This window comes from Ranitomeya imitator, chromosome 5 (assembly GCF_032444005.1).
Source record: "Ranitomeya imitator isolate aRanImi1 chromosome 5, aRanImi1.pri, whole genome shotgun sequence".
Taxonomy (NCBI): Eukaryota; Metazoa; Chordata; class Amphibia; order Anura; family Dendrobatidae; genus Ranitomeya; species Ranitomeya imitator.
In genome coordinates this window covers 537,248,026-537,320,114 of record NC_091286.1, presented here as the reverse complement: position 1 = coordinate 537,320,114, position 72,089 = coordinate 537,248,026, and positions in this window count along the sequence as shown.

The following is a 72,089-nucleotide window of genomic DNA, read 5'->3' as shown; positions in this document are numbered from 1 at the left end:
TTCACTACTTCCATCTATCCCCCACTCCCTGAAGATGGCTGGACCATCATTGTAAATACATCATTGTAAATACACAACTGTACTTTGTATTTCTCCACCTCATTGTAGATTGTAAGCTCTCATGAGCAGGGTCATCTTGTGTTGCTTTAATTATTGTATTGTTAACATTGTTACTTATGACTGTTGTATTTGAAGCTGTTAAACTGTAAAGCGCTGCGGAATATGTTGGCGTTACATAAATAAAGGTTATTATTATTATTATTAACTCAAGGTCACTAGGAAATAAAATAAAAACACACTGTAAACTGAATTTGTTTGTTGCAATTGTGCTTTTGTACCATTAGTTGCTCTTTCCCCCCCCAAAAAAAAATAACAAAATGATGTTCAAGGCAGTTTCTTAATAAGAAAAAAATACACTGTAAGACCTCACTGACACCTAAATATTTTTTGATCAGTATTTCATCAGTTTTTGTATGCAAATACCAGGATTTTCTACAAAACACAGAACAGTGTCAACCTTCTAATTATAGTTTTTCTTTGTAAATTCCCCTCCTGGTTTTAGCATACAAATACTGATGTAAAACACTGACCAAATACTGCCGTGTGAATGAGGCCTAAAAAAATATGAAGAAAGCCAAAAAGAGCTTTTTCCACAATATTGACACTTATGTAATATCCACAGGATCTGCCTCTGGGTTCCTCACCAATTGAGAGTTTTGGGGTACCTGACTTTCATCCCGATAGGTGGAAACTTTTTAAGGGGTTGTCTTTCCATAATAACAAATTAAAACTGTAAAGTCCTCTTAAAAAATGTAATTTTGCAATTTTCCTCTTATTAAAAGTAATTTTTCTTTTTAAGACCAGACAGATTTATAGTTCTATATTTTACATTATTCTGCAGTCTGTGACAGTTGACAGTTTCCTAGGCAGGGAATGCACGCTAGCAAGCTGTTTTTGCTATACAGCTTACAATCTCTACTTTAGGTTGATTGTATCAGAGGATCCAACCAGCTTTGGTAACCTTGCACTCCTACCATGCTGCCGATACAAAGCTGCCTCTCTTAAAAGCATTGGAGAGCACAGAGTCCACACCAGGGGGAGACCATAGTTTTGGTCTAAACTATCAATCTTCAGAAGTCCCGGGAGGCAGAGGAGCAGTGTGCACCTGAAGACAGAATATTAGAGCAACCCTTTATTCCAAGCCTCTACGTCTGCTGTTTTCTATTCAAGTGCATGGGAGTTAAAGAAATAACTATGCAAGCCTTTCAGGAGTTGGCAGTTATCTATTGTTTGTACAAATTATATTTCTATAAGCTAAATATACAGTTGTGCTCAAAAGATTACATACTCCAGCAGAATTTTTGCTTTCTTGGCCTAGAGAATATGAATGGTAACACCAAAACTTTTTCTCCACTCACGGTTAGTGGTTGGGTGAAGCCATGTATTGTCAAACTACTGTTTTCTCATTTTAAATCATAATGACAACCTAAAACGTCCAAATGACCCTGATCAAAAGTTCACATATTCCATTTCTTAATACCGTGTATTGCCCCCTCTAACATCAATGACAGCTTGAAGTCTTTTGTGGTAGTAGTTGTAGATGAGATTCTTTATTTTCTCAGATGTAAAAATGCCCACTCTTCTTGGCAAAAAGCCTCCAGTTCCTGTAAATTCCTGCGCTGTCTAGCATGACCTGAGATCTCCCCAGAGTGGCTCAATGATATTGAGCTCAGGAAACTGAGATGGCCACTCCAGAACCTTCACTTTATTCTGCTGTAGCCAATGACAAGTCGACTTGGCCTTCTGTTTTGGATCATTGTCATATTGGAACATCCAAGTACGTTCCATGCGCATCTTCCAGGCTGATGATTGCATACTTGCCTCCTGTATTTGCTGATAATGTGCTGCATTCATCATTCCTTCAACTTTGACCAAGTTCTCTGTACCTTTGTAGGTCACACATCCCCAAAATATCAGCGATCCACCTCCGTGCTTCACAGTAGGAATGGTGTTCCTTTCACCATAGGCCTTGTTGCCCTTTCTCCAAATGTAACGTTTATGTTTGTGGCCAAAAAGTTAAATTTTGGTCTCAGCACTCCAAATTACCTTAATCCAGAAGTTTTGAGGCTTGTCTCTGTGCTGTTTTGCGTATTGTAGGTGAGATACTTTGTGGCATTTCCACAGTAATGGCTTTCTTCTGGCAACTCGATCATGCAGCCCATTTTTCTTCAAGTGCCTCCTTATTGTGCATCTTGAAACATCCACACTGCTAGTTTTCAGAGAGATCTATAGTTCAGCTGATGTTATTTGTGGGTGTTTCTTTGCATCTCAAATAATTTTCCTGGCAGTTATGGCCAATATTTTTGTTGGTCCACCTGACCATGGTTTTGTGTTTACAAAGCCCCCAATTTTCCATTTGTTACACACAGTTTGAATGCTACTGTCTGGCATTATCAATTCCTTGGATATCTTTTTGTATCCTTTTCCTGTTTTATACAGTCCAGCTACCCTTTCCCATAGATCCGTTGACAATTTTTTTTCTTTCCCCATGACTCACAATCCAGAAACGTCAGTGGATGAATGAAAGATGCAAGAGTCTGTCTGGATCCCTGAATCTCACTCAGCTTTTATGCACACACACTGATTACAAGCAAACAGGTCACAGGTGAGGATATTACCTATTTTAGCAATTCAAACCCATTTGTGTCAACTTCTGTGCATGCTATCAGGCTAAAATCACCAGGGTATGTAAACTTTTGATCAGGGTCATTTGGATGTTCTGAGTTCACACAGAGGCGTAGCTAGGGTTTTGGTTCGGGGGGGGCGAAGCTTCTGAGTGAGCCTCTAGCCAGGTAACCTTGATTACAACTGAGTGAGGCACCCTAATAGTGGAGGAGCACCTCAGCAGATGACTGCACTGTTGCTGAAAATAATATCTATACAAAGAGCAACATTGATATTACTGCCATAGTGTCAGTGGTAAATACCAGCCCTGCATAACATATAACAGATCAAGGTACAGTTACAGATTGTGACTTACTGCTGACGTTCTTTCTGATTTAGTTGTTCACTTTTCCGGTCTGTTCCATCTGGCCCAGACAAACACAACTTCTTCCACCCAGGACTCGTCTGCAGAGAATACAACAAAGACACATTTCAATTCTCATATTTTCAGTGTCTCCATCTTTTCCCAACCTGCACAAACTCCTCATCCTACTGGTACCCCAATGCTGCTGCCATATGTGTCCCTATTACTGCACCTACTGTGTTGTTCTCTGTGCCCTCTAAATTCTAAAGCAACCCTCTATAATATAGTAATGCCGGGTGCAAGTGCCCTAGAAAACAGTGCCCACATTTTGTCCCAACACCCCCCCTGCAGAGCTCCCCTATACACAGCATGATGCTCTCTTATGCATAACATGATGCCTCTTCACTGTAATGTACCCTCACACAGTATACTGACCTATTAGCAGCCCCCAAACTGCTTGATGGCCTCAACACTGTGTGATGGCCTCTTCACTGTAATCCCCACACTGTATCATGGCCCCCTAGATAGCCTTCATATAGTATAATGTGCCAGATAGTCCTCAATATAGTTAAATACATTCCTCAAAGGCCTTTACAGTATAATGCTCTCCCCATAGGCCTGAAGAGTATAATGCACTCCCCATAGGTCTGTATATTATAATGCACTCCTCATATGCCTGTATAGTATAATGCACTCCCTATTGGCCTGGATAGTATAATGCACCCCCATAGACCTGCACAGTATAATGCACCCTCATAGGCAGCCAGTACAGTATAATGTACCCCCATTAGGCAGCCAGTATATTATAATGCACCCCCATTAGGCAGCCATTACAGTATAATGCACCCCCATTAGACAGCCAGTACAGTACAGAGCACCCCCATAGACAGCCAGTACAGTATAAGGCACCCCCATTAGGCAGCCTGTATAGTATAATGCACCCCCATAGGCAGCCAGTATAGTATAATGCATCCCCATTAGGCAGTCTTTATAGTATAATGCACCCCCATAGGCATGTATAGTATAATGTACTCCTTATAGGCCTGTATAGTATAATGCACTCCCCATAGACCTGTACAGAATAATGCACCCTCATAGGCAGCCAGCACAGTATAATGCACCCCATAGGCAGCCAGTATATTATAATGCACACCCATTAGGCAACCAGTACAGAATAATGCACCCCCATTAAGCAGCCATTACAATATAATGCACCCCCATGAGGCAAACACATATAATGCACCCCCATTAAGCAACAGCTATTTCAGTTTCATATATCTAATAACTGTTGGACACAGTAATGTTTCTGCCTTGAAATGAGGTTTATTGTACTAACAGAAAATGTGCAATCTGCATTCAAACAAAATTTGACAGGTGCATAAGTATTGGCACCCTACCAGAAAAGTGACATTAATATGTAGTAGATCCTCCTTTTGCAAAAATAACAGCCTCTGGTCGCTTCCTGTAGCTTTTAATGAGTTCTTTGATCCTGGATGACGGTATCTTTGACCATCCTCTTTACAAAACAATTCCAGTTCAGTTAAGTTTGATGGTCACCGAGCATGGACAGCCCTCTTCAAATGATCCCACAGATGTTTAATGATACTCAGGTCTGGGGACTGGGATGGCCATTCCAGAACAGTGTAATTGATCCTCTGAATGAATGCCTGAGTAGATTTGGAGCGGTGTTTTGGATCATTGTCTTGCTGAAAGATCCATCCTCTGCGTAACTTCAACTTTGTCACTGATTCATGAACATTATTGTCAAGAATCTGCTGATACTGAGAGGAATCCATGCGTCCCTCATTTTTAACAAGATTCCCAATGCCGGCATTGGCCACACAGCCCCAAAGCATGATGGAACCTCCACCAAATTTTACTGTGGGTAGCAAGTGTTTTTCTTGGAATCCTGTGTTTTTTGGCCGCCATGTATAATGCCTTTTTGTATGACCAAACAACTCAATCTTGGTTTCATCAGTTCACAGAACCTTCTTCCAAAAAGAAATTGGCTTCTCCAAATGTGCTTTTGCATACCTCAGCCGACTCTGTTTGTGGCGTGCTTGCAGAAACGGCTTCTTTCTCATCACTCTCCCATACAGCTTCTACTTGTGCAAAGTGCGTTGTATAGTTGACCGATGTACAATGACACCATCTGCAGCAAGTTGATGCTGCAGCTTTCTGGAGGTGGTCTGAGGATTGTCCTTGACTGATCTCACCTTTCTTCTTCTCTGCCTTTCTGATGTTTTTCTTGGCCTGCCACTTCTGGCCTTAACAAGAACTGTACCTCTGTTCTTCCAATTCCTTATTATGTTCCTCACAGTGGAAATTGACAGGTTAAATCTCTGAGACAGCTTTTTGTATCCTTCCCCTGAACAACTATGTTGAATAATCTTTGTTTTCAGCTCTTAGACAGTTGTTTTGAGGAGCCCATGATGCCACTCTTCAGATTAGATTCAAACAAGAGAATAACTTACATGTGGCCACTTTAAGTAGCTTTTCTCATGATTGCATACACCTGGCTATGAAGTTCAAAGCTCAATGAGGTTAGAAAACAAAAAAAAGTGCTTTAGTAAGTCAGTAAAACGTAGGTAGGAGTATTTAAAACAAGAAAATGATAAGGGTGCCCATACTTATGCACCTGTCAAATTTTGTTTGAATGCAGACTGCACATTTTCTGTTAGTACAATAAACCTCATTTCAAGGCAGAAACATCACTGTGTCCAACAGTTATTAGATATATGAAACTGAAATAGCTGTTGCAAAAAAAAACAAATTTTATAAAACATTAAGCTTAAGATTAATAGGGGTGCCCAAACTTTTTCATATAACTGTATATGGAAAAATATTAAGTATGTTGTCCAGGACTAAGGAAAGGAGTGTGCTTTTTTTCTGAATCTTTGCCACATCTGTGCATTGGCTGTATCTGGTATTGCAGCCTAGGCATATTCATGTAAATGGAGCTGAATTACAAAATCAGCTACTCTGCATCTTTATCTGGAAGAAGATTTATGAGATGCTTTATAAGGGGTTTTCCACTACTTATATAACTACTTCTTAAATACTTACAGTGGGTACGGAAAGTATTCAGACCCCTTTCAATTTTTCACTTTTTGTTTCATAGCAGCCATTTGATAAATTCAAAAAAGTTCATGTATTCTCATTAATGTACAATCTGCACCCCATCTTGAAAGAAAAAATACAGAAATGTAGAAATTTTTGCAAATTTAGTAAAAAAGAAAAACTGAAATATCACTTGGTCATAAGTATTCAGACCCTATGGTCAGATACTCATATTTAAGTCACATGCTGTCCATTTCCTTGTGATCCTACTTGACATGGTTCTCCTCCTTCATTGGAGGCCAGCTGTGTTTAATTAAACTGATAGGACTTAATTTGGAAAGGCACACACCTGTCTAAATAGGACCTCACATCTCACAGTGCATGTCAGACCAAATGAGAATCATGAGGTCAAATTTACTGGCCAAAGAGCTCAGAGACAGAATTGTGGCAAGGCACAGATCTGGCTAAGGTTACAACAGAATTTCTGCAGTACTCAAGGTTCCTAAGAGCACAGTGGCCTCCATAATCCTTAAATGGAAGTTTGGGACCATCAGAAGTTTTCCTAGACCTGGCCATCCAGCCAAACTGAGCAATCGTGGAAGAAGAGCATTGGTGAACGGTAAAGAAGAACCCCAAGATTACTGTGGCTGAGCTCCAGAGATGCAGTAGGGAGATGGGAGAAAGTTCCACAAAGTCAACTATCACTGCAGCCCTCCACCAGTTGGGCCTTTATGGCAGAGTGGCCCGACTGAAGCCTCTGCTCAGTGCAAGACATATGAAAGCAGACATAGAGTTTACTAAAAAACACATGGAAGACTCCCAGACTAGTGTTGAGCGAAACGGATCGTTCATTTTCAAAAGTCACCGACTTTTGGCACAGTCGGGTTTCATGAAACCCGACCCGATCCCTGTGTGGGGTCGGCCATGCGGTACGCGACTTTCGCGCCAAAGTCGCGTTTCAATGACGTGAAAAGCGCCATTTCTCAGCCAATGAAGGTGGACGCAGAGTGTGGGCAGCGTGATGACATAGGTCTCAGTCCCCACCATCTTAGAGAAGGGCATTGCAGTGATTGGCTTGCTGTCTGCGGCGTCACAGGGGCTATAAAGGGGCGTTCCCGCCGACCGCCATCTTACTGCTGCTGATCTGAGCATAGGGATAGGTTGCTGCCGCTTCGTCAGAAGCAGGGATAGCGTTAGGCAGGGTCCATTAACACCCAAACCGCTTGTGCTGTAGCGATTTCCACTGTCCACCACCACCTTTTGTTTGCAGGGACAGTGGAGGCTACATTTTTTTTCCTCAGCGCTGTAGCTCATTGGGCTGCCCTAGAAGGCTCCCTGATAGCTGCATTGCTGTTTGTACACCGCTGTGCAAACCAACTGCTTTTTTCAAAGCACAAATCCTGTTGTTCCTTCCTTTCTGCACAGCTATCTTGTTTGTTTGTCCACACTTTTTATTTAATTTGTGCAGCAGTCCACTCGTTATTGCTGCCTGCCATACATTGCTGAGATTACTGCAGGGAGATAGTAATTGTTGGACAGTCCCTTTTTTTTTTTTTCATTACTTCTGTTCAAGCCACTTTCTGCCACAGAAAATATACTCTAATACAGTGGCCCAGATTTATTCACTAGTCTCCCTGAATAAAAAAAAAAGGGTGCAGATTAAAATTGGCAAATCTGCATCAGTGGCAGTCCTGTGTGTGGCATCTGTGTCTCATTTTCTGGCACAGAAAACATACAGTCTAACAGTGGGCCTGATTTATTGCCAATTCTCCCAGAAATAAAAAAACAATAGTGGGAGATTAACCCCTCTGTGACCTTAGACGTACTATCCCGTCGAGGTGCCCTGGGCTTATCTGACCCTGGACGGGATAGTACGTCATAGCCGATCGGCCGCGCTCACGGGGGGAGCGCGGCCGATCGCGGCCGGGTGTCAGCTGCTTATCGCAGCTGACATCCGGCACTATGTGCCAGGAGCGGTCACGTACTGCCCCCGGCACATTAACCCCTGGCACACCGCGATCAAACATGATCGCGATGTGCCGGCGGTGCAGGGAAGCACCGCGCAGGGAGGGGGCTCCCTGCGGGCTTCCCTGAGACCCCCGGAGCAACGCGATGTGATCGCGTTGCTGCGAGGGTCTCACCTCCCTCCCTGCTCCCTCCAGCCCCGGATCCAAGATGGCCGCGGATCGGGGTCCTGCAGGGAGGGAGGTGGCTTCACAGAGCCTGCTCAGAGCAGGCACTGTGAAGCCTGCAGCGCTGCATGTCAGATCAGTGATCTGACAGAGTGCTGTGCAAACTGTCAGATCACTGATCTGTGATGTCCCCCCCGGGACAAAGTAAAAAAGATAAAAAAAAAATTTCCAAATGTGTAAAAAAAATTAAAAAAAATATTCCAAAATAATGAAAAAAAAAAAAAAATATTATTCCCATAAATACATTTCTTCATCTAAATAAAAAAAAAACCAATAAAAGTACACATATTTAGTATCGCCGCGTCTGTAACGACCCGACCTATAAAACTGTCCCACTAGTTAACCCCTTCAGTAAACACCGTAAGAAAAAAAAAAAAAAAACGAGGCAAAAAACAACGCTTTATTATCATACCGCCGAACAAAAAGTGGAATAACACGCGATCAAAAGGACAGATATAAATAACCATGGTACCGCTGAAAGCGTCATATGTCCCGCAAAAAAAGAGCTGCCATACAGCATCATCAGCAAAAAAATAAAAAAGTTATAGTCCTGAGAATAAAGCGATGCAAAAATAATTATTTTTTCTGTAAAATAGTTTTTATCGTATAAAAGCGCCAAACCATAAAAAAATGATATAAATGAGGTATCGCTGTAATCGTACTGACCCAAAGAATAAAACTGATTTATCAATTTTACCAAACGCGGAACGGTATAAACGCCTCCCCCAATAGAAATTCATGAATAGCTGGCTTTTGGTCATTCTTCCTCACAAAAATCGGAATAAAAAGCGATCAAAAAATGTCACGTGCCCAAAAATGTTTTCAATAAAAACGTCAACTCGTCCCGCAAAAAACAAGACCTCACATGACTCTGTGGACCAAAATATGGAAAAATTATAGCTCTCAAAATGTGGTATTGCAAAAAATATTTTTTGCAATAAAAAGGGTCTTTCAGTGTGTGACGGCTGCCAATCATAAAAATCCGCTAAAAAACTCGCTATAAAAGTAAATCAAACCCCCCTTCATCACCCCCTTAGTTAGGGAAAAATAAAAAAAAATGTATTTATTTCCATTTTCCCATTAGGGCTAGGGTTAGGGCTAGGGTTAGGGCTAGGGCTAGGGTTAGGGCTAGGGTTAGGGCTAGGGTTAGGGCTAGGGCTAGGGTTAGGGTTAGGGCTAGGGTTAGGGCTAGGGTTAGGGCTAGGGCTAGGGTTAGGGCTAGGGTTAGGGTTAGGGTTAGGGTTAGGGCTAGGGTTAGGGCTAGGGTTAGGGCTAGGGTTAGGGCTAGGGTTAGGGTTAGGGCTAGGGTTAGAACTAGGGTTAGGGCTAGGGTTAGGGTTAGGGTTGGGGCAACAGTTAGGGTTGGGGCTAAAGTTAGGGTTAGGGTTTAGATTACATTTACAGTTGGGAATAGGGTTGGGATTAGGGTTAGGGGTGTGTCAGGGTTAGAGGTGTGGTTAGGGTTACCGTTGGAATTAGGGTTAGGGGTGTGTTTAGATTAGGGTTTCAGTTATAATTGGGGGGTTTCCACTGTTTCGGCACATCAGGGGCTCTCCAAACACGACATGGCGTCCAATCTCAATTCCAGCCAATTCTGCGTTGAAAAAGTAAAACAGTGCTCCTTCCCTTCCGAGCTCTCCTGTGTGCCCAAACAGGGGTTTACCCCAACATATGGGGTATCAGCGTACTCAGGACAAATTGGACAACAACTTTTGTGGACCAATTTCTCCTGTTACCCTTGGGAAAATACAAAACTGGGGGCTAAAAAATAATTTTTGTGGGAAAACAAAAAGATTTTTTATTTTCACGGCTCTGCGTTATAAACTGTAGTGAAACACTTGGGGGTTCAAAGTTCTCACAACACATCTAGATAAGTTCATTGAGGGGTCTAGTTTCCAATATGGGGTCACTTGTGGGGGGTTTCTACTGTTTAGGTACATTAGGGGCTCTGCAAACGCAATGTGACGCCTGCAGACCAATCCATCTAAGTCTGCATTCCAAATGATGCTCCTTCCCTTCCGAGCCCTCCCATGCGCCCAAACGGTGGTTCCCCCCCACATATCGGGTATCAGCGTACTCAGGACAAATTGGACAACAACATTTAGGGTCCAATTTCTCCTGCTAACCTTGGAAAAATACAAAACTGGGGGCTAAAATATAATTTTTGTGGAAAAAAAAATATTTTTTATTTGCATGGCTCTGCGTTATAAACTGTAGTGAAATACTTGGGGGTTCAAAGCTCTCACAACACATCAAGATGAGTTCCTTAGGGGGTCTACTTTCCAAAATGGTGTCACTTGTGGGGGGTTTCTACTGTTTAGGTACATTAGGGGCTCTGCAAACGCAATGTGACGCCTGCAGACCATTCCATCTAAGTCTGCATTCCAAATGGCGCTCCTTCCCTTCCGAGCCCTCCCATGCGCCCAAACGGTGGTTCCCCCCCACATATGGGGTATCAGCGTACTCAGGACAAATTGGACAACAACTTTTGGGGTCCAATTTCTCCTGTTACCCTAGGGAAAATACAAAACTGGGGGCTAAAAAATAATTTTTGTGGGAAAAAAATTTTGTTTTATTTTTATGGCTCTGCATTATAAACTTCTGTGAAGCCCTTGGTGGGTCAAAGTGCTCACCACACATCCAGATAAGTTCCTTAGGGGGTCTACTTTCCAAAGTGGTGTCACTTGTGGGGGGTTTCAATGTTTAGGCACATCAGTGGCTCTCCAAACGCAACATGGCGTCCCATCTCAATTCCTGTCAATTTTGCATTGAAAAGTCAAACGGCGCTCCTTCCCTTCCGAGCTCTCCCATGCACCCAAACAGTGGTTTACTGCCACATATGGGGTATCAGCGTACTCAGGACAAATTGGACAACAACTTTTTAGGTCCAATTTCTCCTGTTACCCTTGGTAAAATAAAACAAATTGGAGCTGAAGTAAATTTTTTGTGTAAAAAAGTTAAATGTTCATTTTTATTTAAACATTCCAAAAATTCCTATTAAACACCTGAAGGGTTAATAAACTTCTTGAATGTGGTTTTGAGCACCTTGAGGGGTGCAGTTTTTAGAATGGTGTCACACTTGGGCATTTTCTATCATATAGACCCCTCAAAATGACTTCAAATGAGACGTGGTCCCTAAAAAAAAATGGTGTTGTAAAAATGAGAAATTGCTGGTCAACTTTTAACCCTTATAACTCCCTAACAAAAAAAAAATTGGTTCCAAAATTATGCTGATGTAAAGGAGACATGTGGGAAATGTTACTTATTAAGTATTTTGTGTGACATATCTCTGTGATTTAATTGCATAAAAATTCAAAGTTTGAAAATTGCGAAATTTTCAAAATTTTCGCCAAATTTCCATTTTTTTCACAAATAAACGCAGGTACTATCAAAGAAATTTTACCACTATCATGAAGTACAATATGTCACGAGAAAACAATGTCAGAATCACCAGGATCCGTTGAAGCGTTTCGGAGTTATAACCTCATAAAGGGACAGTGGTCAGAATTGTAAAAATTGGCCTGGTCATTGACGTGCAAACCACCCTTGGGGGTAAAGGGGTTAATATTGGCATTTGTGCTTCAGTGCCAGTCATGTGTGCCATCTCTCTCAAATTGTGGGCCACAGAAAGCCTAGTGTCTGTTTTTTTTATTTTGGTTTTTAAATTCTCCCTGAAAAAAAAAAATAGTGGGAGATTAATATTGGCATTTGTGCTTCAGTGCCAGTCGTGTGTGCCATCTCTCTCAAATTGTTGGCCACAGAAAGCCTAGTGTCTGTTTTTTTTTATTTTGGTTTTTAAATTCTCCCTGAAAAAAAATAAATAGTGGGAGATTAATATTGGCATTTGTGCTTCAGTGCCAGTTGTGTGTGCCATCTCTCTCAAATTGTGGGCCACAGAAAGCCTAGTGTCTGTTTTTTTTTCTTTTTTTGGTTTTTAAATTCTCCCTGAAAAAAAATAAATAGTGGGAGATTAATATTGGCATTTGTGCTTGAGTGCCAGTCGAGTGTGCCATCTCTCTCAAATTGTGGGCCACAGAAAGCCTAGTGTCTGTTTTTTTTTTAATTTTGGTTTTTAAATTCTCCCTGAAAAAAAATAAATAGTGGGAGATTAATATTGGCATTTGTGCTTCAGTGCCAGTCGTGTGTGCCATCTCTCTCAAATTGTGGGCCACAGAAAGCCTAGTGTCTGTTTTTTTTTTTTTTTTTGGTTTTTAAATTCTCCCTGAAAAAAAAAATTGTGGGAGACTAATATTGGCATTTGTGCTTCAGTACCAGTCCTGCGTGTGTGGCATCTGTCTCATTTTGTGCCACAGAAAACCGAGTGTGTAACATTGTGCCTGATTTTCCTTGCAGTCTCACCCACCTATAAAGGGATATCTAAATCCTACAGAAGTTTTAGTTCACCTTGTAAGTTGTTTTACAGTAACAAATACCGTTACTTTGGTTACGTTTTTAAAACAATGAAGAAGTCTGGTGGAAGAGGTCGTGGCCATGGGCGTTCATTGCCAGCTGGTAATGATGGTTGTGGTGGTGGAGCATCAGGTGGTCGTGGGAAAAACAACATAGCACCTAAGTCTCGAGCTGTGGTGCCAGGTTCGTCGTCTGGCTACACAAGGCCTCGAACGCTCCCCTTTCTGGGAGTAGGAAAACCGCTTTTAAAGCCGGAGCAGCAAGAGCAAGTTTTGGCTTTCCTTGCTGACTCAGCCTCTAGCTCTTTTGCCTCCTCTTCTGAAACTGGTAAATGTAAAAGCAGCGCGTCATTAATGGATGTTCACGATCAGGGACAAGTTGCTCCATTGTCCTGTTCAGTAAAAACAACAACAGAGAAGGATGCGTCAGGCGACACAACGGGTTACTCCATGGAGCTCTTTACTCATACCGTTCCTGGGTTAGAAAGTGAAACAGTTAACAGGCCATGCCCATTACAAGTTGAATCGGACATGGAGTGCACAGATGCACAGGCACAGCCAGATTACTATGCTGTTCCTTTGACTCAGACCACCACATTGCCCTCGCAGTGTACTGATCCAGAATCAGACCCTGATGAGACTATGGTGCCCTGTCACAAACGCTATACCACCAGCTTACACGGTAACACAGACGAAGTTGCACATGAGATAGAAGAGGAGGTCATAGATGACCCAGTTGTTGACCCCGATTGGCAGCCATTGGGGGAACAGGGTGCAGGCGGCAGTAGTTCTGAAGCGGAGGAGGAGGGGCCACAGCAGGCATCAAAATCGCAACAGGTTCCATCTGCCGGGCCCGTATCTGGCCCAAAACGCGTGGCAAAGCCAAAACCAGTTGGAGGACAGCGTGGCCATCCGGTTAAAGAAGCTCAGTCTGCAATGCCTGAAAAGGTATCCGATGCTAGAAAGAGTGCAGTCTGGCATTTTTTTTAAACAACATCCAATTGATCAGCGCAAAGTCATCTGTCAAAAATGGTCAACTACCTTAAGCAGAGGTCAGAATCTGAAAAGTCTAAATACAAGTTGCATGCATAGACATTTAACCACCATGCATTTGCAAGCCTGGACTAACTACCAAACGTCCCTTAAGGTTGTAGCACCCTCGGCCAATGAAGCTAGTCAGCAACGCTACATCCCTTCCGTCACTGTAAGGCCACCGTTTTCCGCACCACCTGCAGTATCTGTGCAGGTTTCGTTGCCAGGCAAAAGCAGTCAGGGTCAGGGAATCACCAGTTTCGTAGTAGGAAACACTGCATCTAGGGCACCGGCAAGAATACTGTCTCCAACCGTCTCTCAGTCTGCCATGTCCACCGGCACCCCCGCTAGTTCCACGATCTCCAGCTCTCCAGTCCAGCTCACCCTACATGAGACTCTCGTTAGAAAAAGGAAGTACTCACCCTCGCATCCACGTACACAGGGTTTGAACGCCCACATAGCTAGACTAATCTCGTTAGAGATGATGCCCTACCGGTTAGTTGAAAGCGAAGCTTTCAAAGCCCTGATGGACTACGCTGAACCACGCTTTGAGCTACCCAGTCGACACTTCTTTTCGAGAAAAGCCATCCCAGCCCTCCACCAGCATGTTAAAGAGCGCATCGTCCATGCACTCAGGCAATCTGTGAGTACAAAGGTGCACCTGACAACAGATGCATGGACCAGTAGGCATGGCCAGGGACGTTACGTGTCCATCATGGCACACTGGGTGAATGTGGTGGATGCAGGGTCCACAGGGAGCAGCAATATTGGGACAGTTCTGCCTAGCCCACGGTCTAGGAAACAGTTGGCTGTAGCCGTTCGCCCCCTCCTCCTCCTCCTCGTCCTCCTGCAGAAGCGAGAGCTCGTCCACAGACCGCAGTTGCACAACCAATCCATCCGCAGCTGCCACTGTTGCACACCAGGTGTCCCATTATGGGGCAGCTACTGGCAAACGTCAGCAGGCTGTATTGGCTATGAAGTGTTTGGGCGACAACAGACACACCGCGGAAGTTCTGTCCGAGTTCTTGTAGAAAGAAACGCAGTTGTGGCTGGGCACTGTAGATCTTGAGGCAGGCAAGGTAGTGAGTGATAATGGAAGGAATTTCATGGCTGCCATCGCCCTTTCCCAACCGAAACACATTCCTTGCCTGGCTCACACCTTAAACCTGGTGGTGCAATGCTTCCTGAAAAGTTATCTGCCCTGCTCCTCAAAGTGCGCAGACTTTGCTCGCATATCCGCCGTTCGCCCGTACGCAGACCTATCAGCGGTCTTTGAACCTTCCCCAGCATTGCCTAATCATCGATGTTGCACAAGGTGGAACTCAACACTGCACATGCTTCAGAGACTGTGCGAATAGAGGCGGGCTGTTATGTATGTGTGGGAGGATACACATACACGGGCAGGCAGTAGGATGGCAGACATGGAGCTGTCAGGTGTGCAGTGGTCGAAGGTACAAGACTTGTGTCAAGTCCTTCAGTGTTTTGAGGAATGCACACGACTGGTAAGTGCAGACAACGCCAAAATAAGCATGAGCATCCCCCTAATGCGTCTGCTGATGCAAAGTTTGACGCACATAAAGGAGCAGGCGTCTGCAGCAGAGGAAGAGGAAAGCCTTGATGACAGTCAGCCATTGTCTGGTCAGGGCAGTGTACAGGACGAGGTAGCAGGCGAACAGGAGGAGGAGGACGAGGAGGATGATGGGGATGAGTATTTTTTTAATGAGGAAGCTTCTCCGGGGCCACTGGAAATTGGTGGCGTGGCAAGGTCAAGTTCTGGTTTTTTGAGGGACACAAGTGACGTAGATTTGCCTGTAACTGCCCCTCAAACCAGCACAACTGCAGATTTGACAACTGGAACTTTGGCCCACATGGTGGATTATGCCTTACATATCCCCAAAAGGGACACACGCATTATTAAAATGATGACCGATGATGATTACTGGTTGGCCTGCCTCCTTGATCCTCGCTATAAAGGCAAATTGCAAAATATTATGCCATATGAGAACTTGGAACAAATATTAGCAACCAAACAATCAACTCTTGTTGACCGTTTGTATCAGGCATTCCCAGCACACAGCGCCGGTGATCGTTCTCACACGAGCTGCAGGGGGCAGCAGACCAGAGGTGTTAGAGGTGCACAAATCCAAAGTGGCGTTCAACAGAGGGGTTTTCTGACCAGGTTGTGGAGTGATTTTGCTATGACCGCAGACAGGATAGGTACTGCAGCATCAATTCAAAGTGACAGGAGACAACATTTGTCCAGTATGGTTACTAACTATTTTTCATCCCTTATCAATGTTCTCCCTCAACCGTCATTCCCATTTGATTACTGGGCATCCAAATTAGACACCTGGCCAGAATTGGCAGAATATGCATTGCAGGAGCTTGCTTGCCCAGCAGCTAGTGTGCTATCAGAAAGAGTATTCAGTGCTGCTGGTTCAATATTAACCGAAAAAAGGACTCATCTGGCTACCCAAAATGTTGATGGTCTAACCATCATTAAAATGAACCACTGCTGCCCGTGTACCCCTGGAACCTATTTTAAAGTGCATACAGCCTACTTTTGTTATGTTAGGCCTACTAAGCCTGTCTGCGGTCCCTCCTTCCAATAGTCCTCCACTGACCAGACCACTGCTGCCCGTGTACACCTGGAACCTATTTTAAAGTGCCTACAGCCAACTTTTGTTATGTTAGGCCTACTAAGCCTGTCTGCGGTCCCTCCTTCCCATAGTCCTCCACTGACCAGACCAATGCTGTCCGTGTACCCCTGGAACCTATTTTAAATTGCATAGAGCATCCTGTTTTTAATTGTAGGCGTACTAAGTCTGTCTGCGGTCCATAATTGAAATTGTCCTCCACTGACCAGAGCAATGCTGCCTGTGTACCCCTGTAACCTTTTTTAAACTGCATTGAGCCAAATTTTTGGTTTAAGGCCTACTACCTGTGTCTGTCTGTGCCACTCAATACAGCTGTCCTCTGAAAAAAGCTGAGCGTCAATAGTCTGGTTTTTAGCCTATAGGAATTTGAAAACTGCATTGGGGCTACTACTTCGGTAGGGCCTACTAATGGTGTCTGCCGCTCCAAGGTGTTCTCCAGGTTGCCTCTCCATAGCTTCGATCTTCTAGCTCTCGTTAAGTAGTTGTTGAAACAACACTGCATTAGGCCTACAAGTTGGGTCTGGGTTGTAGAGACGGTGTCTGCCGCTCCAAGGTGTTCTCCAGGTTGCCTCTCCATAGCTTCGATCTTCTAGCTCTCGTTAAGTAGTTGTTGAAACAACACTGCATTAGGCCTACAAGTTGGGTCTGGGTTGTAGAGACGGTGTCTTCCGTTCCAAGGTGTTCTCCAGGTTGCCTCTCCATAGCTTCGATCTTCTAGCTCTCGTTAAGTAGTTGTTGAAACAACACTGCATTAGGCCTACAAGTTGGGTCTGGGTTGTAGAGATGGTGTCTTCCGCTCCAAGATGTTCTCCAGGTTGCCTCTCCATAGCTTCGATCTTCTAGCTCTCGTTAAGTAGTTGTTGAAACAACACTGCATTAGGCCTGCAAGTTGGGTCTGGGTTGTAGAGACGGTGTCTTCCGCTCCAAGGTGTTCTCCAGGTTGCCTCTCCATAGCTTCGATCTTCTAGCTCTCGTTAAGTAGTTGTTGAAACAATACTGCATTAGGCCTACAAGTTGGGTCTGGGTTGTAGAGACGGTGTCTTCCGCTCCAAGGTGTTCTCCAGGTTGCCTCTCCATAGCTTCTATCTTCTAGCTCTCGTTGAGTAGTTGTTGAAACAACACTGCATTAGGCCTACAAGTTGGGTCTGGGTTGTAGAGACGGTGTCTTCCGCTCCAAGGTGTTCTCCAGGTTGCCTTTCCTGAGCTTCTATCTTCAGGCTCTTGTTAAATAGTTGTTAAATGGAACAACTGCATTTGGCCTACTAGTTGGGTTGGGGCCTACTAACAGTGTCTGCCGCTCCTTGCTGTTCTCCTGGTTTCCTGTCCTGAAATTCCATTTTCAGGCTCTCGTTAAGTAGTTGTTAATGTTAGACTGCATTTGGCCTACTAGTTGGGTTGGGGCCTACTATCGGTGTCTGCCACTCCTTGCTGTTCTCCTCTACTGAACAAAGCTGTGCCGCCTGTTTACTACTGGTGCCAATTTTGAACTGCATTTAGACTACTTACTGATTTGGGCCTACTCTCTGTGTCAGCCTCTCATTACAGTTGACCTCCACTGCAATGCCCCCTGGTTAGTCCTGTTACCAATTTTGAACTGCATTTAGCCCACTTTATTCTTTGGGCCTATATCTGTGTTTCCTCCTCATCCTGCCCATTGCCCAGCCAGTGATAGATGAGTCTGCTGGTACATTGACCCATAACGCAACATTTCCCGTGCACGCTACACAGCAAGATTGTAACCCTGCTGAAAGTCAGGTTCTCCTTCCCGCATACCATACCACCTTACACGGGGACAAAGAGGAAGGTGCAGATGAAAGTGCAGGTTCCTTCATCAGGTGGGGGGAGAAATACTCGTTGGCGACGTCACTGGCACAGGGCCTCTCATAGTACACAAAAGTGTCGCTGCCGGTGGGAGGCGCCCCGCCGTGCAAACACACCGCCGTACTTTGAGGGGCCCTGTGCCAGTGCCAATGCCAACGAGTGGGCCCCCCCTGCTTACTCAGGATCACAGCACTTGCAAAGTTGAAATACTTACTTCTCCCTGATCCACTGCCGTGACGTGGTCCAGATTTCCTGGGCCCACTAAATACTTGAACCAGCCCTACCGCCCACAACTTTAGCCAAATGACCCCCAATTTCCAATGCCTTACTATTATTATAAGGTAAATTAAGATTGACAAGCTTCAGTAACAAGAATGTATGTTTTTGCCATTAAAATGGGCACTGTACATGTTTTCCTGGCCTCCACTCACTGCCGACTATGCTCCCCCATTGACTTGCATTGGGTTTCGTGTTTCGGTTGATCCCCGACTTTTCGCGATAATCGGCCGATTCCACTCGACTCGACTTTTGAGATAGTCGGGTTTCGCGAAACCCGACTCGACCCTAAAAAACTAAAAGTCGCTCAACCCTATTTTAGACCATTCTTCTTTGGCAAACTGCTCCAGGTCCCTGATATTTGAAGGGTGCCTTCTCCAAATTGCCATTTCTAGATCTCTCCACCGGTGTTCTATGGGATTCAGGTCTGGACTCATTGCTAGCCACCTTAGAAGTCTCCAGTGCTTTCTCTCAAACCATTTTCTAGTGCTTTTTTAAATGTGTTTTGGGTCATTGTCCTGCTGGAAGACCCATGACCTCTGAGGGAGACCCAGCTTTCTCACACTGGGCCCTACATTATGCTGCAAAATTTGTTGGTAGTGTTCAGACTTCATAATGCCATGCACACGGTCAAGCAGTCCAGTGCCAGAGGCAGCAAAGCAACCCCAAAACATCAGGGAACCTCCGCCATGCTTGACTGTAGGGACCATGTTCTTTTCTTTGAATGCCTCTTTTTTTCTCCTGTAAACTCTATATTGATGCCTTGGCCCAAAAAGCTCTACTTTTGTCTCATCTGACCAGAGAACATTCTTCCAAAACGTTTTAGGCTTTTTCAGGTAAGTTTTGGCAAACTCCAGCCTGGCTTTTTTTTGTCTCGGGGTAAGAAGTGGGGTCTTCCTGGGTCTCTTACTATACTGACAGTCCCTTTTCATTCAGACGCCGATTGATAGTACGGGTTGACACTGTTGTACCCTCGGATTGCAGGGCAGCTTGAAATTGTTTGGATGTTAGTCGAGGTTCTTTATCCAACATCCGCACAATCTTGTGTTGAAATCTCTTGTCAATTTTTCTTTTTCGTCCACATCTAGGGAGGTTAGCCACAGTGCCATGGGCTTTAAACTTCTTGATGACACTGCGCATGGTAGACACAGGAACATTAAGGTCTTTGGAGATGGACTTGTAGAATTGAGATTGCTCATGCTTCCTCACAATTTGGTTTCTCAAGTCCTCAGACAGTTCTTTGGTCTTCTTTCTTTTCTCCATGCTCAATGTGGTACACACAAGGACACTGGACAGATTTTGAGTCAACTTTAATCCATGTCAACTGGCTGCAAGTGTGATTTAGTTTTTGCAACACCTATAAGGTGCCACAGGTAAGTTACAGTTGCTGTTAATTACACAAATTAGAGAGTAGCATCACATGATTTTTTGAACAGTGCCAATACTTTTGTCCACCCCCTTTTTATGTTTGGTGTGGAATTATATCCAAATTGGCTTTAGGACAATACTTTTTGTTTTTTTTTCATTTAAGACAAGTTAAATGAAGATAATAATACCAAATAATTTGTGTTTGCATTCATTTTCAGGAAGAAAATGAGTATTATCTGACAGAATTGCAGGGGTGTCAATAATTTTGGCCATGACTGTAGTATGTATATAGTATGTATGTTGTATGTATGTAGTATGTATGTATGTAGTATGTATGTAGTATGTATGTAGTATGTACTGTATGTTGCATGTATGTAGTATGTATGTAGTATGTAGTATGTAGTATGTATGTAGTATGTATGTTGAATGCATGTAGTATGTATGTATGTAGTATGTATGTATGTAGTATGTATTGTAGCATGGCTAAAGGGTGTGTAGTTGACGGGAGGTATGTGCCACATAAGTGCCTTGTTGCTGTAATGTAGCCCGGAGTATTTCTTTGTTGTACATAACCATGTATATATATGTGTTTCAGGACCTGTGGTGATGTCAGACCACATGGCTAATCATGTGATGGGTTACTGGGTGTGGTTAACTCTATATAAGACAGGCTAATGCTTAACACAGCAGATATGTGTGGAGGTGAAACCCTCCTGAGTGTGATAAGGCTCCAGGACTGAGCCTGTTGGACTGGACACTTTGTTTTCTTTTCCTGAGCTAAAGGCTATTTGTTTGCTGTTATTTTGCCATGTGGTTTATGAAGTAATAAACCCTGTGAACTTTTAAAGGAACGTACCTCCTGAGTGTCAGCTGTCACACCTGAGTGAGTGAAATCCCTACAATTGGTGGAGAATGCGGGCAGCGTTCCCAGCGGAAGACGTAAGTCTATTATTGAATGTCCTGGGTCAAGTCTGTTGTAAGCCAGCAAGCATTGCCGGGGAAAATGGAGGACCTGCTGAAACACTTGGTCCAGTTGCAGTCACAGCAGGAGCAACGGCAGCAAGAGACCAACAGGCTGTTGATGCAGCAGATACAACAGTGCCAGCAGGAGCAACGGCAGCAGATGCAACAGAACCAGCAGGAGCAACGGCAGCTGATGCAGCTTCTGGCAACGGCCATCCAGGGCAGGACGAGCGCCCCAACCCCAGGTCTGGCTGATGACACCCATGTCCGGAAGACGGTAAGACGCGCATTGCAGAAAATGACTCCCGGGGATGATGTTGAGGCCTTCCGGACGGTGTTTGAGAGGGTCGCTGAGAGGGAAAAACTTCCGCCAGAGCAGTGGGCAGAGGTACTGGCACCATACCTGACGGGAGAACCCCAGAAGGCGTACTATGATTTGACCTTGCAGGATGCCAAAGAGTATCACAAATTGAAAGTTGAGATTCTTGCATGTTTGGGGGTGACACTGACTGTCAGGGCACAGCGAGTTCACTGCTGGGCCTATCACCGGGACAAACCGCCTCGCTCTCAAATGTTTGACCTGTTGCACCTGGTCTAGAAATGGCTGCAGCCAGAGTCGTGTACACCTGCACAGATGGTGGAACGAGTGATGATGGATCGGTTTGTGCATTCCCTTCCGAGGTCCATACAGACTTGGGTTGCCCAGGGTGATCCCCAGAATGCCGATGAGCTGATCGGACTGGTTGAGAGATACCAAGGGTTGGAAGGCTCCTCCGGGAGACAACCCATGCCGTACTGGGGGTTCCAGAAGGGAGCTGAGTCCCAAAAAGGGGTGGCGCGTCCAAGGTCACAAAGGGCGGGGGAGGTGGTGCCCAAGGTCCCTACGGGTGATATTATTTGTTGGAAGTGCCACGGGCCAGGACATATAGCTGCCCGTTGTTCCCAGACCACTGAGCAGATGAACTGCAGCATGGGACGCCGTTGTTCATACTATGCGTATCCAGCCTGCAGTGTGAACTCTCCGCCCAAAGAGGGACCTCAAGCGTGTCTTGTAAAGGTGAACGGTCGAGCAGTAACGGCACTGTTAGACTCGGGGAGCCTAGTGACCCTGGTGAGGGCCACTTTTCCTCTCCACCTGCTCCCGGGAAAGAAGGTCGGAGTGCGGTGCATACATGGTGATGCAAAGGATTACCCTATGGCCAGGGTGGACATTGAAACGGCATGTGGCACTGAGTCCCACATAGTCGGCATCGTGCAGGACTTGTTGCACCCTATAATTATTGGCCAGGATTTCTGTTTGTTTTGGGATTTGTGGGGAAAAGGTCCTGAGCTCCCTAGCAAGAGTAGGGAACCAATGAACCCTGGAAGGGTGTCGCCACACCCGGAGTCAGACAGGTTTCCCTTTTGTGTTCTGGTTGGGGATGAGGAGGAAGTGTCCCCTGCATCTGACATTCTGGAGTTAGAGATAATCGGTGAAAATTTTGGGACTGCCCAACATAGGGACCCCACTCTGAGGGAAGCTTTTAATAATGTCACAGTTATTGACGGGGTGGTACAGGAGCCAGGGGCAGACACAAGATTTCCCCATTTTCTGATGAGCGGGGAGTTGTTGTACCGGGTCATGAAAATAAGGGAGGAGTTGGTAGAGCAGTTGGTAGTGCTGGGTCCATATAGACGGAAGGTGTTGGACATGGCCCATTCACACATCTTGGGTGGACACCTAGGGGTGGAAAAAACGCAGGAACGGGTTGTGCAGAGGTTCTATTGGCCTGGGTGTCACCGGGAAATAGTGAACTATTGCAGGTCCTGACCTACATGTCAGCTAATTGCTCCCAATCCTCATTTCCGGAACCCCCTTGTGCCACTGCCCATTATTGAGGTGCCGTTCGAGAGAATTGCCATGGACTTGGTTGGTCCCTTAGTTAAATCAGCCTGGGGCCATCAGTATGTATTAGTCATCCTGGACTATGCCACATGCTATCCTGAGGCAATTCCCTTGAGAAATTCTTCCTCGAAGAGTATAGCCCGCGAGTTGGTCCATGTCTTTTCCCAGACAGGTCATCAGACCTTTCATGAGCACGGTAATGAGGGAGTTATGCAAAGCCCTGAAAATCTCCCAGTTGAGGACCTCGGTGTACCATCCCCAGTCAGATGGCCTTGTTGAGAGATTTAACAAGACACTGAAGAGCATGCTAAGAAAAGCTACAGAGAAAGACGGTAGAGACTGGGATTGTCTCTTACCCTATCTGATGTTTTCCATTCGTGAAGTTCCACAGGCCTCCACAGGGTTCTCACCGTTTGAGCTTCTATATGGCCGACATCCGCGAGGACTCCTGGATATAGCCAAGGAAACCTGGGAAGCCGAAGTCACACCTCACAGAAGCGTCATTGAGCATGTGGCCCTGATAAAGCAGAGGATTGCAAAGGTGATGCCTATCGTGAAAGAACACCTCCTCCAGGCACAAGAAGCTCAGGTCAGAGTCTACAACCGGTCTGCAAGAGTGAGGCAGTTCAATCCGGGAGACCGAGTTCTTGTGTTAGTTCTGACGGTGGAAAGCAAGTTCTTGGCCAAATGGCAAGGGCCAAATGAGGTTGTCGAGAAGCTTGGTGAAGTAAATTATAAAATTCACCAACCAGGAAGACGGAAACCATTCTAAGTATACCATGTCAACCTCATCAAGCCATGGCAAGATAGAGAGCCGGAAGTAACTCCATCTTTGTTAAGCAACCCAGAAGGTGAGGTTGGAGCGGTTACTATAGCGGAGAAGCTATCGAAGACACAGAAACAGCAGTGCCGGGAGTTACTGCAGAAAAACAGGGACCTGTTTTCAGAGTTGCCTGGACACACGAAGGTCATAGAGCACGAGGTCCTAACAGAGCCACATGTGCGGGTGAACGTGAAGCCCTATCGTATTCCTGAGGCTCGTCGAGAAGTTATCTCCAAGGAGGTGGAGCGTATGTTGAAGCTTCTAGTCATTGAGGAATCCAAGAGCGGTTGGTCGAGCCCAATTGTCCTGGTCCCAAAACCTGATGGAGAGTGGAGGTTTTGCAACGACTATTGGAAGTTGAATGAGGTCTCCAAGTTTGACGCTTATCCCATGCCCCGCGTTGATGAGCTCATTGAAAGGCTTGGGCACGCCAGATATATATCCACATTGGATTTGACAAAGGGGTATTGGCAGATCCCCATGGCACAGGAAGCCAAGGAAAAGACTGCCTTTTCGACACCTGAGGGATGCTTCCAGTATGTCCGGATGCCGTTTGGCCTACACGGAGCTCCGGCGACCTTCCAGAGGGCTATGGATAGAGTCCTTGCATCCCATAAGGCTTACGCTGCTGTGTACCTAGATGATATCGTCATCTTTAGCCCGGACTGGGAGAGTCATCTGGAGAAAGTCCAAGCGGTGTTTGATGCTCTAAGAGAGACGGGGTTTACAATAAACCTGAAGAAGTGTGCCTTGGGTAAGGAAGAAGCTAAATACCTAGGCTATATAGTGGGTCGTGGAGAAATAAAGCCCCAAATCAGGAAAGTGGAGGCAATCCAAACATGGCCGAAACCACTCTCCAAAAAGCAAGTTAAAGCCTTTCTGGGAATCGTGGGATATTACAGGAGGTTCATCCCGAACTTCGCCACAGTGGCTGCGCCTCTGACTGATCTGCTAAAGGGGACAAAATCGGTGATGGTTAAATGGTCCGAAGAGACAGAGTCAGCCTTCCAAGAGTTGAAAGAGGCTCTATGTAAGCAGCCCGTTCTGATGGCCCCAGACTTCAAGAAAGAATTTATTCTTCAGACAGATGCCTCAGATGTTGGGGTAGGAGCAGTCCTTTCCCAAGAGCTACATGGGGAGGAGCATCCTGTTCTCTATCTGAGTAGAAAGCTGTCCTCATCTGAGAGGAACTACTCAATCGTAGAAAAAGAGTGTTTGGCCATAAAGTGGGCGGTGGACACGTTACGGTACTATCTGCTTGGTCGTAAATTCAGACTAATATCTGACCATGCCCCACTTAGATGGATGAGGGAAACAAAGGGTAGAAATGCTAGGGTCACCCGTTGGTTCTTAGCCCTGCAGGAGTTCAGTTTCCATGTGGAACATAGGGCCAGAAAGCTGCACGGTAATGCGGATGCCCTATCAAGAATCCCTTGTTTAGTGGGGGAAAGTGCCAAGCCCCACGGCTTTAGGCAGAGGGGGAGGTATGTAGCATGGCTAAAGGGTGTGTAGTCGACGGGAGGTATGTGCCACATAAGTGCCTTGTTGCTGTAATGTAGCCCGGAGTATTTTTTTGTTGTACATAACCATGTATATATATGTGTTTCAGGACCTGTGGTGATGTCAGACCACATGGCTAATCATGTGATGGGTTACTGGGTGTGGTTAGCTCTATATAAGACAGGCTAATGCTTAACACAGCAGATATGTGTGGAGGCGAAACCCTCCTGAGTGTGTTAAGGCTCCAGGACTGAGCCTGTTGGACTGGACACTTTGTTTTCTTTTCCTGAGCTAAAGGCTATTTGCTTGCTGTTATTTTGCCATGTGGTTTATGAAGTAATAAACCCTGTGAACTTTTAAAGGAACGTACCTCCTGAGTGTCAACCGTCGCACCTGAGTGAGTGAAACCCCTACAGTATGTAGTATGTATGCAGTATGTATGTAGTATGTATGTATGTAGAATGTATGTAGTATGTATGTTGTATGCATGTAGTATATATATATACAGTGGGGCAAAAAAGTATTTAGTCAGTCAGCAATAGTGCAAGTTCCACCACTTAAAAAGATGAGAGGCGTCTGTAATTTACATCATAGGTAGACCTCAATTATGGGAGACAAACTGAGAAAAAAAAAATCCAGAAAATCACATTGTCTGTTTTTTTAACATTTTATTTGCATATTATGGTGGAAAATAAGTATTTGGTCAGAAACAAAATTTCATCTCAATACTTTGTAATATATCCTTTGTTGGCAATGACAGAGGTCAAACGTATTCTGTAAGTCTTCACAAGGTTGCCACACACTGTTGTTGGGATGTTGGCCCATTCCTCCATGCAGATCTCCTCTAGAGCAGTGATGTTTTTGGCTTTTCGCTTTGCAACACGGACTTTCAACTCCCTCCAAAGGTTTTCTATAGGGTTGAGATCTGGAGACTGGCTAGGCCACTCCAGGACCTTGAAATGCTTCTTACGAAGCCTCTCCTTCGTTGCCCTGGCGGTGTGCTTTGGATCATTGTCATGTTGAAAGACCCAGCCACGTTTCATCTTCAATGCCCTTGCTGATGGAAGGAGGTTTGCACTCAAAATCTCACGATACATGGCCCCATTCATTCTTTCATGTACCCGGATCAGTCGTCCTGGCCCCTTTGCAGAGAAACAGCCCCAAAGCATGATGTTTCCACCACCATGCTTTACAGTAGGTATGGTGTTTGATGGATGCAACTCAGTATTCTTTTTCCTCCAAACACGACAAGTTGTGTTTCTACCAAACAGTTCCAGTTTGGTTTCATCAGACCATAGGACATTCTCCCAAAACTCCTCTGGATCATCCAAATACTCTCTAGCAAACTTCAGACGGGCCCGGACATGTACTGGCTTAAGCAGTGGGACACGTCTGGCACTGCAGGATCTGAGTCCATGGTGGCGTAGTGTGTTACTTATGGTAGGCCTTGTTACATTGGTCCCAGCTCTCTGCAGTTCATTCACTAGGTCCCCCCGTGTGGTTCTGGGATTTTTGCTCACCGTTCTTGTGATCATTCTGACCCCACGGGGTGGGATTTTGCGTGGAGCTCCAGATCGAGGGAGATTATCAGTGGTCTTGTATGTCTTCCATTTTCTAACTATTGCTCCCACTGTTGATTTCTTCACTCCAAGCTGGTTGGCTATTGCAGATTCAGTCTTCCCAGCCTGGTGCAGGGCTACAATTTTGTTTCTGGTGTCCTTTGACAGCTCTTTGGTCTTCACCATAGTGGAGTTTGGAGTCAGACTGTTTGAGGGTGTGCACAGGTGTCTTTTTATACTGATACCAAGTTTAAACAGGTGCCATTACTACAGGTAATGAGTGGAGGAAAGAGGAGACTCTTAAAGAAGAAGTTACAGGTCTGTGAGAGCCAGAAATCTTGATTGTTTGTTTCTGACCAAATACTTATTTTCCACCATAATATGCAAAAAAAATGCTAAAAAAACAGACAATGTGATTTTCTGGATGTTTTTTTCTCAGTTTGTCTCCCATAGTTGAGGTCTACCTATGATGTAAATTACAGACGCCTCTCATCTTTTTAAGTGGTGGAACTTGCACTATTGCTGACTGACTAAATACTTTTTTGCCCCACTGTATATACATATATATATATATATATATATGTAGCATGTATGTAGTATGTATGTAGTATGTCGTATGCATGAAGTATGCAGAATTATGTCATATGTTGTATGTAATATGTATGTAGCATGTATGTTGTATGTATGTATGTATCTTGTATGTATGTATGTAGTATGCATGTAGTATGTTGTATGTATATAATATGTATGTTGCATGCATGTATGTTGTATGTATGCATGTAGTATGTGTGTAGTATGTTGTATGTATGTAGTATGCATGTATATAGTATGTATGTAGTATGTATGTAGTATGTATATATGTAGTATGTATGTAGTATGTACTGTATGTTGCATGCATGTAGTATGTATGTAGTATGTATGTTGTATGTATGTATTATGTAGTATGTATGTAGTATGTATGTTGTATTAATGTAGTATGTATGCAGCATGTATGTAGTATGTATGTATGTAGTATGTATGTAGTATATATGTATGTAGCATGTATGTAGTATGTATGTAGTATGTATGTAGTATGTATGTATGTATGTATTCCCTACAGATGAAGAACAGGTAGCCTTGCATACATTGGAGAACTTGCCATTGAACATAATACCCCCCTCTCTACTTGTCCGAATGTGGATCTATTCGTGCAACTAGTGACAAAGGAATTCCTGGATATTCCTCGTCATATTTATAATGAAAATTTAACAAAGGAGGAGAGGAGGCATCTGCATGTCCTACGGAATCTCCCAGACGTGGTATTCAAACCAGCGGACAAGGGGGGAAATGTGGTGATTAGGCCAAAAACCCTCTATGAGAAGGAGGCCTTTAGCCAGTTAATCAATCAAACATGCTATAAGAAGCTCACGTTTAACCCCTTGTCCACTTATTCCCGTCAATTAAAGGATATTATTACAGTCACAAAGGATGAGGGGAAAATTACTAGTGATCTGGCTTCCGCCTTGGTCGTCACAGAGCCTGCGATCCCCACGTTTTACCTTCTTCCGAAGATCCACAAGGACATTCAGATGCCTCCTGGTCGCCCTATAATCTCTGGTAGGTGTAATTATCTTGAACAGGTTAACCAATGGATTGATTCTAAGCTACAGCCCCTTGTTGAAAGCCTTCCCTCCTTCCTCAAGGATACTGGTGACCTATTAAGGCAAGTAGACAGTATACACCTTGAGGAACATGAGATGTTGGTGACAGCTGACATCGAATCATTATATACCAGCATAAGGCACCAGGATGGGCTGCGGGCTATTGACTTCTTCTTGGGTACTTATAATCTACCTAGGGAAATAGTGAATTTGATTTATAAATTATTGGAGTTTGCTTTAACCCATATTTTTTTTTTGTTTTTAAGGGTTCCTTCTTCCTGCAGCTCCAGGGAACAGCCATGCGGGCTCCGTTTGTCCCGGCTTATGCCAATCTGTTCCTGGGGCTGTGGGAGAGGGACCTTTCCCTGCCGTATCATGTGTTGTCAATGGGCCGCGTCCTTTTCTGGGCGTGGTACATTAACGACATTTTGATGATCTGGCAGGGATAAAAGGAATGCCTACAGAATTTTATGTCATCACTAAGCATCAATGATCGTAACATCTTTCTTACTTATAAGTATGACAAGGATACTATTGAATTCTTAGATGGATCGGCATGGTGAATTACAGACTGACATTTATCGTAAGCCCACATCCACGAACTCATTGTTGCATGCCTCCTCCTCCCACCCTGACCATGTTATACAAGCTATCCCCACTGGCCAGTTCCTCCGTCTTTGGAGATTGTACTCAACTGAAAGAGCTTTTCTGACACAGGCTGAGGATTTGAAGGAGAGGCTGATGGCACGGGGCAATAGCAATCGCAGCATTAAAAGGGCATTTAATAGGGCCAGACATACCTCCAAACATTCTCTACTATATGAGACCAAAAGCAGTCACAACCATGAGAAAGTCCGTTATGTGACTAATTATCATTCTCAGTTCCCACATATGAAAAAGATTTTGGCAAAATCGTGGCACGTCCTTAGGGCTGATCCCATAGTGTCACGTTACATTCCTGAGAGTGTGGGTATTGTGGTGAGACGCTCTAAGAATCTGCAAGATATTTTGGTTCATAGTCACTACACAGGCACACCAGTGACAACCTTCTTGGATTCTGTGACAGTAAATCTGGGGTGTGGCCCATGCGGCCGCTGTGTTGCTTGCCCTAACATTGAATGCACTAATGTCTTTTCTAATTCTGATGGATCTCGTGAATTCACAATTAGAAAGAGGATTACATACATTAGCAAAAATGTGAATATAAATCTTATTGCACAGATATACCACATAGTATAGCAGTCACACATGCATGCTATGTGGTATATCTGTGCAATAAGATTTATATTGGTATGACAATTAAAAATACGAGTCAGAGAGCATGTGTTGGGCATCAGCGCGGTGGCAGGTACCGATGACATCTCCCTTTTAAAGACATTGCCCCGCCACTTCAGGAGTTTCCATAATTATGATGCCAGTCTCCTTAGAATCAAGGGCATTGATCTGTTGGAGGTGGGGATTCGGGGTGGGGGCATGTTTCAACGCCTGGCTCAGATAGAATCGAGGTGGATCTGGACCTTGAATACAGTCCACCCAGCGGGATTGAATGAGAACATCAGCTACGCCCCATGTTTGTGATCACTGTAGTTCTGTTGCATATCAGAGCATTGCTCTGAGAGTGTTATTTTGTATATATAGTTTTTATTTATTGTTTTTAACAGCATTTACTTTTGTTCTAGATTTGATTTTGGTCTATTGATCCCACGGGTTTGTGATGGTATGGTGGCTATCTGTAAGAAATTGGATCTTCTCCATGATCTAAGGAAGAATTGGATCCTTTCTGCAACTATGGACCACAACCGCACACTTGGCCAACCTGAGGCTTATCACCTTATGGACTAATCTAATATTATTTGCTGTCGATTTATTATTGTTTCTCATTTGGGGAATTTTGTCTTTAAATGTGATTTGTTCATAGAGTTAGTTTTATAGGGCATTTATGCTGAGGTCCTTTTTATAGGTAATCAATTGCGTTGGTATTAGGGTATTTGCCCTGTATGTATATTTATAATTGTGCCGACTATCACTGCGGGATATTAGGTCTAATTTAATTAATACTGATACTTATGCATTACCATTGATATTTCATATCTTATATCTTCCCGCTGTGGTTTTCTAATAGGTACCTAGCATAATATGTTTGTGTATTATTGCTTATGGTGATTTGGTGATAGACTACATGTTATCGTAGCACTCGGTATCTTGAACCAGGCTGGTATGGCTTAGCTGTGCTTTGGATTCTTATTACAGCCTCAGCACTTACATAGTTTTGTTGAGCGCTCTTCTGTCCCTCTGCGCGTGGGGCTTTCTGGGTCTTGATTCGGTGACTGGTGATCACGTGGGGCCCCCATGATCGCCCTTCTCTGTCCGTAGCACCTTGGTGCACTTAGCGTCTTGTGTTGGCATGACAGCGCTCTTCACTTCCGGTGCATAGCCTCGCAGTACCTCCGGGGTCAACCTTATTTAAGACACGTTTGTGTATGATTCTAATGCCCCCTGACGAAGCCTGTTTCCCGAAATGCGCGTTGGGGCGGAGGCGCATTCCAGGAGTGTCCCTGCACTGCGGTGGGTAAAACATTGTTTATTACCTTGATTATGCATGTGTGACTGCTATTGCGATGAAGGGTGTGCTCAGAAGTTATTTGGCTGCTGTATGCAGTAACTTCGGGTTGTTTAGGACAATGTCTGGTTGTCATCCCACAGTTATAATGACCAATTAATAATTATTAGGGGTACACAACTCTAAATACATATGATCGGGTATTTTATATCAGTGCAATATAAATTCTATTAGTCATTCATTGATCTTCCTATGATAATGTAGTAAACTCTGACCTCCTGTACACACGCCTCCTGCCATTGTTTCACCGCACTTTCTGCGTTATCGCCCTGTATATCGTCTTAATTCAGAAGTTGTCAATTTTTAATTAATAAAGTATCACTTTTTATATTCTATTTTGTGACCTAGTATCTAGAGTTGAGCGACTTTTACTTTTTTAGGATCGAGTCGGGTTTCGGGTGAAAACGGCCGATTATTTCGAAAAGTCGGGGGCCAACCGAAACCCAAAACCCAATGCAAGTCAATGGGAAATCAAAGTCGGCAGTGAGTGGAGGACAGGAAAACACCTACAGTGCCCATTTTAATGCCAAAAACATCAATTTGTATTTCTTAAGCTTGTCAATCTTAATCTACTTTATAATAATAGTTAGGCATTGAAAACAGGGGCTCATTTGGCTAACGTTGTGGGGGGGTAGGGCTGGCTCAAGATTTTCGTAGGCCCAGGAAATGCGGCATACATCACGGCGGTGGAGCAGGGAGGGGTAAGTAATTCAACTTTGCAAGTGCTGTGATCCTGAGGAAGCAGGGGGGGCCACTAGTTGGCACTGGCACAGGGCCCCTCATAGTACGGCGGTCTGTTTGACGGTGGGCAGCGCCTCCCACTGCCAGAGACACTTTTGCGTACTATGAGGGGCCCTGTGCCAGTGCCAACGAGTATCCCCCCCTCACCTGATGAAGGAACCTGCACTTTCATCTGCACCTTCCTCTTTGTCCCCGTGTAAGGAGGTATAGCAGGAAGGGGAACCTGACTTTCAGCAGGGTCAGATTCTAGCTGTGTAGAGTGCAAGGGGAATGTAGTGGTCTGGGTCAATGTACCAGCAGACTCATCTAGCAGTGGCTGGCCAATGGGCAGGATGAGGAGGAAACACAGATATAGGCTCAAAAAAGAAAGTAGGCTAAATCCAGTTCAAAATTGGTAACAGGACTAAACAGGCGGCATTGCTTTGTTCAGCAAAGGACAACTGTAATGACAGGCTGACACAGTTAGTAGGCCCCAAAAAGTAAGTTGGCTAAATGCAGTTCAAAATTGCTAACAGGACTAAACTGTCCTGACCCTGACTTTACGCGATAATCGGCCGATTTCACTCAACTCGACTTTTGAGATAGTCCGGTTTCGCAAAACCCGACTTGACCCTAAAAAAGTAAAAGTCACTCAACCCTAGTTTTAACTGGTCTAAAAGGAGGCCAGGGCCCCTGTATATTTTTACTATCATCTATCATTTCAACAAATTTATATTGGCAGTGCAATTGAAGTATTTAACAGAACAGACTACACAGTGGTGGAGCAGGGAGAGGTAAGTATTGCAAGTGGTAGAGCACTGTTCGAGCTGAGGGGGAACACTCTCTCATGGGCGGTGGTACTGGCACAGGCCCCCTCATATTACAACGGTGTGTCTGACGTTGGTTGTGCACCACCACCGTCAGAGACACTTCATTGTACTATGAGGGACCCTGTGCAAGTGCCATCGCCCAATAGTGGGCCCACCCACCTGTCCAGGCAAGTGGCACTTGCACGGGTGCTTGAGCCCTGTGGTGACCACGGCCCTGTGGGGGAGTCAGCCCATTTAGGGAGGTATAAAAATGGCCTATGGTGGACATTCAGCAGCTGCAAAAGGAGGAATTGGAGCAGTCATTAAGAGGAGGCCAAAAGCAAGACATTTTTCAGGCAATCTATGTGTCAGCAGGAGAAGGTGGGGCAAAATAATTTGAAATGCATGATTGGTTCATTTTAATGAGGGTTAGATCATCAATATTCTGGGTAGCCAGACGTGTCCTTTTTTCGGTCAGTACTCAGTATTGAACCAGCCGCACTGAAGACTCTTTCTGATAGCACACTAGAAGCAGGGCAAGCAAGCTCCTGTAATGCATATTCTGCCAATTCAAGCCAGGTGTCTATTTTAGATGCCCAGTAATCAAAGGGGAATGACCTGTGAGGGAGAACATCGATAAGGGAGGAAAAGTAGTTTGTAACCATGCTGGACAAATGCTGTCTCCAGTCACTTTGAATCGATGCAGTGGCAGAAAGTGGATGGAAGATATATGAAAAAATAAAAGGACTGTAGTACAATTTCAATCTCCCTACAATGATCTCAGGAAAAGTAAGGCAGCAATAAAAAGGACTGCTGCACACAAAAGTGTGGACAAATAAACAAGATAACTGTGCAGAAAGGAGCAACATGATTTTTGCTTTTAAAAAAGCTGTTGGTTTGCACAGCAGCGTGCAAACAGCAATGCAGCTACCAGGGAGCCTTATAAGGCAGCCTAATAAGCTACAGAGCTGATGCACAAAAATTTAGCCTCCACTGTCCCTGCAAACAAATGGTGCTGTTAGACAGTGGAAATCGCTACAGCACAAGCAGTTTCGGGGCTTAATCTTCCCTCCCTAACTATATCCCTTCTTCTGATGAAGCTGCGGCAACATCTCCCTATGCTAAGATCGGCAGAAGTAAGATGGAGGTCGGCGTACACACCCCTTTATAGACCCTGTGACGCCACAGAAAGCAAGCCAATCACTGTCATGCCCTTCAATAAGATGGTGGGGACCGAGACCTATGTCATCACGCTGCCCATACTCTGCGTCCTCCTCCATTGACTGAAAAATGGCACTGAAAGCGTCATACGAAACACGACTTTGGCGCGAAGATCGCCGACCTCATGGCCGATTCCACACTAGGATCGGGTTGGGTTTCGTGAAACCCGACTTTGCCGAAAGTCGGCGATTTTTGAATTTGTCCAATCCGTTTCGCTCAACCCTACTAGTATCATCTTCTGGGTATATGTTTCATATTTGATGATAGGGTTTATGATAGTCTTATGTATGGGTACTAATTATTTAAATTTATTGACGTGCCATGCTTAAAATCGCTATAAGTGGCTATGTATGTATGTAGTATGCATGTAGTATGTATGTAGTATGTATGTTTTATGTATGTAGTATGTGTGTAGTATGTATGTTGTATGTAGTATGTTGTATGTATGTAGTATGTACTATGCATGTAGTATGTATGTTGTATGTATGTAGTATGTACTATGCATGTAGTATGTATGTTGTATGTATGTAGTATGTATGTATGTAGTATGTATGTTGTATGTATGTAGTATGTAGTATGTATGTTGTATGTATGTAGTTTGTATGTAGTATGTATGTTGTATGTATGCAGTATGTATGCTGTATGTATGTAGTATGTATGTATTTTGTATGTTGTATGCATGTAGTATGTATGTTGTATGTATGTAGTATGTAGTATTTTTTTTTTACATTCAACACATTAGCTGTATGATGGGACTATTACTACTGTCAATTTGGTGTCAATCACTGCCATTGTAGGAGGCATAGCCCGATGGGACTTGTAGTCCCATCGGACGATGCCTGCACACAAACACAAAGACACCCGGCTGGCCTCACAGATCACCGAGATGCCCGAACAGACCCCCGGCAGGCCGCACAGACCCCAGAGAGGCCCATACAGACCCCCAGCAAATAAATAAATCATTTTTGAAAATATAAAAAATTATTTGAAAACCAGTTTAAAAGTAAAACTAAAAAAAATATTTGGTCATTAAAAGTCCATTCTATCAAAATACAACATCATTTTTTTCTTTTGGTTAATGAACAAAAGAAAACAATAATCAAAATATTAGAATTCTGTTTTTTTGTGTTACTACACCTACCAAAAAAATTATGTTATGAAAGCATCATATGTTCTCCAAATGGTATAAATAAGAATGTCAGCTTGCCACGCAAAAGACAAGACATACCACAGCACTATCAATGAAAAATAAAAGCACTGCAGGTCCAAGAAAATGATGACACAAAATAATGTTTTATTTAATTAGTTAATTAGATTTTTTTAGTTCTAAGGCCCACGCGAATTTAAAAACACTTTGCGATTTTATTCACAAAAATTGCCCCCCCCCCCAAAATTCCATCTGAAACTATGACATCACATGCTCTTGGGGGCTATCACATCCAGTACAAAAGATGATGATAGGAAAAGGAGTGCAATTTTATACTTGTACAGGAATAGAAAAAGGCCTAATCTGATTGTGGTGTACTACTGCAGTGCTGAACAACCAGATTGAAAAAGAGCATGGTAGGTACTCACTCCTTTTGGTATTTGAGTTATGTGTTATTCTGTAATTTCTTTAAAGCCTGAACAAGTCCTGTCTAAAATTGTAAAGTGCTGCGGAATATGTTAGCTCTATGATTGTTATTTTTAATATTATATTGATCTAGTATACACTGCAGTAACAACATCTTAATAACATACTTTTTTTAATTTTTCAAGCACTGCAAACTAGGAGGGCAGTATTAAACCCCTCAGTGCTAAATTGACTACTGATGTTCGTCCTTCATTTTCGAAGATGACCATGACTTCAGGGCAGTGGTTGAAGTCATGACTTGCGCTTGACTTGGATTAAAGTGAGGAGGAGTTGCGCAGTCGTCAACCTCACTCTCTCGCCCGTACCTATCGAGCCCCAGTGACTACTAAAACAAATCCGGAATCCAATGTTTTGTCACAGAAAGTATGTCTCCTGCTCTGCAAGATGTGCAAGCCATATTTTCTGGTACATCTGAAACAGAAATCTACCCCGGATCCACCACCACCACTTGCCACCCATTTATACCTATCCAGTCAGGCTGATACGGCTGAGTTGGCATTACAGTGCTAGCTCAAAACTGGTTTAATACATACATTACTAGGAGATCTTGGAGTGTTATGCACATATTTTCTATGCAATTAGAGGCTTTTCAGTATTGCATTTTGCAATGAATTTATTCAATGGTAATCACAATTTTGGGGAAAATTCGGTCAAGCCAGCAAATTCAAATTTCAAACAATTCTCTCATCTCTAGTTGATATACCATAAACATCTCATATGGAGACATTTAAAATAGTCAGTTCAATAACTTGCAAGGAAATTATCATGATAATACTTCATATATATTTTTCAAAATGTTCATATATTCAAATCTGTATTGTACAAACAGCTTTAGATGCAATAATTAAAACAGTTTTAAGAAACTCTGAGATATATTCACCTGTATTTCAAGAAGGCATCCAGGCTTATACAAATACTGCCAAGGTAAGCCTAATATGGAGATATGCTTGCAACGCTTCAAGGCCCCTTCCTCAAGCCTGATTTTTTAAGATTTTCAAATTATTGTATCTCATCGTGCTATCTGTAAGATGTGGATTGATTACATGCACTTTTGCTATTTTAAGTAAAAGAAAACCATAGTATTTCTAAATGAAAGGATATAGTGACTGTCTGGTCTGGTCATAATTTATTATATATCATATGGGGACAACTCTTTATCTTTTTTGTAGTCTTTTAAGAGTGGTACAATCTGGACGTTGGACCAGAAAAATATGTGAAGCTCTGCTCTAAAACATTATTAATCCATGAGGTTAAATGGCACAGTTGTGGTAGCACAATTAGACGTATAGATAAGGTAAATGAAAGAGCTATAAACAGAGACAAACTGTGAAAATGTAAACTTTGCATGTAAACAGATGACGACATTGCAATTACCGAACATATGTACATATTTCCTTTGGCTAAAGTTGTAAGCAATGTCCAAATTGTTGATTCATTTCTATTTAAAGTGTGATCGAGCAGCAGGAGCTGCAATTACAGAACGGAAAATGGCAATGTGTGGAAAAGATAACATCTTTAAATTTTAAGGAAATAAACAAAGATCAGTGCAGGGGATGAAATAACGGACAGAGCTACAGGACAGGATAAAATATAAATATCAAACTCTATCCAGATTGTGAAGCAAGATAAAAAAAGATCACAAGTAATTTTGTTAATGCAACTTAGTCCAACAAAGTTACACATGTGGACATTAGTCATGTTCTTGACTTGACAACATTTTCTTTATATAGCCTTGTTTTTTATGAACAAATAGTGTAATGAAAAGATAACATAAACATTGAAGGGAATCTGTCACCTCATTTTGGCCCTATAAACTGCGGCCACCACCATCAGGGGCTTATACTTAGCATTCTGTAATGCTGTAGATAACCCCCCAATGTAACCTGAAAGATAAGAAAAACACGTTAGATTATACTCACCCAGGTGCGGTCTCATGCGGTCCGGTCCAATGGGTGTCGCAGGTCCAGGTCCGGCGCCTCCCATCTTCATACGATGATGTCCTCTTCCTTGCCTCTGTCGCGGCTGCTGCCCAGCTCAATTCTCTGCCCTGTTGCGGGCAGACCAAAGTACTGCAGTACGCAGGTGGCGAGAAAGATCAGAGAGACCCGGCGCCTGCGCACTGCAGTTCTTTACACTGCCCTCAACAGGGCAAACCAGGGTGCCTGCGGAAGAGCTGCAACAGAAACAAGGAGGATGATGACATTGTATGAAGATGGGAGGCGCTGAACCCGGACCTGCGATGCCCATCAGACCCAGACCAAACCTTGACCTCCCTTGGGTGAGTATAATCTTAAGGTACCGTCACACTGGACGATATTGCTAGCGATCCGTGACGTTGCAGCGTCCTGGCTAGCGATATCGTCCAGTGTGACACGCAGCAGCGATCAGGCCCCTGCTGTGATATCGCTGGTCGGGGCAGAAAGGCCAGGACTTTATTTCATCGCTGGCTCTCCCGCTGACATCGCTGAATCGGCGTGTGTGATGCCGATTCAACGATGTCTTCGCTGGTAACAAGGGTGAACATCGGGTTACTAAGCGCAGGGCCGCGCTTAGTAATCCAATGTTTACCCTGGTTACCATCGTTAAAGTAAAAAAAACAACCACTACATACTTACCTACCGCTGTCTGTCCCCGGCGCTGTGCTTCTCTGCTCTGGCTGTGAGCGCCGGGCAGCCGGAAAGCAGAGCGGTGACGTCACCGCTGTGCTTTCCGGCCGCTGTGCTCACAGTCAGTGCAGGAAAGCACAGCGCCGGGGACAGACAGCGGTAGGTAAGTATGTAGTGGTTGTTTTTTTTACTTTAACGATGGTAACCAGGGTAAACATCGGGTTACTAAGCGCGGCCCTGCGCTTAGTAACCCGATGTTTACCCTGGTTACCAGGGGACTTCGGGATCGTTGATCGCTGGAGAGCTGTCTGTGTGACAGCTCTCCAGCAACCAAACAGCGACGCTGCAGCGATTCGGATCGTTGTCGGTATCGCTGCAGCGTCGCTTAGTGTGACGGTACCTTAACTTGTTTTTCTTATCTTTCAGATTAAATCGGGGGCTTATCTACAGCATTACAGAATGCTGTGAATAAGCCCCTGATGGTGGTGGCCACAGGTTATAGGGCCAAAATGAGGTGACAGATTCCCTTTAATATTAGGAGCTGATTTCACTCTTCCATTTAGCATGCAAGCATGACAGAATACAATCAACATATAAATATATCATCATAAGAGGTAAAAAAAATTCCTAGAATTCCGTTTTCATGGCCTTTACTCCTTAAAGAGGGTGTCCACTGTTTTTACATTGATGACCTATTATTAGGATAGGTCATCAATGTCTGATTGGCCGGGGACCAACACCCTGTAACCCTGCCAATCAGCTGTTATTGTGTCAGCGGCCGTTGGCTGTAAATACTCGCTTGCCGAGCGCTCCGTCTTCTTGTATTGGCTGTCCCAGAATACTGCTCATCCACCTTCTATTGATTTGAATTGAAAATAGATGTGCAGTACCATGCCATGACCACTATAAGAAGGTGGAGACACTCCGCAAATGAGTACTTCTGGACAGAGGCGGTGACCACCGACATCAATGACAGCTGATTGGCGGGGGTGTAGGGTGTTAGACCCTGGTCAATAAGTCATTGATGACCTATCCTAAAGTAAAAGTATTGGACAACTTCTTTAAACCCTTTACCCCCAAGGGTGGTTTGCACGTTATGGACCGGGCCAATTTTTACAATTTTGACCACTGTCCCTTTATGAGGTTATAACTCTGGAACGCTTCAACGGATTCTGGTGATTCTGACAATGTTTTCTAGTGATATATTGTTCTTCATGATAGTGGTAACATTTCTTTGATATTACCTGCGTTTATTTGTGAAAAAAACGGAAATTTGGTGAAAATTTTGAAAATTTTGCAATTTTCCAACTTTTAATTTGTATGCAATTAAATCACAGAGATATGTCACACAAAATACTTAATAAGTAACATTTACCACATGTCTACTTTACATCAGCACAATTTTGGAACCAACATTTTTTTTTTGTTAGGGAGTTATAAAGGTTAAAAGTTGATCAGCAATTTCTCATTTTTCCAACACCATTTTATTTTGGGGACCGCATCTCATTTGAAGTCATTTTGAGGGGTCTATATGATAGAAAATACCCAAGTGTGACACCATTCTAAAAACTGCACCCGTCAAGGTGCTCAAAACCACATTCAAGAAGTTTATTAACCCTTCAGGTGTTTCACAGGAATTTTTGGAATGTTTAAATAAAAATGAACATTTAACTTTTTTTCACAAAAAATTTAGTACAGCTCCAATTTGTTTTATTTTACCAAGGGTAACAGGAGAAAATGGACCCCAAACGTTGTTGCACAATTTCAAACCAGGGATTCAAGCTTCAGGAGGCTAATTTGCATATTCCAGGTGCCTTCTGGGAGAAGCGAAGTCTCCCTAAGCTAGAAGATCGTTGGGTACAGCCGGGACCAGCTGCTTCGAAAGCATCACCAAACCAGGGATTCAAGCTTCAGGAGGCTAATTTGCATACTCCAGGTGCCTTCTGGGAGAAGCGAAGTCTCCCTAAGCTAGAAGATCGTTGGGTACAGCCGGGACCAGCTGCTTCGAAAGCATCACCAAACCAGGGATTCAAGCTTCAGGAGGCTAATTTGCATATTCCAGGTGCCTTCTGGGAGAAGCGAAGTCTCCCTAAGCTAGAAGATCGTTGGGTACAGCCGGGACCAGCTGCTTCGAAAGCATCACCAAACCAGGGATTCAAGCTTCAGGAGGCTAATTTGCATATTCCAGGTGCCTTCTGGGAGAAGCGAAGTCTCCCTAAGCTAGAAGATCGTTGGGTACAGCCGGGACCAGCTGCTTCGAAAGCATCACCAAACCAGGGATTCAAGCTTCAGGAGGCTAATTTGCATATTCCAGGTGCCTTCTGGGAGAAGCGAAGTCTCCCTAAGCTAGAAGATCGTTGGGTACAGCCGGGACCAGCTGCTTCGAAAGCATCACCAAACCAGGGATTCAAGCTTCAGGAGGCTAATTTGCATATTCCAGGTGCCTTCTGGGAGAAGCGAAGTCTCCCTAAGCTAGAAGATCGTTGGGTACAGCCGGGACCAGCTGCTTCGAAAGCATCACCAAACCAGGGATTCAAGCTTCAGGAGGCTAATTTGCATATTCCAGGTGCCTTCTGGGAGAAGTGAAGTCTCCCTAAGCTAGAAGATCGTTGGGTACAGCCGGGACCAGCTGCTTCGAAAGCATCACCAAACCGCGCGCCGTTTGCCTGTAGGACATTATTGCAAGAGAGCTTGGCTGAGTAGATTACACAAGAAGGAAAACACACAGCAAGTCAGCAGGATCTAGGAGCAACATGGCAGATGTGACAACCTACATGGTGAGCTGCAGCATGTGCTACATGTTCACAGATCGACCAGAAGAAGAATCCAATTTCACCTGTCAGAAGTGTAGACTAGTGGCCCTTTTAGAAGAAAAGGTGCGGGGTCTGGAAGAAAGAATAGCAACTTTGAAACTCATCAAAGAGAATGAAGACTTTCTAGACAGAACAGAAGCATCTCTACTGGTCACAGAAGGTGCAAAAAGTGTCAGAGAACCTCCAAAAGCAGATGAGTGGAAGCATGTGACCAAAAGAAGCAAGAAGACCATGGAGAAATCACCAACCACACAACTGAAGAACCGATATCAAATCTTTGTAGAGGATGAAGATGGCACACCTAAGAATGAAGCAATACCAGCAAGCAAAAAAGAAAAGGGCACACAGCAACAAGTGACAGCAAAAAGTACAGCCAAGAAGCAACGAAGAGTGGTGGTGGTGGGAGACTCACTACTGAGAGGCACCGAAGCAGCCATCTGCAGACCGGACATAACTGCAAGAGAAGTATGCTGCCTTCCAGGTGCGATGATCAAGGATGTGACCGATAGGATACCAAAGCTCTTCAGCTCCAAGGACGTCCACCCATTTCTTCTGATACATGTTGGCACCAATGACACGGCAAGGAAGGACCTACCGACAATCTGCAAGGACTTTGAAGAGTTGGGGAAGAAAGTAAAGGAACTGGATGCACAGGTAGTTTTTTCTTCTATCCTTCCAGTAGACGGGCATGGCACCAGGAGATGGAACAGGATCCTTGATGCAAACAACTGGCTAAGACGATGGTGCAGACAACAAGGATTTGGATTCCTGGACCACGGTGTGAATTACTGGTATGATGGACTCCTCGCCAGAGACGGACTACACCTCAACAAACCTGGGAAACACACATTCGCCAGAAGACTCGCTACACTCATCAGGAGGGCGTTAAACTAGAAGAAGAGGGGACGGGAAGAAAAACATTAGACTCGAACAAAGACGACCCAGGAAAACATACTCAGAAGGGAGGTAAGAACATTTCTAAAACAATCCACAGTGAGGAGATTGGAACAAAACAAAATCCTCTAAACTGCATGCTCGCAAACGCCAGAAGCCTGACAAACAAGATGGAAGAACTAGAAGCAGAAATATCTACAGGTAACTTTGACATAGTGGGAATAACCGAGACATGGTTAGATGAAAGCTATGACTGGGCAGTTAACTTACAGGGTTACAGTCTGTTTAGAAAGGATCGTAAAAATCGGAGAGGAGGAGGGGTTTGTCTCTATGTAAAGTCTTGTCTAAAGTCCACTTTAAGGGAGGATATTAGCGAAGGGAATGAGGATGTCGAGTCCATATGGGTTGAAATTCATGGAGGGAAAAATGGTAACAAAATTCTCATTGGGGTCTGTTACAAACCCCCAAATATAACAGAAAGCATGGAAAGTCTACTTCTAAAGCAGATAGATGAAGCTGCAACCCATAATGAGGTCCTGGTTATGGGGGACTTTAACTACCCGGATATTAACTGGGAAACAGAAACCTGTGAAACCCATAAAGGCAACAGGTTTCTGCTAATAACCAAGAAAAATTATCTTTCACAATTGGTGCAGAATCCAACCAGAGGAGCAGCACTTTTAGACCTAATACTATCTAATAGACCTGACAGAATAACAAATCTGCAGGTGGTTGGGCATTTAGGAAATAGCGACCACAATATTGTGCAGTTTCACCTGTCTTTCACTAGGGGGACTTGTCAGGGAGTCACAAAAACATTGAACTTTAGGAAGGCAAAGTTTGAACAGCTTAGAGATGCCCTTAATCTGGTAGACTGGGACAATATCCTCAGAAATGAGAATACAGATAATAAATGGGAAATGTTTAAGAACATCCTAAATAGGCAGTGTAAGCGGTTTATACCTTGTGGGAATAAAAGGACTAGAAATAGGAAAAACCCAATGTGGCTAAACAAAGAAGTAAGACAGGCAATTAACAGTAAAAAGAAAGCATTTGCACTACTAAAGCAGGATGGCACCATTGAAGCTCTAAAAAACTATAGGGAGAAAAATACTTTATCTAAAAAACTAATTAAAGCTGCCAAAAAGGAAACAGAGAAGCACATTGCTAAGGAGAGTAAAACTAATCCCAAACTGTTCTTCAACTATATCAATAGTAAAAGAATAAAAACTGAAAATGTAGGCCCCTTAAAAAATAGTGAGAAAAGAATGGTTGTAGATGACGAGGAAAAAGCTAACATATTAAACACCTTCTTCTCCACGGTATTCACGGTGGAAAATGAAATGCTAGGTGAAATCCCAAGAAACAATGAAAACCCTATATTAAGGGTCACCAATCTAACCCAAGAAGAGGTGCGAAACCGGCTAAATAAGATTAAAATAGATAAATCTCCGGGTCCGGATGGCATACACCCACGAGTACTAAGAGAACTAAGTAATGTAATAGATAAACCATTATTTCTTATTTTTAGTGACTCTATAGCGACAGGGTCTGTTCCGCAGGACTGGCGCATAGCAAATGTGGTGCCAATATTCAAAAAGGGCTCTAAAAGTGAACCTGGAAATTATAGGCCAGTAAGTCTAACCTCTATTGTTGGTAAAATATTTGAAGGGTTTCTGAGGGATGTTATTCTGGATTATCTCAATGAGAATAACTGTTTAACTCCATATCAGCATGGGTTTATGAGAAATCGCTCCTGTCAAACCAATCTAATCAGTTTTTATGAAGAGGTAAGCTATAGACTGGACCAAGGTGAGTCATTGGACGTGGTATATCTCGATTTTTCCAAAGCGTTTGATACCGTGCCGCACAAGAGGTTGGTACACAAAATGAGAATGCTTGGTCTGGGGGAAAATGTGTGTAAATGGGTTAGTAACTGGCTTAGTGATAGAAAGCAGAGGGTGGTTATAAATGGTATAGTCTCTAACTGGGTCGCTGTGACCAGTGGGGTACCGCAGGGGTCAGTATTGGGACCTGTTCTCTTCAACATATTCATTAATGATCTGGTAGAAGGTTTACACAGTAAAATATCGATATTTGCAGATGATACAAAACTATGTAAAGCAGTTAATACAAGAGAAGATAGTATTCTGCTACAGATGGATCTGGATAAGTTGGAAACTTGGGCTGAAAGGTGGCAGATGAGGTTTAACAATGATAAATGTAAGGTTATACACATGGGAAGAGGGAATCAATATCACCATTACACACTGAACGGGAAACCACTGGGTAAATCTGACAGGGAGAAGGACTTGGGGATCCTAGTTAATGATAAACTTACCTGGAGCAGCCAGTGCCAGGCAGCAGCTGCCAAGGCAAACAGGATCATGGGGTGCATTAAAAGAGGTCTGGATACACATGATGAGAGCATTATACTGCCTCTGTACAAATCCCTAGTTAGACCGCACATGGAGTACTGTGTCCAGTTTTGGGCACCGGTGCTCAGGAAGGATATAATGGAACTAGAGAGAGTACAAAGGAGGGCAACAAAATTAATAAAGGGGATGGGAGAACTACAATACCCAGATAGATTAGCGAAATTAGGATTATTTAGTCTAGAAAAAAGACGACTGAGGGGCGATCTAATAACCATGTATAAGTATATAAGGGGACAATACAAATATCTCGCTGAGGATCTGTTTATACCAAGGAAGGTGATGGGCACAAGGGGGCATTCTTTGCGTCTGGAGGAGAGAAGGTTTTTCCACCAACATAGAAGAGGATTCTTTACTGTTAGGGCAGTGAGAATCTGGAATTGCTTGCCTGAGGAGGTGGTGATGGCGAACTCAGTCGAGGGGTTCAAGAGAGGCCTGGATGTCTTCCTGGAGCAGAACAATATTGTATCATACAATTATTAGGTTCTGTAGAAGGACGTAGATCTGGGTATTTATTATGATGGAATATAGGCTGAACTGGATGGACAAATGTCTTTTTTCGGCCTTACTAACTATGTTACTATGTTACTATGTAATTTGTCTTGAGTACGCCGATACCCCATATGTCGAGGTAAACCACTGTTTGGGCGCATGACAGAGCTCGGAAGCGAAGGAGCGCCATTTGACTTTTCAATGCAAAATTTACTGGAATTGAGATGGGACGCCATGTTGTGTTTGGAGAGCCCCTGATTTGCCTAAACATTGAAACCCCCCACAAGTGACACCATTTTGGAAAGTAGACCCTCTAAGGAACTTATCCAGAGGTGTGGTGAGCACTTTGACCCACCAAGTGCTTCACAGAAGTTTATAATTCAGAGCCGTAAAAATAAAACAAAAATTTTTTCCCACAAAAATTATTTTTTAGCCCCCAGTTTTGTATTTTCCCGAGGGTAACAGGAGAAATTGGACCCCAAAATTTGTTGTCCAATTTGTCCTGAGTGCGCTGATACCCCATATGTGGGAAGACCACTGTTTGGGCGCATGGGAGGGCTCGGAAGGGAAGGAGCTCTATTTGGAATGCAGACTTAGATGGAATGGTCTGCAGGCGTCACATTGCGTTTGCAGAGCCCCTAATGTACCTAAACAGTAGAAACCCCCCACAATTGACCCCATATTGGAAACTAGACCCCCCAGGGAACTTATCTAGATGTGTTGTGAGAACTTTGAACCCCCAAGTGTTTCACTACAGTTTATAACGCAGAGCCGTGAAAATAAAAAATCATTTTTTTTCCCACAAAAATTATTTTTTAGCCCCCAGTTTTGTATTTTCCCAAGGGTAACAGCAGAAATTGGGCCCCAAACGTTGTTGTTCTATTTGTCCTGAGTACGCTGGTACCCCATATGTTGGGGTAAACCCCTGTTTGGGCACACGGGAGAGCTCGGAAGGGAAGAAGCACTGTTCTACTTCTTCAACGCAGAATTGGCTGGAATTGAGATCGGACGCCCCCCCCAATTATAACTGAAACCCTAATCCAAACACACCCCTAATCCTAAACCCAACAGTAACCCTAACCACACCTCTAACCCTAACACACCCCTAACCCTAATCCCAACTCTATTCCCAACTGTAAATGTTATCTAAACCCTAACCATAACTTTAGCCCCAACCCTAACCCTAACTTTAGCCCCAACCCTAACTGTAGCATTAACCCTAGCCCCAACCCTAACCCTAGCCCTAGCCCTAACCCTAGCCCTAACCCTAGCCCTAACCCTAGCCCTAACCCTAGCCCCAACCCTAGCCCTAACCCTAACCCTAACCCTAGCCCTAACCCTAACCCTAGCCCTAACCCTAGCCCTAACCCTAGCCCTAACCCTAGCCCTAATGGTAAAATGGAAATAAATAAAAAAATTTAATTTTTCCCTAACTAAGGGGGTGATGAAGGGGGGTTTGATTTACTTTTATAGTGGATTTTTTAGTGGATTTTTATGATTGGCAGCCGTCACACACTGAATGACGCTTTTTATTGCAAAAAATATTTTTTGCGTTACCACATTTTGAGAGCTATAATTTTTCCATATTTTGGTCCACAGAGTCATGTGAGGTCTTGTTTTTTGCAGGACGAGTTGACGTTTTTATTGGTAACATTTTCGGGCACGTTACTTTTTTTGATCGCTTTTTATTCCGATATTTGTGAGGCAGAATGACCAAAAAACATGAATTTCTTTTGGGAGAGGCGTTTATACCGTTCCGCGTTTGGTAAAATTGATAAAGCAATTTTATTCTTCGGGTCAGTACGGTTAAATCGACACCTCATTTATATCATTTTTTTATGTTTTGGCACTTTTATACGATAAAAACTATTTTATAGAAAAAATAATTATTTTTGCATCGCTTTATTCTCAGGACTATAACTTTTTTATTTTTTTTGCTGATGACGCTGTATAGAGGCTCGTTATTTGCGGGACAAGATGACTTTTTCAGCGATACCATGGTTATTTATATCTGTTTTTTTGTTCGCGTGTTATTCCACTTTTTGTTCGGCGGTATGATAATAAAGTGTTGTTTTTTGCCTCGTTTTTTTTTTCTTCTTACGGTGTTTACTGAAGGGGTTAACTAGTGGGCCAGTTTTATAGGTGGGGTCATTATGGACGCGGCGACACTAGATATGTGTACTTTTATTGTTTTTTTTTTAATTTAGATAAAGAAATGTATTTATGGGAATAATATTTTTTTTTCCATTATTTAGGAATATTTTTTTTTTTTTTTTTTACACATTTGGAAATTTTTTTTTTAACTTTTTTACTTTGTCCCAGGGGGGACATCACAGATCGGTGATCTGACAGTTTGCACAGCACTCTGTCAGATCACCGATCTGACTTAGAGCACTGCAGGCTTCACAGTGCCTGCTCTGAGCCACGGCCATCTTGGATCCGGGCCTGGAGCAGGGAGGGAGGTAGGGAGATCCACGCAGCAACGCGATCACATCGCATTGCTGCGGGGGGCTCAGGGAAGCCCGCAGGGAGCCCCCTCCCTGCGCGATGCTTCCCTGCACCGCCGGCACATTGCGATCATGTTTGATCGCGGTGTGCTGGGGGTTAATGTGCTGGGAGCAGTCCGTGACCGCTCCTGACACATAGTGCCGGATGTCAGCTGCGATAGGCAGCTGACACCCGGCCGCGCTCCCCCCTTGTGAGCGCGGCCTATCGCGTATGACGTACTATCCCGTCGGTGGTCATACGGGCCCACCCCACCTCAACGGGATAGTACGTCTAATGTCAGAAAGTGGTTAAGCATTTATCCACATTTGCCATACATGTACAGCACATTTTGTTATCGTGTGTATGGAGCAGGTCACGATAGTGACGAGTGCAGTGCCGACTGGTGACAGGCATGTCAGGGAGCACAGGGCCGTAGGCGGCGGGGATGTGGTCACCTGCAGCTCACTGAACATGGAGGAAACCCGAGCAGAGGAGATCGGACAAGACCGAGGGTGAGGATGGAGAGAGGAGGAGAAAGGAGGAGGCTGCGGGGAAGATGAAAGTCACAGGGAGGAGGTGGGGCCAGAACCTCTCCGACCGTCCATGCTGGACATTCAGGTGTGTGTGGTCCCGGTGGCGTTCCTTCCTCCCAGGGGGATTCAGCCAGTGCAGCCTTGTCTGGTGCTGCTGTGCGGGGAAGTTATTTTCTGTGCATGATGCATAAGGGGACATGTAGCTACCGTGTACACACCCTGTAACTACCCTATACATGGCCAATATATACCCTATACCTACCCTATACTATACACAGGGGTGTAGCCATGTAACTACCACAGGCCTGACAGGTCTGGAGCCTGGCAGCTCAGAGGTACCCGACTCCCCCCTGTACAGTGGCACCCCGCCTGTACAGTTCAAAGCAATGATGGAGGAGAGAGCGTCAGCTGACGCTCCCTCTCCCATCATTGCCCTCTGACACTGCGGGAACACGATGATGTCACTTCATTGCGCATCCGCTGTGTGCGGGGCCCCGGCAGTGCAGCTTTTGCACAGGTGATGGCGGCCGCCATATTGGCGGAGACTGTGCCAGTTGCTGTGACCTGGAAAAGGCAGCTCCAGAGCTGGCAGGGGCGCGTGGATCGAGCTGCCCAGGAGGGGGATGCCGCAGCAGCTCTGCCATGTGGAGGATCGGAATATGGAGGTGTATGGGACCAGTAGCAGTAAGGTGTGTCTGCTGCCCGTATGTCGCCATCGCGTCCCCCCGTGATACCAGCTCCGTTTCCTCCCTGCTCTCCCGTGCCCCATGTCCTCAAAGGTCCCCAGGTTCAGGTCTTTGTGCTCCTCCGGGTCCCCGTATGTGCCTTGTACCTCCTCCCCTGGTCCCCAATGCTCCCCATTTCCCATGCCATGAGTCCTCCTGCACCCCCCTTGCCCCATGTCCACGTATGATCATCTGCCCTGCTCTCATGTCTCCCCTGTCCCCTTTCTCACCGTGTGTTCATTATCTACCATGTCCTCGTAATCCCTGTGCCCCCATCTTCCCTGCTCCCAAGTCTCCCCCTACCCCCATCTTCCCCTTTCCCCTTGCAGCCCCATTTCCCCATGCGTCGATATCTACTCTGCCCTCGGAGTCTCCTTGTGTCCTCTTGTGCCTGTCTCCCTTGCCCACTTGTGCTCTTCTCTAGAGTTGAGCGACTTTTACTTTTTTAGGATCGTTTCAGGTTTCGCGAAACCCGACTTTCTCAAAAGTCGGGTTGGGTGAAATCGGCCGATTATTGCGAAAAGTCGGGGGTCAGCCGAAACACGAAACCCAATGCAAGTCAATGGGGAATCAAAGTCGGCAGTGAGTGGAGGACAGGAAAACACCTACAGTGCCCATTTTAATGCCAAAAATATCAATTTGTATTTCTTAAGCTTGTCAATCTTAATTTACTTTATAATAATAGTTAGGCATTGAAAACAGGGGCTCATTTGGCTAAAGTTGTGGGGGGGTAGGGCTGGCTCAAGATTTTTGCGGGCCCAGAATATGCGGCATACATCACGGCGGTGGAGCAGGGAGGGGTAAGTATTTCAACTTTGCAAGTGCTGTGGTCCTGAGGAAGCAGGGGGGGCCCACTAGTTGGCACTGGCACAGGGCCCCTCATAGTATAGCGGTGTGTTTGACGGCGGGCAGTGCCTCCCACTGTCAGAGACACTTTTGCATACTATGAGGGGCCCTGTGTCAGTGCCAACGAGTATCCCCCCATACCTGATGAAGGAACCTGCACTTTCATCTGCACCTTCCTCTTTGTCCCCGTGTAAGGAGGTATAGTATGCGGGAAGGGGAACCTGACTTTCAGCAGGGTCAGTTTCTAGCTGTGTAGAGTGCAAGGGGAATGTAGTGGTCTGGGTCAATGTACCAGCAGACTCATTTAGCAGAGGAGGAAACACAGATATAGGCCCAAATAAGAAAGTAGGCTAAATCCAGTTCAAAATTGGTAACAGGACTAAACAGGCAGCATTGCTTTGTTCAGCGTAGGACAACTGTAATGACAGGCTGACACAGTTAGTAGGCCCCAAAAAGTAAGTAGGCTAAATGCAGTTCAAAATTGGTAACAGGACTAAACTGGCAGCATTGTTTTGTTCAGCGGAGGACAGCTGTAATGAGGGGCAGACACAGTTAGTAGGCCCAAATAAGAAAGTAGGCTAAATGCAGTTCAAAATTGGTAACAGTACTAAACTGGCAGCATTGCTTTGTTCAGCAGAGGACAACTTTAAGGAGTGGCTGACACAGTTACTAGGCCCAAATAAGTAAGTAGGCTAAATGCAGTTCAAAATTGCTAACAGGACTAAACTGGCGGCATTGTTTTGTTCAGCGGAGGACAGCTGTAAGGAGTGGCTGTCACAGTTACTAGGCCCAAATAGGTAAGTAGGCTAAATGCAGTTCAAAATTGCTAACAGAAGTACACAGGTGGCATAGCTTTGTTCAGCGGAGGAGGACAACTGTTATGAGAGGCTCACACAGTTACTAGGCCCAAGTAAGTAAGTAGGCTAAATTTAGTTAAAAATTGGTAAGAGGAGTACACAGGCGGCATAGCTTTTTTCAGCGGAGGAGGACAACTGTTATGAGAGGCTCACATAGACTTAGTAGGCCTAAAATAAAAATGTAGGCTAAATGCAGTTCAAAATTGGTAACAGGAGTACACAGGCGGCATTGCTTTGTTCAGTGGAGGACAACTGTAATAAGTGGCTCAGACAGACTGAGTGGGCCTAAAATTAAAAAGTAGGCTAAATGCAGTTCAAAATTGGTAACAGGAGTACACATGCGGCATTGCTTTGTTCAGTGGAGGACAACTGTAATTAGTGGCTCAGACAGACTGAGTAGGCCTAAAATAAAAAAGTAGACTAAATGCAGTTCACAATTGGTAACGGGAGTACACAGGCGGCATTGCTTTGTTCAGTGGATGACAACTGAAATAAGTTGCTCAGACAGACTGAGTAGGCCTAAAATAAAAAAGTAGGCTAAATGCAGTTCAAAATTGGTAACAGGAGTACACAGGCGGCATTGCTTTGCTCAGTGGATGACAACTGAAATAAGTGGCTCAGACAGACTTAGTAGGCCTAAAATAAAAAAGTAGGCTAAATGCAGTTCAAAATTGGTAACAGGAGTACACAGGCGGCATTGCTTTGTTCAGTGGAGGACAACTGAAATAAGTGGCTCAGACAGACTTAGTAGGCCTAAAATAAAAAAGTAGGCTAAATGCAGTTCACAATTGGTAACAGGAGTACACAGGCGGCATTGCTTTGTTCAGTGGAGGACAACTGTAATAAGTGGCTCAGACAGACTGAGTAGGCCTAAAATAAAAAAAGGAGGCTAAATGCAGTTCAAAAGTAGTAACAGGAGTACACAGGTGGCATTGCTTTTTTCAGTGGAGGACAACTGTTATAAGTGGCTGACACAGTTAGTATGACAAAATAATAAAGTGGGCTAAATGTCAGCCCAAAAAATGTTCATAAATAATCTGGTGGCATAGCTAGGTACAGGGGTGGGCTCCTCTGCTGAGTAGCAGACAGTGGTAGTTGGCGCAAAGTTTTAACTGGTCTAAATGGAGGCCAGGGCCCATGTATATTTTTACTATCATCTATCACTTCAACAAATTTGTATTGGCAGTGCCATTGAAGTATTTAACAGCACAGACTACACAGTGGTGGAGCAGGGAGAGGTAAATTTTGCAAGTGGTAGAACACTATTCGAGCTGGGGGGAAAACTCTCTCTTGGGCGGCGGTATTGGCATAGTACACAGTACTCATATTACGACGGTGTGTCTGACGTTGGTAGTGCACCACCACCATCAGAGACACTTCATTGTACTATGAGGGACCCTGTGCCAGTGCCGTCGCCCAAGAGTGGGCACACCCACCTGTCCAGGCAAACAGAACTCGCACGAGTGCTTGCACCAAGTGGTGACCATGGCCCTGTGGGGGGAGTCAGCCTATTTAGGGAGGTATAAAAATGGCCTATGGTGGACATTCAGCAGCTGCAAATGGAGGAACTGGAGCAGTCAGTAAGAGGAGGCCAAAAGCAAGACATTTTTCAGCCAAGCTACATGTCAGCAGGGGAAGGTGGGGCAAAATAATTTGAAATCCATGATTGGTTCATTTTAATGAAGGTTATATCATCAACATTTCCGGTAGCCAGACGTGTCCTTTTTTCGGTCAGTATTGAACCAGCCGCACTGAAGACTCTTTCTGATAGCACATTAGCAGCTGGGCAAGCGAGCTCCTGTGATGCATATTCTGCCAATTCAGGCCAGGTGTCTATTTTAGATGCCCAGTAATCAATGGGGAATGACCTGTGAGGGAGAACATTGATAAGGGAGGAAAAATAGTTGGTAAACATAGTGGACAAACGCTGTCTCCTGTCACTTTGAATTGATGCAGCAGTACCTGTTGTGTCTGCGGTCATTGTGAAATCACTCCACAACCTGGTCATAAAACTCCTGTGTCCAAAGCCACTTCGGATTTGTGCACCTCTAACACCTCTGCCATGTTGCCCCCTACAGCTCGTGTGAGAACCATCACCGCCTCTGTGTGCTGGGAATGCCTGAACCAAACGGTCTACAAGAGTTGCTTGTTTGTTAGCCAATATTTGCTTCAGGTTCTCATGTGGCATGATATTTTGTAATTTTCCTTTGTATCGTGGATCCAGGAGGCAGGCCAACCAGTAATCGTCATCGGTAGTGTTGAGCATTCCGATACCGCAAGTATCGGGTATCGGCCGATATTTGCGGTATCTGAATTCCGATACCGAATTCCGATACTTCCCGCGTATCGGATACCGGAATCGGAAGTTCCCAGAATTCAAACTGAATGCAGCAGCCAATGAGGAATGATTGGAAGTGTGGGCACATCCTGTTTAGCATGGTGGGCATGTAAGTACTGGCAAGGCTGTGATTGGCTGCTGAAATGATGTCACTCTGCACTATAAAAAACGCTGCCGCCATTTTGCGCTCACTCTGCTGTGATTTCAGTTAGGGACAGGACGCTGTGTTCTAACTGAGGGCCAGTTGAGCTAGCTAATTGCTTTATTTTCCTTTCCAAAGGCTAATTTAGCAAAACGCTGTGTGTTCTTCACTGTTCACCTTGCTCTTGCCTTGCAGCGCTGTTTTAACAGCGTTCTGCAAGGTCTCTGTGTATGTGTGTGTGTGCAGCTCACTCTGTAGTCTGTGTGCAGCCATATACCCGGTTGTATTCAGCTCAGGGGGGGTTCACACTGCCTCACACAGTTGTCCTTTTTTGCTCACAGTGCAGCCTGCTGCACATTTTTTCTCAAATTTCCTATTAGTGTTTTTCCACCCGTCTCCAGCTAAATTGTGGAAAAACACTACATAGGATAACCTAGAGGGGGTTTTTTGGGCCTTGCAGCGCCGTTTACGGCTGTCTGCACGGTCTCCGTGTGAGCCCAGCTCGCCCTGTAGTCTGTGTGCAGCCATAGCCGGTTGGATTCAGCTCAGGGTTCGTTACTGGCTCATACCTTGAGAAAAATTTTCCTTTTTTTCAAATAGTGCAGCCTGTTTAAAAATTTTTTAAAAAATTCCCTATTAGTGTTTTTCCACCCGTCTCCAGCTAAATTGTGGAAAAACACTACATAGGATAACCTAGAGGGGGTTTTTTGGGCCTTGCAGCGCCGTTTACGGCTGTCTGCATGGTCTCCGTGTGAGCCCAGCTCGCCCTGTAGTCTGTGTGCAGCCATAGCCGGTTGGATTCAGCTCAGGGTTCGTTACTGGCTCATACCTTGAGAAAAATTTTCCTTTTTTTCAAATAGTGCAGCCTGTTCAAAAAATTTAAAAAAAAATTCCCTATTAGTGTTTTTCCACCCGTCTCCAGCTAAATTGTGGAAAAACACTACATAGGATAACCTAGAGGGGGGTTTTTGGGCCTTGCAGCGCCGTTTACGGCTGTCTGCACGGTCTCCGTGTGAGCGCAGCTCGCCCTGTAGTCTGTGTGCAGCTATAGCCGGTTGGATTCAGCTCAGGGTGCGTTACTGCCTCATACCTTGAAAAACAATTTCCTTTTTTTCAAATAGTGCAGCCTGTTTAAAATTTAAAAAAAAAAATTCCTATTAGTGTCTTTCCACCCGTCTCCAGCTAAATAGTGGAAAAACACTACATAGGATAACCTAGAGGAGGGTTTTTTGGCCTTGCAGCGCCGTTTACGGCTGTCTGCACGGTTTCCGTGTGATTTAAACTAGCTCTGTAGCCCGATCTGCACAAAAAAAAGTAAAGTTCACCAAACACAACTTAACACTTGTGTAGGCCACATTTGAAAAATAATAAAGTTTAGTCCACACTTTACAACATTAGTGTTTCTTACACCTGTTAGGAGGAGCATTTCAGGAATAAGCACACTAAGGCCTTAGTACTTTTCTGCTTATCTTTATCTGTCAACCAAGATGAAGAGGGCAGGGAGTAAGGCACGTGGGCGTGGGCGCGGAGCAGGGAGAGGAGCAGGGAGAGGACGTGGTGATTCTGTGCCTGCTGCGGGCGCCGGTGACTCGTCGTCACTCAGTTTCAGCAGGGAACAGTCCTTCATGCGCAGCTTTGTCGGAGAGCGCCGTGCACCGCTGCTGCGTGAAGACCAAATTGAAGCCGTTGTCGGGTGGATGGCAGCTAACGCCTCGGCATCGACTTCAGTTAGTGCCACATCCTCTCAGGCACAGAGCACTGGAGAGCAGCCATCTGTCTCTTCACCACCTGCCAAATTGGCCAGGCAGTCAGAGAGCCCAGGACAGGAGCCGTCTCTACTTCTGTTCTCTGAATCTCTTGGCTTGGAAACAGGGGGCCAGCCAAGCAGCATTGGAGAAATGGAAGAAGAGGCAGTGTGCAGTGATGCCCAACAGCTTTTTCTCTCTGACTCTGAAGAGGCAGGTGGGCCAGTGCCTCCGGTGACCACAGCGCAGTACGCATCTGATGATGAAACTCAGGTGCCGCTTTCTGATGCGTACTGTGCTGCCGAGACTACCCAGGAGGAGCAGTTGGTGGCAGAGGGTAGTGGAGATGATGAGGTCCTTGACCCATCGTGGCGTGAGGAACAGGAAGGTGGTGGGAGCAGCTCTGAGGAAGAGCTTCCCCTTACGGGCCAAAGAGGGAGAGGGAGGGGGAAGACTGCGGAGCCTGTAGCCTCCACTTTGGCACCCGTTAGGAGCCTGTCTCTTTCCAAAGCCAAAAAGGGCGCTCCCAAGACTTGCAGTGCCTGGTCCTTTTTTGACACAGTTGCAGATGACATTTGTTTTGTCAAATGCAAGCTGTGTCATCAGAAAGTAAAAAGAGGGAAAAATGTCAGCAACCTCAATACCACAAATATGTGGAAACATGTGCGGACCAGGCACGCGGTGGAGTTACAGAAACAGACTGAAAATGTAGGCCAACCAACAGCGGCAGCTACCACCTCTTCAGCTCGTGTTGCCTCTTCCTCCAGCTCACGCACAGCTGGTTTGGCTTCCTCCCAGGATCGCCATGGAAGAACCTCTGGCACTGTTGTCCAGAGACCTTGTGTAATTCCACCCACAGCACCACCTTCCCAGTCATCCTCACACTCCCAGTCTACTCTACAGCCATCGGTAGTACAGGCATGGGAGAAAAGGCGGGCATTCTCGGCCAACCACCCCCGAGCACAGGCTCTGAATGCAGGCATTGCCAAACTGTTGTCCCTGGAAATGCTCTCGTTCAGGCTGGTGGAGACTGACAGCTTCTGTGACTTGATGGCATTGGCAGTCCCACAGTACAAGGTGCCCAGCCGCTTTTACTTCAGCAGGCAGGCTGTCCCTGCCCTGCACAGGCATGTTGAGGCAAACATAAAACATGCGCTACTGAACGCCGTCAGTAGCAAGGTCCACCTCACCACCGATGCGTGGACCAGTCAGCATGGACAGGGGCGATATGTTTCCCTCACTGCCCATTGGGTTAATGTTGTTGAGCCAGGTACAGATCGTGCGAGTGGCGCAGGACGTGTCCTGCCCACTCCAAGGATTGCAGGAATCCAGTCTGTACGCATCGACTCCTCCTCTTACACCAGTTCCTCAGATTCCTCTCTGCAGGATCCATCACAGTCCACCTCCACATGGACCCGTGAACGTTTACCTATGACCGACATGAGCACAGCCGTGGCCAAACGTCAGCAGGCCGTCTTGAAACTAGTTTCATTGGGGCATCGAAGCCACACAGCGCAGGAGCTCTGGAATGCCATCAAGCAGGAGAGCGATGTGTGGTTACTGCCAGCGAATCTCCAGCCAGGCATGGTAGTGTGTGACAATGGCCGAAATCTGGTGGCAGCTTTGGCCCTTGGCAACCTCACTCACATCCCATGTCTGGCACATGTGCTCAATTTGGTTGTGCAGAGTTTTCTGAGGGACTATCCGGATCTTGATGCCCTGCTGCACAAGGTCCGCCTAGAGTGTGCTCACTTGCGGTGTTCCAGCTTGGCCAGATCCCGCATTGCTGCTCTGCAGCGCCGATTCCGCCATCCGGAACACCGCATCATATGTGACCTACCTACCCGGTGGAATTCCACGTTACATATGTTGGAGCGGTTGTGTGAGCAGCAGCAAGCAGTTATGGAGTACCAGCTGCATCAGGCGCAAAGAAGTCGCAGTCAGCGCCGATCAGACTTCACAACCACAGAGTGGGCCACTATGAAGGACGTCTGCCAGGTTTTGCGTCCTTTTGATTATTCCACGCGAATGGCAAGTGCAGATGATGCACTAGTCAGCATGACTGTCCCCCTTATCTGCCTGCTTCAGCAAACTTTGCAAGGATTAAGGGATGATGTTGTGGAAGAGGTGGAGGATGAGGAGTCACCTTTTCCATCAGCTGATTCTGACCTTTTCATCCTTGATTCTGACCTTTCATTCACCCCCTACATCCGATCACTGGCTCGCTCTTCTTACCTGCATCTCAAAAACATTTCTAGAATTCGCCCTTTTCTTAATTTCGACTCTGCAAAAACTCTGACTGTTTCACTTATTCATTCTCGTCTGGACTATTGTAACTCTCTACTAATCGGTCTCCCTCTTGCAAAACTCTCCCCGCTCAAATCTGTCCTGAATGCTGCAGCCAGGATCATATTCCTCACCAACCGTTACACCGATGCCTCTACCCTGTGCCAGTCATTACACTGGCTACCCATCCACTCCAGAATCCAGTACAAAACTACTACCCTCATCCACAAAGCACTCCATGGCTCAGCACCACCCTACATCTCCTCCCTGGTATCAGTCTACCACCCTACCCGTGCCCTCCGCTCCGCTAATGACCTCAGGTTAGCATCCTCAATAATCAGAACCTCCCACTCCCGTCTCCAAGACTTTACACGTGCTGCGCCGATTCTTTGGAATGCACTACCTAGGTTAATACGATTAATCCCCAATCCCCACAGTTTTAAGCGTGCCCTAAAAACTCATTTGTTCAGACTGGCCTACCGCCTCAATGCATTAACCTAACGATCCCTGTGTGGCCTATTTATAATTAAAAAAAAAAAAAAAAAAAAAAAGGTTCCTCGCATCATGTTCTCATACACTTTATGCAGTATTAGCCCTCTGTGTCTGTACTGCTACATACTTAGGCAGGTAACTGGTTCATGCAGCTTTACATGAACACCTGAGCCTTACACTATAGCTGGTCCGAATAACTAAAGCAATTGTTACCATCCACCTCTCGTGTCTCCCCTTTTCCCCATAGTTTGTAAGCTTGCGAGCAGGGCCCTCACTCCTCCTGGTATCTGTTTTGAACTGTATTTCTGTTATGCTGTAATGTCTATTGTCTGTACAAGTCCCCTCTATAATTTGTAAAGCGCTGCGGAATATGTTGGCGCTATATAAATAAAATTATTATTATTATTATTATCAGCTTCTGGAGAGTCAGCGCCACGTGGTTCCTCACAAAGGGGTACGCAGGGGCCAATTTGTGAGGAGGATGAGGAGGAGTCAATGGAGGAGGAAGAGCTCCGTCCAGAGGAGGGAGCGACACAATTGTCCAGTGGTCAGTGTGTACAGCGAGGGTGGGGTGATGATGAGCGGGGACATCGTTTATGGGCCAGTTGGCACTCTGCAGCACATGGTGGATTTCATGCTGCAGTGCCTGAGAAACGACCGCCGCATCGACCACATTCTCAACATGCCTGATTATTGGGTGTTCACCCTCCTCGATCCTCGCTACCGGGACAACGTCCAAAACCTCATCCCTGCATTGACCCGGGAGCGTAAATTGCGGGAGTACCACGACACACTGGTGAATTCCATCATCTTCTCCTGTCCAACTGAGAGGAGTGCTGCTAGTGCTTTACAAAGCAGCTCAGTGCGTCGAGGCAGTGGGGGAGGCTCTGCCCAAAGAGGGAGCAGAAGCAGTGCCTCTGCCCAAGGCAAGCCCAGTATGGCACAACTCTGGCACACTTTTGTGTGCCCGCCCCAAATGTCTACACCATCACCGGCGGCTCCAGTCAGCAGGAGGCAACGGTTCCGTCAGATGGTGACAGACTACATGGCTTGCCCTCTTACTGTACTCCCAGACGGCTCTTCCCCGTTCAAGTTTTGGGTCTCTAAGCTGGATACATGGCCAGAGCTAAGCCAGTATGCATTGGAGGTGCTGGCTTGCCCTGCGGCTAGTGTCTTATCGGAACGTGTCTTTAGTGCCGCAGGTGGTGTACTAACAGACCGTCGCATGCGACTACCCTCCGATAACGTTGACCGGCTTACTTTCCTGAAAATGAACCAGGCCTGGATCTCGCAGGAATTTGCCACTCCTCTGCCTGATTAAGTAATTGGGTGTCATCCAGGTCTCCTGCTGTGTTCATCTTTCTACCACCTGAACTGCTATTCCTGGGCTCCAACACCGCCAGTTGCGGCTCAGAAGTGCAGGCTGCACAGTAAAAACATACGACCCAGTGTTATTGGGTTTCAGTAACGTCAGCTGATCCCCAGCTGTGTAGCCGGCAATGTGTCCTGCGACCGCCACGCTGGCATAACAACCTAAATGTAAGGGAACCTGTCCCCCCCCCCCGTCGTTTGTTACTGAAAGAGCCATCTTGTGCAGTAATGCTGCACAAGGAAAAGGTAGCTCTTTTTTTTTAGCTCCTTGCACACGCAGATCTTAACACTTATAAAATGTGTTCACTGATACCGTTATACTGTCCCGGAGCTGGGACTTTCCTTCGTAATGTGATGCAGCACAGCCGTCATTCCTACCCCCTTGGTGCCATGCGCTGCCTCCTCAGCGTTGTTTTAAGCTGTCACGGAGCCTGCGCTGTTCTGTTATCCCTTGGGCATGCCCTATTTGCGCTGCCTGTCTTCTGACATAATTTGGTGTCAGGCTGGCTGCGCATGTGCGGCCGCGCTGCCCGAGATCCCGCCTCGCAGTGTCTTCTGATTGAGTCACACTGCGGGCCTGGGATCCATGGGCATGCGCAGTGCATATCTTCCCCTCGGGCTCTCGCTCATTTCCCTTCGCCTTCTTTAGACTGTACGCCGTCAGCTGATCCCTAATAGCATGCCACGGCCGTGACACCGCACAGTCTGAAGAAGAGGGAAGGAGGGGAGTGAGAGTCGAGGATATGCACTGTGCATACCCATGGTTCCAAGGCCCGCAGTGGGATTACGTTAGACGAGACTGCGAGTTGGGATCTGGAGCAGCGTGGACGCACAGGCACTGACAGCCTGACACCAAATTATGTCAGAAGACAGGCAGCGCTAATTGGGCATGGCCAAGGGCTAACAGAACAGCGCAGGCTCCGTGACAGCTTAAAACAACGCTGAGGAGGCAGCGCACGGCACCAAGGGGATAGGAATGACAGCTGTGCTGTGTCCCATTACGAAGGAAATTCACACCTCCGGGACGGTTTAACGGTATAAAGGGACACATTTTTAGTGTTTACTTCGGTGTTTGCAAGGAGCATAATTAAAAGAACCACCTTTTCCTTTTGCATCCTTAGTGCTGCACAAGATGGCTCTTTCAGCTACAAACGTCTTGGCGGGGGGTTAAAGGTTCCCTTTCAACTTGCTCCAATCAGGCTTCGGCCTACACTCTGTTCCTCTGCTCCTCCTGCTGTCCCTGGGCTCTAACACCGCCAGTTGGTGCCTGGAAGTGCTGTGTGCACAGTCAACAGTCGCTCCTCTGTTATTGGGGTTCAGTAACGTCAGCTGATCCCCAGCTGTGTGTGCGGCAATACCTCCAATCTGCTCCTCCTGCTGTCCCTGGGCTCTAACACCGCCAGTTGGTGCCTGGAAGTGCTGTGTGCACAGTCAACAGTCGCTCCTCTGTTATTGGGGTTCAGTAACGTCAGCTGATCCCCAGCTGTGTGTGCGGCAATACCTCCAATCTGCTCCTCCTGCTGTCCCTGGGCTCTAACACCGCCAGTTGGTGCCTGGAAGTGCTGTGTGCACAGTCAACAGTTGCCCCTCTGTTATTGGGGTTCAGTAACGTCAGCTGATCCCCAGCTGTGTATCCGGCAACGTGTCATGCGACCGCCACGCTGGCACAACTAAAATGTAAGGGGACCTGTCCCCCCCCCTAGGCGTTTGTTACTGAAAGAGCCACCATGTGCAGCACTAATACTGCACAAGGGAAAGGTCGCTCTTGAAATTATGCTCCTTGCAAACGCTGAACTACACACTCATGTAATGTGTCCCCTCACACCGTCCAACCGTCCCGGAGGTGGGACTTTCCTTTGTAATGTGACGCAGCACAGCCGTCATTGCTACCCCCTTGGCACCGTGCGCTGCCTCCTTAGCGTTGTTTGATTCCGTCATGGACCCTGCGCTGTTATGTTATCCCTTGGCCATGCACAGTTTGTGCTGCCCGTCCTCTGACATCATTTGTTGTCGTCCTGGCTGCGCTTGTGCGTCCACGCTGCCCGAAATCACACCTCGCAGTGTCATAGTAACATAGTAACATAGTAACATAGTTAGTAAGGCCGAAAAAAGACATTTGTCCATCCAGTTCAGCCTATATTCCATCATAATAAATACCCAGATCTACGTCCTTCTACAGAACCTAATAATTGTATGATACAATATTGTTCTGCTCCAGGAAGACATCCAGGCCTCTCTTGAACCCCTCGACTGAGTTCGCCATCACCACCTCCTCAGGCAAGCAATTCCAGATTCTCACTGCCCTAACAGTAAAGAATCCTCTTCTATGTTGGTGGAAAAACCTTCTCTTCTCCAGACGCAAAGAATGCCCCCTTGTGCCCGTCACCTTCCTTGGTATAAACAGATCCTCAGCGAGATATTTGTATTGTCCCCTTATATACTTATACATGGTTATTAGATCGCCCCTCAGTCGTCTTTTTTCTAGACTAAATAATCCTAATTTCGCTAATCTATCTGGGTATTGTAGTTCTCCCATCCCCTTTATTAATTTTGTTGCCCTCCTTTGTACTCTCTCTAGTTCCATTATATCCTTCCTGAGCACCGGTGCCCAAAACTGGACACAGTACTCCATGTGCGGTCTAACTAGGGATTTGTACAGAGGCAGTATAATGCTCTCATCATGTGTATCCAGACCTCTTTTAATGCACCCCATGATCCTGTTTGCCTTGGCAGCTGCTGCCTGGCACTGGCTGCTCCAGGTAAGTTTATCATTAACTAGGATCCCCAAGTCCTTCTCCCTGTCAGATTTACCCAGTGGTTTCCCGTTCAGTGTGTAATGGTGATATTGATTCCCTCTTCCCATGTGTATAACCTTACATTTATCATTGTTAAACCTCATCTGCCACCTTTCAGCCCAAGTTTCCAACTTATCCAGATCCATCTGTAGCAGAATACTATCTTCTCTTGTATTAACTGCTTTACATAGTTTTGTATCATCTGCAAATATCGATATTTTACTGTGTAAACCTTCTACCAGATCATTAATGAATATGTTGAAGAGAACAGGTCCCAATACTGACCCCTGCGGTACCCCACTGGTCACAGCGACCCAGTTAGAGACTATACCATTTATAACCACCCTCTGCTTTCTATCACTAAGCCAGTTACTAACCCATTTACACACATTTTCCCCCAGACCAAGCATTCTCATTTTGTGTACCAACCTCTTGTGCGGCACGGTATCAAACGCTTTGGAAAAATCGAGATATACCACGTCCAATGCCTCACCGTGGTCCAGCCTATAGCTTACCTCTTCATAAAAACTGATTAGATTGGTTTGACAGGAGCGATTTCTCATAAACCCATGCTGATATGGAGTTAAACAGTTATTCTCATTGAGATAATCCAGAATAACATCCCTCAGAAACCCTTCAAATATTTTACCAACAATAGAGGTTAGACTTACTGGCCTATAATTTCCAGGTTCACTTTTAGAGCCCTTTTTGAATATTGGCACCACATTTGCTATGCGCCAGTCCTGCGGAACAGACCCTGTCGCTATAGAGTCACTAAAAATAAGAAATAATGGTTTATCTATTACATTACTTAGTTCTCTTAGTACTCGTGGGTGTATGCCATCCGGACCCGGAGATTTATCTATTTTAATCTTATTTAGCCGGTTTCGCACCTCTTCTTGGGTTAGATTGGTGACCCTTAGTATAGGGTTTTCATTGTTTCTTGGGATTTCACCTAGCATTTCATTTTCCACCGTGAATACCGTGGAGAAGAAGGTGTTTAATATGTTAGCTTTTTCCTCGTCATCTACAACCATTCTTTCCTCTCTATTTTTTAAGGGGCCTACATTTTCAGTTTTTATTCTTTTACTATTGATATAGTTGAAGAACAGTTTGGGATTAGTTTTACTCTCCTTAGCAATGTGCTTCTCTGTTTCCTTTTTGGCAGCTTTAATTAGTTTTTTAGATAAAGTATTTTTCTCCCTATAGTTTTTTAGAGCTTCAATGGTGCCATCCTGCTTTAGTAGTGCAAATGCTTTCTTTTTACTGTTAATTGCCTGTCTTACTTCTTTGTTTAGCCACATTGGGTTTTTCCTATTTCTAGTCCTTTTATTCCCACAAGGTATAAACCGCTTACACTGCCTATTTAGGATGTTCTTAAACATGTCGTGTCGTCTAATGTGATCCCACAGTGGGCCTGGTATCCATGGCCATGCGCAGTGCATATACTAGCCTCTCACTCCCCTTCTTCACGCTTCTTCAGACTAGGCGGCGTCAGCTGATCCCTAATAGCATGCCACGGCCGTGACGCCGCACAGTCTGAAGAAGCAGGAAGGAGGTGAGTGAGAGGCGATGATATGCACTGCGCATGCCCATGGATCCCTGGCCCGCAGTGGGACTACATTAGATTACACTGCAAGGTTGGATCTCAGGCAGCTTGGACACACAGGCACTGCCAGCCTGACACCTACATGATGTCAGAAGACGGGCACCGCTAACTGTGCATGGCCAAGGGATAACATTACAGCGCGGGCTCCGTGACAGAACCAAACAACGTTGAGGAGATGGCGCCCGGCACCAAGGGGGTTGGAATGACGGCTGTGCTGTGTCACATTACAAAGGAAAGTCCCACTTCCGGGATGGTTTGACGGTGTGAGGGGACACATTACATGAGTGTGTACTTCAGCGTTTGCAAGGAGCATAATTTTCGGAGCCACCATTTTCCATGTGCAGTATTACTGCTGTACAAGATGGCTCTTTCAGCAACAAATGCCTGGGGGGGGTTAAAGGTTCCCTTTCAACTTGCTCCACTGCAGGCTTCGGCCTACACTCTGCTCCTCTTTGATTCCCTGGGTTTCCACACTGTCAGTTGCCACCTGGAAGTGTTGTCTACACAGAAAAAACACTAGGTGATGTGTCAGTGGGGTTCAGCACCGCCAGCTGTTCCCCTGCTGTGTAGTCGGCAACGTGTCCAGCACAAGCCATGCTGGCACAACAGAACAAAAGCTGCCACCAGTGCAGGCTTCGGCCTACACTCTGCTCCTCTCCTCCTCCTGCTGACCCTGGGCTCAAACACCGCTAGTTTTTGCCCGGAAGTGCTAGCTGCACAGAGAAAAACACCAGCCAATGTGTTAGTGAGGTTCAGCAACGCCAGCTGTTCCCCTGCTGTGTAGTCGGCAACGTGTCCAGCACAAGCCATGCTGGCACAACAGAACAAAAGCTGCCACCAGTGCAGGCTTCGGCCTACACTCTGCTCCTCTCCTCCTCCTGCTGACCCTGGGCTCAAACACCGCTAGTTTTTGCCCGGAAGTGCTAGCTGCACAGAGAAAAACACCAGCCAATGTGTTAGTGAGGTTCAGCAACGCCAGCTGTTCCCCTGCTGTGTAGCCGGCAACGTGACCTGCAAACGCCACGCAGGCACATGAACTGAAATTAAAGGGAACCTGGCCCCACCCCCCCAGGTGTTTCTATGTATAACAGCCACCTAGTACAGCAGTACTGCTGCATTTGTACAAGGTGGCTGACTTTTTATCCTTGCCCACGTGGAACTCAACACGTACAAAATGTGTCTCATTGAGACCATTCCACTGTCCCTGAGGTGTGACTTTCCTTTCTAATGATACGCAGCACCCCCCTTGGTAGCGTTTCCCGTCTTTTTACATCATGGTTAGCTGGCTGCGCCTGTGCATCTGCCCTGCTAGAAACAACGCCCCTCGTTGTCATATTTATTTTGTCAGCGAGGGTGTGGTTTATGTGCACGAGCAGTGCATATGTTCGCCTGTCTTAACTCATCTCCTTCCGCCTTCTTCAGACTGTGCGGCCTCCTGGCCGTGGTAGGCGATAAGGGATCAGCTGAGGCCGCCCAGTCTGAAGCTGGTGTAAGGACATGTGTGAGCAGCAAACCTATTTACTGCAAAAGGCCACGAATCCCAGCCACGCAGTGTGTTTTTTGGAAAACACACTGCGGGTCTGGGATTCATATTCATTGCTAACCGCAACGGCCAACATGAAATGAGGTGAGAAGATAGGCAGCGCTCACAGCGCATGGCCAAGGGATCACAATAGCGCAGACTCCTGTACAGCTAATAACAACGCTCATGAATCTGCGCCCAGTACCTAGGTGCAAATTTTGACACCTGTGCTGCGTCTCCTTAAAAAGACAAGTCACGCCTCCACAACTGTTTGACAGTATAATGGGCTAAATAGTGTACGTGTTTTATTCAGCGTGTGCAAGGAGCAAACTAAATAGAGCAACCTTTTACTTGTGCAGCATTAATGCTGCACAAGGTGTGGCTCTTGTACCTTGCAACACCTGAGGGGGGGGTTAAAGGTTACCTTTGAAATTGGTTCAACTAGGCTTCGGCCTACACTCTGCTCCTCTCCTCCTCCTGCTGACCCTGGGCTCTAACACCGCCAGTTTTTGCCCAGACATGCGATCTGTACAGACAAAAACACCAGTCAATGTGTCAGTGGGGTTCAGCAACGCCAGCTGTTCCCCTGCTGTGTAGCTTGCATCGTGTCCAGCACAAGCCACGCTGGCACAACCGACCAAAAGCTGCCACCAGTGCAGGCTTCGGCCTACACTTTGCTCCTCTCCTCCTCCTGCTGACCCTGGCTCTAACACCGCCAGTTTTTGCCCGGACATGCGAGCTGCACAGAGAAAAACACCAGTCAATGTGTCAGTGGGGTTCAGCAACGCCAGCTGTTCCCCTGCTGTGTAGCTTGCAACGTGACCTGCAAACGCCACGCAGGCACATGAACTGAAATTGAAGGGAGCCTGCCCCCCACCCCCAGGTGTTTCTATGTATAATAGCCACCTTGTACAGCAGTACTGCTGCATTTGTACAAGGTGGCTGACTTTTTCTCCTTGCCCACGTTTAATTAAACACGTACTAAATGTGTCTCATTGAGACCATTCCACTGTCCCTGAGGTGTGACTTTCCTTTCTAATGATACGCAGCACCACCCTTGTTAGCGCTGCCCGTCTTTTGACATCATTGGTTAGCTGGCTGCGCCTGTGCGTCTGCCCTGCTCGAAACAACGCCCCTCGGTGTGTTATTTTTTTGGACAGCGAGGGTGTGATTGATGGGCATGTGCAGTGCATATGTTTGCCTGTGTTCACTCATCTCCTTCCGCCTTCTTCAGACTGGGTGTCCTCATGGCCGCGGCAGGCGATAAGGGATCAGATGAGGCCGCCCAGTCTGAAGCAGGTGTAAGGACATGTGTGAGCGTCAAACATATTTACTGCACAAGGCCACGAATCCCAGCCATGCAGTGTGATTTTTTGAAAACACACTGTGGGTCTGGGATTCATGTCCATCGCTAATCGCAACGGCCGACATGAAATGAGTTCAGAAGACAGGAAGCGCTCACAGCGCATGGCCAAGGGATCACAATAGCGCAGACTCCTGTACAGCAAATAACAACGCTCAGGAAGCTGCGCCCAGCACCTAGGTGTAAATTTTGACACCTGTGCTGCATCTCCTACAAAAGACAAGTCACGCCTCCACTACTGTTTGACAGTATAATGGGCTAAATAGTGTACGTGTTTTATTCAGCATGTGCAAGGAGCAAATTAAATAGAGCAACCTTTTACTTGTGCAGCATTAATGCTGCACAAGGTGTGGCTCTTGTACCTTGCAACACCTGAGGGGGGGTTAAAGGTAACCTTTGAAATTGGTTCAACTAGGCTTCGGCCTACACTCTGCTCCTCTCCTCCTCCTGCTGACCCTGGGCTCTAACACTGCCAGTTTTTGCCCGGACATGCGATCTGCACAGAGAAAAACACCAGTCAATGTGTCAGTGGGGTTCAGCAACGCCAGCTGTTCCCCTGCTGTGTAGCTTGCATCGTATCCAGCACAAGCCACGCTGGCACAACCGACCAAAAGCTGCCACCAGTGCAGGCTTCGGCCTACACTTTGCTCCTCTCCTCCTCCTGCTGACCCTGGGCTCTAACACCGCCAGTTTTTGCCCGGACATGCGAGCTGCACAGAGAAAAACACCAGTCAATGTGTCAGTGGGGTTGCAGCAACGCCAGCTGTTCCCCTGCTGTGTAGCTTGCATCGTGTCCAGCACAAGCCACGCTGGCACAACCGACCAAAAGCTGCCACCAGTGCTGGCTTCGGCCTACACTTTGCTCCTCTCCTCCTCCTGCTGACCCTGGGCTCTAACACCGCCAGTTTTTGCCCGGACATGTGAGCTGCACAGAGAAAAACACCAGTCAATGTGTCAGTGGGGTTCAGCAACGCCAGCTGTTCCCCTGCTGTGTAGCTTGCAACGTGACCTGCAAACGCCACGCAGGCACATGAACTGAAATTGAAGAGCGCCTGCCCCCCACCCCCAGGTGTTTCTATGTATAACAGCCACCTTGTACAGCAGTACTGCTGCATTTGTACAAGGTGGATGACTTTTTCTCCTTGCCCACGTGGAACTCAACACGTAAAAAATGTGTCTCATTAGAGACCATTACAATGTCCCGGAGGTGTGACTTTCCTTTTTAATGACACGCAGCATCCCCATTGTTAGCGCTGCCCGTCTTCTGACATCATTGGTTGGCTGCCTGTGCCTGTGCGTCCGCCCTGCCCGACACAACGCCCCTCGTTGTCTCATATATTTTGGCTGCGAGGGTGTTATTGATGGGCATGTGCAGTGCATATGTTCGCCTGTTTTAAGTCATCTCCTTCCGCCTTCTTCAGACTGTGCGGCCTCATGGCCGCGGCATGCGATAAGGGATCAGATGAGGCCGCCCAGTCTGAAGCAGGTGTAAGGACATGTGTGAGCGGCAAACATATTAACTGCACAAGGGCACGAATCCCCGCACCGCAGTGTGATTTTTTCAAAACACACTGTGGGTCTGGGATTCATGTCCACCGCTAACCGCAACGGCAAACATGAAATGAGGTCAGAAGACAGGAAGCGCTCACAGCGCATGGCCAAGGGATAACAAGAACGCAGACTCCTGTACAGCAAACAACAACGCTCAGGAAGCTGCACCCAGCACCTAGGTGTAAATTTTGACACCTGTGCTGCATCTCCTTAAAAAGACAAGTCATCACGCCTCCACTACTGTTTGACAGTATAATGGGCTAAATAGTGTACGTGTTTTATTCAGCGTGTGCAAGGAGCAAATTAAATAGAGCAACCTTTTACTTGTGCAGCATTAATGCTGCACAAGGTGTGGCTCTTGTACCTTGCAACACCTGAGGGGGGGTTAAAGGTAACCTTTGAAATTGGTTCAACTAGGCTTCAGCCTACACTCTGCTCCTCTCCTCCTCCTGCTGACCCTGGGCTCTAACACCGCCAGTTTTTGCCCGGACATGCGAGCTGCACAGAGAAAAACACCAGTCAATGTGTCAGTGGGGTTCAGCACCGCCAGTTGTTCCCCTGCTGTGTAGCTGCCATCGTGTCCAGCACAAGCCACGCTGGCACAAATGACCAAAAGCTGCCACCAGTGCAGGCCTCGGCCTACACTCTGCTCATCTCCTCCTCCTGCTGACCCTGGGCTCTAACACCGCTAGTTTTTGCCCGGAAGTGCTAGCTGCACAGAGAAAAACACCAGCCAATGTGTTAGTGGGGTTCATCAACGCCAGCTGTTCCCCTGCTGTGTAGCCGGCAACGTGACCTGCAAACGCCACGCAGGCACATGAACTGAAATTAAAGGGACCCTGCCACCCACCCCAAGGTGTTTCTATGTATAACAGCCACCTTGTACAGCAGTACTGCTGCATTTGTACAAGGTGGCTGACTTTGTCTACTTGCCCACGTTTAATTAAACACGTACAAAATGTGTCTCATTACAGACCATTACAATGTCCCTGAGGTGTGACTTTCCTTTTTAATGACACGCAGCACCCCCCTTGTTAGCGCTGCCCGTCTTCTGACATCTTTGCTTGGCTGGCTGCGGCTGTGCGTCCGCCCTGCCTGAAACCACGCTCCTCGTTGTCTTACTTATTTTGACTGCGAGGGTGTGATTGATGGCCACGAGCAGTGGATATATTCGCCTGTCTTTACTCATCTCCTTCCGCCTTCTTCAGAATGTGCGGCCTCATGGCCGCGGCATGCGAGAAGGGATCAGATGAGGCCGCCCAGTCTGATGCAGGTGTAAGGACATGAGGGACAGGCGACAAAATTTACTGCGCAAGGTCACAAATCCCAGCTCTGCAGTGTGAATTTATTAAAAGACACTGCGGGTCTGGGTTTCATGTCCATCGCTAACCGCACCGGCCAACATGAAATGAGGTGAGAAGACAGGCATCGCTCACAGCACATGGCCAAGGGATAACAAGAGCGCAGACTCCTGTACAGCAAATAACATCGCTCAGGAAGCTGCGCCCATGCACCAAGGTGTTATTTTCAACACCAGTGCTGCTTTTCTATAAAAAGACAAGTAACGCCTCCACTACTGTTTTACAGTATAATGGGCTAAATAGTGTACGCGTTTTATTCAGCGTGTGCAAGGAGCAAAATTAAGAGAGCAACCTTTTACTTGTGCAGCATTAATGCTGCACGAGGTGTGGCTCTTGTACCTTGCAACACCTGAGGGGGGTTAAAGGTTACATTTGAAATTGGTTCAACTAGGCTTCGGCCTACACTCTGCTCCTCTCCTCCTCCTGCTGACCCTGGGCTCTAACAACGCTAGTTTTTGCCCGGAAATGCGATCTGCACAGAGAAAAACACCAGTCAAAGTGTCAGTGGGGTTCAGCAACGCCAGCTGTTCCCCTGCTGTGTAGCTTGCATTGTGTCCAGCACAAGCCACGCTGGCACAACCGACCAAAAGCTGCCACCAGTGCAGGCTTCGGCCTACACTTTGCTCCTCTCCTCCTCCTGCTGACCCTGGGCTCTAACACCGCCAGTTTTTGCCTGGACATGCGAGCTGCACAGAGAAAAACACCAGTCAATGTGTCAGTGGGGTTCAGCAACGCCAGCTGTTCCCCTGCTGTGTAGCTTGCAACGTGACCTGCAAACGCCACGCAGACACATGAACTGAAATTGAAGGGAGCCTGCCCCACACCCCCAGGTGTTTCTATGTATAATAGCCACCTTGTACAGCAGTACTGCTGCATTTGTACAAGGTGGCTGACTTTTTCTCCTTGCCCACGTTTAATTAAACACGTACTAAATGTGTCTCATTGAGACCATTCCACTGTCCCTGAGGTGTGACTTTCCTTTCTAATGATACGCAGCACCCCCCTTGGTAGCGTTTCCCGTCTTTTGACATCATGGTTAGCTGGCTGCGCCTGTGCATCCGCCCTGCTAGAAACAACGCCCCTCGTTGTCATATTTATTTTGTCAGCGAGGGTGTGGTTTATGGGCACGAGCAGTGCATATGTTCGCCTGTCGTCACTCATCTCCTTCCGCCTTCTTCAGACTGTGCGGCCTCATGGCCGCGGCATGCGAAAAGGGATCAGATGAGGCCGCCCAGTCTGAAGCAGGTGTAAGGACGTGTGTGAGCGGCGAAAATATTTACTGCTCAAGGCCACGAATCCCAGCACCGCAGTGTGACTTTATGAAAAGGCACTGTGGGTCTGGGATTTATGGCCATCGTTAACCGCAGCGGCCAACATAAAATGAGGTCATAAGACGGGCAGCGCTAACAGGGCATTGCCAAGGGATAACACAAGAGCGCAGACTCCTGTACAGCAAAAAACAATGCTCAGGAAGCTGCGCCAAGCACCAAGGCGTTATTTGGGACACCTGTGCTGCGTCTCCTTAAAAATACAAGTCACGCCTCAACTACAGTTTGACTGTAGAATGGGCTAAATTGTGTACGTGTTGCATTCAGCGTGTGCAAGTAGACAAATTAATAGAGCAACCTTTTACTTGTGCAGCATTAATGCTGCACGAGGTGTGGCTCTTGTACCTTGCAACCTGAGGGGGGTTAAAGGTTACCTTTGAAATTGGTTCAACTAGGCTTCGGCCTACACTCTGCTCCTCTCCTCCTCCTGCTGACCCTGGGCTCTAACAACGCTAGTTTTTGCCCGGAAGTGCTAGCTGCACAGAGAAAAACACCAGCCAATGTGTTAGTGGGGTTCAGCACCGCCTGCTGTTCCCCCACTGTGTAGCCGGCAAAGTGTCCTGAAAACGCAATGCAGACACAAAGCTGACTCCAGTGCAGGCTTCGGCCTACACTCTGCTCCCCCTGCTTACCCTTTGCTCCAACATCGCTAGTTGGGGCTGTAGGAAGCCAATCTTTGATAGGCAACGCATCTGGGTTCCAGCACCGCCAGCTGGTTCTCGGCAGTGTTCTTGTCACAGTGTTCTTGCCAACGTCAGGCGGTCCTTGGTAGTGCTTTTAAGCGCGGGCACCTACAGCTTAGTAACCGGGTTCCAGCACCGCCAGCTGGTCCTCGGTGCCATTGGCTCTTGCACACTGGTGCAACGCATCTGGGTTCCAGCACCGCCAGCTGGTTCTCGGCAGTGTTCTTGTCACAGGTACTCCCTCGTGCCAAGCCTGGTTTCAGCACCGTCAGCTGTTTCCGGGTTGTGTCAAGTTCACTGAGACGCCTATGCTTGCCCCGTCGTGGTGCGGTCGGGTTAGCCAACTCCAGGGTGCCTCCAGTTTAGGAGCTTCCTATGTGGGCTGCGTGAACTGGTAGTCAAGGCTGGTTCTGTAGTGCCAGTAGGCCCAGCTCCCCCTGTAGGACTGTTGGGGTTCGGTAACTGCGGCTGCCTCGCGGCCTAGCTGTTCTCTCCTCTCCTGTGGGCCTTGGGGTCCACCACCTGGTTCCAGCACCGTCAGCTGGTTCCGGGCCGAGCCTTTGGCTTAGGTGCCTCCTCCTGGGTATCCGAGTTCCGCCAACGCCAGGCGGTCCTTGGTAGTGCTTTTAAGCGCGGGCACCTACAGCTTAGTAACCGGGTTCCAACACCGCCAGCTGGTCCTCGGTGCCATTGGCTCTTGCACACTGGGGCAACGCATCTGGGTTCCAGCAACGCCAGCTGGTTCTCGGCAGTGTTTTTGACACAGGTACTCCCTCGTGCCAAGCCTGGTTTCAGCACCGTCAGCTGTTTCCGGGTTGTGTCAAGCTCACTGAGACGCCTATGCTTGTCCCGTCGTGGTGCTGTCGGGTTAGCCAACTCCACGGTGCCTCCAGTTTAGGAGCTTCCTATGTGGGCTGCGTGAACTGGTAGTCAAGGCTGGTTCTGTAGTGCCAGTATGCCCAGCTCCCCATGTAGGACTGTTGGGGTTCGGTAACTGCGGCTGCCTCGCGGCCTAGCTGTTCTCTCCTCTCCTGTGGGCCTTCAGGTCCACCACCTGGTTCCAGCACCATCAGCTGGTTCTCGGCAGTGTCTTTTGCTCTTGTACCTTCTGCTCCCCATCCTGGTTCCAGTACCGTCAGCTGGTTCCGGGCAGAGCCTTTGGCTTAGGTGCCTCCTTCTGGGTATCCGAGTTCCGCCAACGTCAGGCGGTCCTTGGTAGTGCTTTTTAGCACGGGTACCTCCTGCTTAGTAACCGGGTTCCAGTAACGTCAGCTGGTCCTCGGTACTTCCATAGGCTCTTGAACCTTCGGGTAGCCATCCGAGTTCCAGTTCCATCAGCTGGTTCTTGGCATTTTCTCAGCCTTCTTGTACCTTCTGCTACATTTCCAAGTTGAAGACCCTAAAGTCGACGACCCGGAAGACCACCCCGATGACGACGACGACGACCCGGAAGACCACCCCGATGACGACGACGACGACGGCGGAGACAACGACGGCGGAGACGACGACGGCGGAGACGACGACGGCTGAGACGACGACGGCGGAGATGACGACACTGGAGACGACGACCCTGGAGACGACGACATGGAAGACCGAGAC